Source organism: Bidens hawaiensis, unplaced genomic scaffold (assembly GCF_021521415.1).
Source record: "Bidens hawaiensis isolate Kalapana, Puna unplaced genomic scaffold, B.hawaiensis_p1.1 tig00001143_1, whole genome shotgun sequence".
Lineage (NCBI taxonomy): Eukaryota > Viridiplantae > Streptophyta > Magnoliopsida > Asterales > Asteraceae > Bidens > Bidens hawaiensis.
This window is the reverse complement of record NW_027491065.1, coordinates 3,666,809-3,738,897: the sequence shown is the minus strand read 5'-3', so window position 1 is coordinate 3,738,897 and position 72,089 is coordinate 3,666,809. Positions and strand designations below refer to the sequence as shown.

The window sequence follows — 72,089 nt, the reverse complement described above, 5'->3', positions numbered from 1 at the left end:
CAGATCGAACCTAAAACGTACAAGGAAGCCCTCATCGAGGAAAGCTTCAATGCTATGCAAGAGGAACTATTTCAATTTGAGAAGCTCGGGGTCTGGAAATTGGTTGATTTGCCTAAGGATAAAAAGCACATTAACACCAAATGGGTGTTTAAGTGTAAACGAGATGAGAATGGAATCATTGTTAGAAACAAAGCAAGACTTGTTGTATTGGGCTTTAACCAGAGGGAAGGTATCGACTACAACGAAGTGTATGCACCAGTTGCAAGGCTAGAGGCAATTCGGATCTTTCTAGATTTTGCTTCTTGGAAAGGTTTTAAAGTTTACCAGTTGGATGTCAAGTCTACATTTCTTAACGGAAAATCAGTGAAGAAGTCTATGTGGAACAACCACCAGGGTTTGTCGATCCGATCCACAAAGACAAAGTGTAGTTACTTGATAAAGCCCTTTACGGTCTCCATTAGACCCCGAGAGCCTGGTATTGAGACATTGTCCCAACAACTTTTGGACAACGGGTTTATCAGAGGAACCATCGACTGTACACTCTTCACCAAATTTGTTGATGGACATCTACTGATCGTGCAGATATATGTCGATGATATCATCTTTGGGTCGACAAACGATGTTCTGTGCAAGCAGTTTGAAGAAGTAATGAAGAAGAAGTTCGAAATGAGTGCAATGGGGGAGATGAAATTTTTTCTTGGACTTCAAGTAGAACAGTTGTCAGATGGTATATTCATCCATCAGACCAAGTATGTCAATGATGTATTGGCGAAGTTACATGACTGATGCATCGGCTATCAATACTCCTCTACCATTGAATCATGGTATCGGTCCTGATCCCAACGGGGAGAAGGTTGACCAAACTTTATACCGATCCATGATAGGCTCATTAATGTATCTTACTGCTTCTCGGCCAGACATCATGTATGCTACGTGTGTGTGCGCCTGATATCAATCGAATCCAAGGGTCTCACATCTCATGATCGTCAAAAGAATTCTACGTTATCTCAAGGGATGTCCGGGGATCGGTCTCTGGTATCCTAAAGACGATGAGTTTGTGTTGAAAGCATATTCCAATTCAGACTATGGAAGCTGTAAGTTGAATGCCAAATCTACAACGGCAGGGTGTCAGTTCTTCGGCAAGCGTCTTGTCACCTGGCAATGCAAGAAACAAACCACGGTTTCGTTGTCTCCTTGTGAAGCTGAATATGTAGCTGCTTCCAGTTGCTGCTTTCAGGTTCTTTGGATACAACAACAGATGCGGGACTACGGTTTGAATTTTCTTACTACCCTTATCGTCGTAGATAATAATGCACCTATTTCCATTACTAAGAATCCGGGAAATCACTCTAAAACTAAGCATATTGAGATACGGTATCACTTCATTCGTGATTGCTACGAAAAAAAGTTGATTACTGTAGACAAAATTCACAGCAGATCTTTTCACCAAAGCTTTTGATAAGTCAAGATTTCAATACTTATTAAAACTTAATGGTTTAAGATTTTTGGGCGGTGTTGAAAAGGGGGTTACTGAGATTACAGGTGTGCTGGATACCTTGTGATCCTGAACATTAGAGTCAATTTTTTTTTGTACAATTTTTGTTTTTAGGGGGAGAAATTTTCAGAAAAATCAAAAACATTGAAAAATTATAAAAAGCCAAAAACAGTAAAAATTCAAAAATGACAAAAACATTAAAAATGTTGTTTCTCAGAAAATGAGTTTTTGAAGCAAAAAGGGAAGATGATAGTACATTGATCATCTGGTCCCAAATCCAGTAAAAAGTAGGCATAAAAGGCTATGTGCTTAATTGTATTGGTGCATTGGTAGGCCTTTAAAACAAACAAGTAAGGAAAAGTAATTGATATAAACTTAAACTTTGCCAAATTGATGAGGTATTAGTTTCTAGCAAAAGTCTTAATAATGATGTCAGAAATGTAATAGCTAGCCATACTCAATCCTTTTAATCAGAATGATAGTTTAAAATTTTGTTAAAACATAGCTATCAGTAAGTGGTTAACGCTTCAACAATGTATGGTCTTATGGCCTAAAATCCTGTATTGATGGGATGCTTAAAGGTTCCTGGATCCATAGGGTCTTTATGCGGTTTATCATCTGGGTATTCATTTCGATGAATATTTAAACAAAGCTTTAAAAAGCAAACCCGCAGATTACGCTGCTTTATAAGTCATTAACTTGATCGCACAAGTACTCATGTACTAAACTCATTACTGACTTGATCAAAATCCGTTGTTAGACACACGTTATCCCCTTGCTCGTGTCTTATTACCATTAAGAAACGGCCCACAAGGGACACAACGTTTGCAAGCCGATAGATGAAATCGTGCATACTCATCCATGGGAAAGGACCTTAGGGTATTGCTTGATAACGGGGGTATGTCTTATAGTGGGGATTATTTGCTGATATGCTTAAAATAAAAGTATTTTTATCTTCTGATTCTAAGGTTTAAGTCAAGTTAGGATGACTATGTGAAAACCAAATTAAGCGTGAATCAAGATTAGAGCTAATATTTTTTTGATATCTTGTGCTCAATTGAACCAAATTAATGTGTCACAGAAATTCCTGAATCATTTGTTTTGAAAGGTTTAGGTGGACGACAATACCATTGACCAACTTAACACTAGTCATAATAAACGCTGAAAATAAAACTGTGATAGAAGGACAATTTGGTCAACATGATTCCCTGCTCAAACTCACAAAAATATGTGATCTTTGTATTGATTTCAAGTTTGTAAATATTTATTGAATTACATTTGCTTTTTTTTTTTTGAAAAACCAAAAAGATTTTCTTTTCTGATTTAGTTTTCAACTCTTGATGGGCGGATGAACTATATCTCTGGGTGTTTTCATGAATCGGCAAATCTTGTTAAGTTTCTTCAATTCAAAATCAATTAGATCAAAATGTGTATCTGTTTTAGACAAGGTCATTGATTTAGACTTCTGTTTTAAATTGTACTTGTGACATTGCATCGGTGTGAATTCTAAATTTGATCTTGCATACTTATGCAACGTATAAGTATGATCTTGCTCAAATGTGTATAAGTTATGCGCCGTATAAGTCTTACACTTATACGCCGCATATTTCTGGGCATATATAAGAGAGTTACACGGCGTATAAGTCACATATACGCTTGAGTTTGCCTGAGTTCCCTCTAATAGTTATTTCACTTTGCAATCAAAATCTGGTTGATACATTGATATGATATATCTGTACTGGTGATTTACACACCATTTCAGATCTTGAAGGTGAGACTTTGTTTTTCAGATCTGTTGATGAACAGTATTGTGGTGGCGTATAAGTCAATTGGATCTTATTAGCTCATGATTCGTTACTGATTTATGTTCAATTCTTCTTGAATTGACATCACGAATGTGGTATTAACATTTAATTGGATTAATATGGACTGGAATTATTAAGATCTGTATTGTGAAACTTATCCATTCATCGTCAAATGACATTTAATCATTTAAACATGATAACATCTTAAAATTGTGCTCGAAAATGTTGTAAATAAACCTAGACGATGCTTATGTGTTGGTTGCTATGTCCAAAATTGTTGCAGATTGGAAGTTTGGAGTTTGGTCAATATACAAACTTATACGCCATATAAGATGAGACTTATACAGAGTATATGTTCTGGGTTGACCAAAGTCAAATTCTTGTGACATATGCGTTGTGATTATCATATACGTGAAACTATACTTATACGTAATATAGGACATTTATGTGGGCTATAACATATGCGCTATGACCAACGTATAAGTACTTGGACATATACGCTAAATATTCATATATGATGTATGAATCCAATATTAACATGTGTATTTGTTGTGTGTTTGCAGATGGGTAAAAAAGCTAAAATTACTGATCCTAAACATAACATATGTGCTTACTTGAACGAAGAGGATCCCAAAGCTGCAAAGTTCAAAGTGATCATGCCATTTCTAAAAAGATCAAGAATTTACAAGGCTATTACACACTTGGCTGATCGGTACGAGAGCATTGTAACTGAGTTCTGGAGTATGGCTAAAGTGTTTGGTACAGATATTCAGGCTACTATTCAAGGAAAGAAGATTGTGGTTAATGAAGATTTGATCAGAAAAGTATTGAAGTTCGAGGACGAATCGTCTGATCCTGTTGATCTAGATGAGAAAATGGTGAAAGGTTGTTTGCTCAGGATGTGGTATAGAGATTCGCTGAACAAGTTAGCATTCAAGAGGACCACATTGTCTCGACCATACAAGTACTTAGTTCATGTGGTTGTTCATTGCTTGGGACATCGGAAGGGTGGTTATGATGATATCCTTGATTACCAAATGAGTACCATGGCAGCTCTGTGTCTGAATCTGAAGTACAACTTTTCTCGGATGATCCTAGACAACATGAAAATGAATTTCGATGATGATCAATGGTTACAATATCCAAGATTTGTGCAGATGTTTGAAGATGTATTTCTTGATGTAAAAAATGAAGGGCCTAAGATTTTTCTTGATCACGTCACTGGTAACAATCTGGCCAAGCTAGCTTTTTTATAAGAATGTCAAAGAATCTGATATTCCGAAGTTTAGAGGTTTATTTGGACATTTGAAAAATCCTGATTATGTAGCTCCTACTGATAACAAATGGAGACATGATAATAGTGATTCTGATCAAGCTGAAGAAGAAAGATTAATGTTAGAATTTAAACCAGTTGGTAAGAGATTCATAAAGATTGAGTCTGATTCAGAGGGTGAATCTGTTGCACCAAAGAAAAAGAAACAAAAGGTTGTGAAGAAAGAAGTTGTCACTCCAGTCACACAAGAAGAAGTGTATTCAGCGACATCTGAGAAGGATCATGAGGAAACAGAGTAAGATTCTGAAGGCAGGAGAATGAGATTAGCCAATCCACGTGAAAAGTTTGAGAAAAAGGCTGAGAGTTCTAGGAAACAAAAGTCTATAGATGATAAAGACGAGACTTACATGCCTAAATGTCACACCCCGACCAATGAAGGCGGAAACGTCGAGGCGCGACATGATTGCTCATTGCACAACGACACTATAAAGTTACAATATTTAAACAACTCATTTAAGTCCATATCATCATAAATAACACAACAATTGTTCATACAAAATGCCAAATAGATAGATAAACAAATAACTTGTTCTTTAATTTTCTAATATCCTAAAGCCAAGATGATAAGTTTCTTCAAGTAATCCAATCAAGCTAACATCAAACCTGTAACATTGCATAAAATAGAGTTTGTCAACACAAAGGTTGGTGAGCAATTTTCATAGTTTTGGACAATAAGTATATAGTATGAAATCCACAACTAGTATATGAAAACAATAAATAATAGCAACAATTTAGGTAATAAAACCGTCAATAAGAATACATTGACGAACCATCAATAAGAATACATTGACGACAATAATGAAATCGTCAATAAGAATACATTGACGACACCTTTCTATATGGGGATACCATATATACTCGGAATTAACGTATGATCATACTTTGATGAGACTACTCGCCTTAGCATTCAAGAGGCTACCCGTCTTAGCATTCAAGAATTTGCACATAATCTTGTAAAGCTATAACACCAAATCGAGCATTTATTTAAGTAAACATATACAATAAGTGTTGGTTTAAGACTCAAGTATAAATCATTTAAATTTGAATAAGTATGCAATGCCACCCCCAAAACGAAAGATGGAAAACGGGGGATGAAAAAGTACTCACATTAACAAGTAACATGAAAGATAGTGTCCTGAATAATCGGAGAGATCGGTTTAACGAGCAAGACCTATATTAAACGGGTCTTGTGTTAGTAGGTAATCTTGGAAGGGTTTAAAATAATATACATGACAAATAAAATAAATAAATAAACATTAGGATTTCAAATGTAAATATTTGAGAAATTAAAGAAACGAGTTTTGTAAAATAAGTTTACTCGAAATCGGGTCTCGGTATTCTATTTATTAGTTTTTTTTGCTTTTTTTACTCAACCTATGTTAAGTAATAATGTGAGTTAAAATGAAATATTGCAAAACCCTTGGTTATAAGAATACCAAAACGAGGTTTAAACGAGTGTTCGGGTTTGTCGGTTCGAGACTTGATAATTGACCAAGCTCAAAGTTAACTTCCCAAAATAATAAATGTTATGAGATAACTCAATAAAATCAAAATAGACTTAACCAAATATGTAGTTCTATTGTGAAGAACCTTAACATTCGTTAAGCGAGTATACGACTTTATCGGTCCGAACTTGTTATAAGATCAAGTTGGTTACCGACATGCGAAGTATGTTTAGGAATTAACTAAAATTGATTTAAAATATAATCTTGAAGAAAAATATGAGTTTTGGTGGCTAAAAACACACTTGTGTGTCTTAAGCGAGTGAACTCGGTTTAGTTTGGTTTTTGGTTCAGTCCTTGACTCGGAATAAGACCGAGGATGGTTACCACATACCCAATTACTATGGAACTTGTAAAATAACTTATAAATAATAATACTCAAGTTTTACATTCAAAAAGTTAACAATAAAGCTTTTAAACGAAAGTTCGGTTTTTAGTTCGGTTCTCAACCCGGGATGAAACCGAGGCTAGTCACCACATTCCCAATACCATGGAACTTGACAAATATGAACGATAAACTAAAATATGCAGAAGTTAAGCAAGTATAACAAGTTATATGGTTAGATTTGTTAAATATATAAACAAGGACTACAAAGTCCTCCATGTAACCTTGCCTTACTAGCCCGACATTTCAACCGGCTAAGACCGGAGAAATGAAAGACCGAAGGTAAACAAGGAGTATATATTATATATATTTTGTAACATCAAGCTTTAAGTATCGAGAAATTAGTTAAAATGAAAGATTAGCTTAGTTTGATCTTGAGAGTCAAACTATGAAGAACAACCTTAGAATTCAAGAATTTGAGAGAGAAGTGAGGAAATGAGCAAGCACAAATGAAGAAGATGTGTATGTATATATAGGGTAAGTTGAATGGGTCTTTCATAAAGGGTGTTTCATGAAAATGGGTTGGTTATAGACCCAAGAAAGAACAAACTACAAATGGGTCTTTCAAGTCTTCATTTTGGTAGTTTTAGTCCCTGGAGTTCGTTTTGAGCGTTTTCGGGGCATTTTAAGAACCGAAAAGGGTGTTTTTTTTAGATCCGATAACTAGAAAACAAATATATAACATAAAATTCATCATTTTGATAATATCTAAAGGTTTGGGATGCAAAACGGGTCGGGTTTACATTAAGAATACAAGTATAAAATAACCCGAAATTGACAAATGTCACAGTATCCCCTACTTTAGAAAATTTCGTCCCGAAATTAAGATGATGTAAACAAATGTGGATATTTCTCCTTCATCGAGTATTCTCATTCCCACGTAAACTTCGCGCCACGCCGTGATTCCCATCGAATTTTAACTAACTTGATGCGACTTTGCTTGGTTTTCTTTTTGTTGCGGTCCATGATTTCAACGGGTCGTTCAACCATAATCATTTAATCATTGACATGTACTTCGTCGAGACGTATATGGAGATTACCTTCGGCTAAGCACTTCTTGAGATTTGAACATGAAAGGTCGGATGAACACCGGTGAGTTCTTCCGGTAGTTCGAGTCGGTAGGCTACTTTTCCGACTCGTTCAAGATTCTTGAATGGGCCTACGAAATGGGGAGCTAGTTTTCCTTTCTTTCCAAAACGAACAAATCCTTTCCAAGGGGATACCTTGAGAAGGACGAGATCGTCGACATTGAATTCAATCTGTTTTCGCCGTTTGTCGGCGTAGCTCTTTTGTCGACTTCTAGCGGCAAGTAGGTTCTTGCGGATTTGGTCGATACGGTCGGTGGCTTCTTGGACCATTTCGGGTCCGGTAATTTGAGCTTCACTGATTTCATTCCAACTAATCAGGGAACGAAATTTGCGGCCGTAGAGAGCTTCGAAACTGTTATTGTGAGAGAATTTGATGTAACGAATGTGAGAATCCCAATTCCCACTGAAATCGAGTAAACACGCTCGAAGCATGTCCTTAAGTGTTTGAATCGTACGATCGGATTGTCCATCCGTTTGAGGATGATAAGCGGTGCTAAGATCAAGACGTGTTCCCAAGGTTTTTTGAAGTGATCGCCAAAAATGAGACGTGAATCGAACATCGCGATCAGAGATGATATCAAAGGTAAACCGTGGTGACACACGATTTCGCGAACGTAGATTTGGGCAAGTTGCTCAACGGAGTATTTTTCTCGAATTGGAATAAAGTGAGCGGACTTGGTTAATCGATCAATAATCACCCAAATGTTATCGTTGCCTTTTTGAGTAGTGGGTAGTTTCATTATAAAGTCCATAGCAATGTCTTCCCATTTCCATATGGGAATCGGTGGTTGCTCGAGTAACCCTTAGGGTTTTTGATGTTCGGATTTGACTTTAGAGCAAGTAAGACATTTCGAAACGTACGTTGCTACGTCTTTCTTCATACCCGGCCACCAAAGGGTAGAACGAAGATTGAAATACATTTTATCCACACCGGGATGAACAGAATATCGTGACTTGTGAGCTTCGTCGAGTATGCAAGTATGAAGGTCATCACGATCGGGAACCCATAAACGATTGAGATAATACAATAAGCCATCGGGTTTTGTTTCGAGTTGAAGCTCAGCTCCACATGACATTTCGTCGTACATGTTGCCTTCGTCAACGGAGATACGTTGGGCTTGATAGATTTTAGCTTGGAGATCAATTTGAACGGTGACGCTAAGAAACAAGATGGATTTGACATTAACTTTTAGACTAAGGGCATCGGCCACGACATTCGCCTTACCGGGATGGTAGCGAATCTCGCAATCGTAGTCACTAAGTAACTCAGCCCATCTTCGTTGTCTCATGTTGGGATCTTTTTGGTCAAAAATGTGTTGAAGGCTTCTGTGATCGGTAAAAACCACACATTTCGTTCCGTAAAGGTAACGTCTCCAAATTTTGAGTGCGAAAATGACGGCACCAAGTTCAAGATCGTGAGTCGTGTAGTTCTTCTCGTTGACCTTGAGTTGCCTTGAAGCATAGGCGATAACTTGACCTCGTTGCATGAGAACGCAACCGAGACCTTGGTGAGAAGCATCGCAATATACTACAAAGTCATCGTTTCCATCGGGAAGGGTTAGAACAGGAGCATTGCAAAGCATGTGTTTAAGAATATTAAATGCTTCTTCTTGTTCGGATCCCCATTCATAAGGCTTTCCTTTGTAAGTTAGGGAAGTGAGGGGTAAAGAGATCTTGGAAAAATTTTGGATGAGACTCCGATAATATCCGGCCAAACCGAGGAAAGATCGAATTTTCGTGGGTGTAGTCGGAGTCTTCCAATCTTTGACGGCTTCGATTTTTGCGGGATCAACATGAATACCCTTGTCATTGACGATGTGTCCCAAAAATTGAACTTCCTCTAGCCAAAATTCACATTTTGGCGTAAATTCGTTCGTTTCTTAAGACTTCGAGAATCGAATGCAAGTGATACTCATGTTCGGCCTTGGTTTTGGAAAAGATGAGGATATCATCAATAAAGACAATGACGAATTTATCTAGAAACGATTTGCAAACGCGGTTCATGAGATCCATAAATACTGCGGGTGCGTTGGTTAAACCGAAAGGCATGACTAGAAATTCGAAATGTCCATATTGAGTACGGAATGCGGTTTTTGGGATGTCTTCTTCGCGAATACGCAATTGGTGATATCCCATCGAAGATCGATTTTTGAGAAACACGTTGCGCCTTGAAGTTGATCGAAATCGAGTACACACGCTCGAAGCATGTCCTCAAGTGTTTGAATCGTACATTCGGATTGTCCATCCGTTTAAGGATGATAAGCGGTGCTAAGATCAAGACGAGTTCCCAAGGTTTCTTGAAGTGATCACCAAAAATGAGACGTGAATCGAGCATCGCGATCGGAGATGATAGTCAAAGGTAAACTGTGGCGACACACGATTTCGCGATCGTAGATTTGGGCAAGTTGCTCAACGGAGTATTTTTCTCGAATTGGAATAAAGTGAGCGGACTTGGTTAATCGGTCATTAATCACCCAAATGCTATCGTTGCCTTTTTGAGTAATGGGTAGTTTCATTATAAAGTCCGTAGCAATGTCTTCCCATTTCCATATGGGAATCGGTGGTTGCTCGAGTAACCCAAAGGGTTTTTGATGTTCGGCTTAGACTTTAGAGCAAGTAAGACATTTCGAAACGTACGTTGCTACATCTTTCTTCATACCCTGCCACCAAAAGGTAGAACGAAGATTGAAATACATTTTATCCGCACCGGGATGAACAGAATATCGTGACTTGTGAGCTTCATCAAGTATGCAAGTACGAAGGTCATCGCGATCGGGAACCCATAAACGATTGAGATAATACAATAAGCCATCGGGTTTTGTTTCGAGTTGAAGCTCGGCTCCACATGACATTTCGTCGTACATGTTGCCTTCGTCAACGGAGGTACGTTGGGCTTGATCCATATTTGCTGCGTTTTGTTGATGCATATTTTGTCCGTCTCGATCTTTATCAGGACTTTAATGTAATAGGTTAAAAGTATAGGGGTTATAATGTAAATATGGTAAACATGCCATTCGCTCAATTGTAAGTTACATTCGTTACCCCATAACCAATGTAACACATTCGTCTAAATGTAAGCTCATTCGTTAACATTGTTTAACGAATGAGATAACGAATGAGGGCCATTCGCTATCATTTAATGTATTAACGAATAAGCATGTTTATTCGTTAAGTTGTTATAACGAATGACTTATTCGTTAAGATTATCTTAACGAATAAGAGTCATCGTCTATATAAACCCTCTGTAATGTATTTCATTATAACAGTTCTGATTATTTCCATCTATCCTCTCGTTACTCTGTCCGATTGTCATCTCAATACACATACTACACCTATTAACGTATAACTAGCCTAATCGTATAACGGATCAAAATGAACATCGATGTAATCACAAGATATAGATCCTTATATGCAGTCTCAAGTGGTATCAGAGCCTGAGATCTGATCTTCGGTGTTAATTCGTTTATTAATCGTTTATTTCATCAAGTATTAGATTCATATTATGAAGAGTTGATCGGAATTGAGGTTTAATTGATTCAAATTGAAACAGAGACTTATACATCTCTGATAATTGAACTGTTCTAAGAGTATCAATTCGTTATTAAGGTATTAATTGATTGAGTAATGGAGGTTTGCGGTTGAATTGAAGTTGAAATGAGGATTAATTGAGATATGGTTCGTCTGGACTAAGTTTGAATTGGTTTTGTGATTTCTGAGTGTAATTGATAGGGTTGGTAATAGTTTGAGATTACAGACGATTTCGGAATCGTTATGCGAGTTGATTGGTAGATAATTAGGGAATTTCAAACTAGTTTCGACTGAAATCTGAGGTTTGAAAAGTTTGAATATATGAGTTCTTATTCGCTACTGATGAAGACTGATTCGTTAACTCTTAACTATTCATTCGTTAAGACTTAACCGCTCATTCGCTCAAACTCAAAGACTCATTCGTTAATCCCTCACTTTCGTCAAAACCACATTCGTTACACAAATTTCTTTCGCTTAAACCTTATTCGCTAAAAGCTCATTCGTTTACCCATTTGCTATTCATTCTCTATTCGTGATACTCATTCGTTAGATTGCTCATTTTGGTTCATACATCTTAACGAATATCATTCATTCGTTAAGCAATTCTCATTCATTACTGCTTTCCCATTCGTGTGAATAGTAACCTGAAGTATTGACAAGTTTAGTCCTTGAAGTTTCAACAAGTGTTATCATGGCTTCACAGAACGCTTCGCTTTATGCTTTAGCTTCTCAAAATGCCCTAATGCAACAAATGCTTACCATGGACAATGAAATTGGGAGCCACAACAAGTGTCCAAAATTGCTGAAATTATCCGACTTTGCTCGATTGGAACCGAGATTTCGTGCTCACTTGGGATCCGTTCATCCGAGTAGTGTTGGTTATCTTGATGTTGTGTATGCTGCACCGTTGGTTGGAAGTGACAATCTCGGCTGAACTCCTAAGGAATTCAAGAATTATGAAACTCAAGAATTAAAAGACTTTGAAAGTGAGACTAAGGCTTATTCAACTCTCACTATGGCATCACCTAAACAAATCTTTCATCAATACAGCACCATAAAGATTTGTGCATCATTATTCGATACTTTGAAAAGAAGAAGCCTGGGGAATACATTAGAGAGCAAGAAAACGCTTGTGAAGTTTCAATTCAGAAACTTTATTTTGATGAAGAATGAAACGGTTGAAGAGATGATAAATCATTTTAGTCATCTAGTGGTTGAAATGGCCAGTGTTAATCTGGAGCCGACTAAGACTGACAAGATAGATACATTGAAGAATGCATTGCCTTCGTCATATTCGACTTTTCTCTTTGTGTTGAAAGAAAACGGTTTCTTTCGTAATACTGAACTTACTACAGTCCAGTTTATCAACAAAATTGAGAAAAGAGAATTTGAATTAAAGTGTCAAACATCATTGAAGGACAATAAGAATCAGAATCCTTCAGTATATGGTGGAGCAATGCCGGCAAACTCTTCAAGTCAAAGTTCAGTCCCAATTACTGCTTTCTTCACTCAAACTGAAGAAGCAAAATTCTAATGTAAACAATTCAGCTAATGTATGCTTTATGGCATCAGGGTCGAAATCCGAGTCTACCACCAATGCTTCAAGTACATTACCTAAAGTAAACCTTCAAGAAGCTGAACATCAGTTTGCTTTTCTATGTGCTTTCATGACATCATACGAACAATTGGTGGGCAGCAAAATTGCCACTAGTGATCTAACCGATGAAGATTATGATCAAATTGATCCTGATGATCTTGAATTGATGGATCTAAAATGGAATATACCTATGATTGTGAGAAAGGTCAAGAAGTTCATGCAAAGAACAGGGAAAGTTCTTCTAACATTGAATAAACGAGTTGGTTTTGATAAGTTGAAAGTTAAATGCTACAACTGCAGGGAATTTGGTCATTTTGCCAAAGAATGTGACAAGCCAATAAAAGAATATTCCGGTCCACGCAATGCTGAGAGATCACAAGGAAAGAATTCATCGGGTAATGATCAAGGCAAAAGGAGTTCCTCTGAAGGAGATAAGAACAAGTTAAACAACAATCAAGCTCTTGTCGCTAATGAAAGGGGTTGATTGGTCGCAGAGGTTATTGGGGAATCAGGCAAATCTTGCGATATTTGAATCAGTTGAACAATTTGAAGATGCAAGTAGTGATCAAGTATCTGAAGAGAGTGACACATCAGACTCTAAAACTGATTCTTATCAGAGTTCATCTGATAACTCAACTGTGCAAGCCAAATCTGACAATTCAAATTCTGATCACATTGAATCTTATGCTTGCATGGCTAAGTTTGACGAGGTATGTCCTGCACCTCAACTTAATGTAACTGAACCTTCAAATGTTGTGTTAGAATGTTCTGAATGTGCTGAAATCAAATCTAAACTAGAAATAGTAGTAACTCAGAACAGTTCTCTCACAAAAGAGCTGTTTATGATCAATGAATGCTACAAACAGAAGTCGAAATTACTAGAACAATCAACTCTTAAAATTCAAAAACTATCTGAAAGCAATCATGATCTAAAAGCTGAGGTTCAATGTAAGATTATAGTGGTTGAACAACATTTTCAGGAGATTCTCAGAGTCCGAACCTGCATTACTAAACTGGAAAATGAAATTTTGGAATTGAAAAGTAAACTTGGAAAATTTCGAGATTCCTCGTTTTTACTAAATGAAATAATTGAAGTAAACAGTTCCCACAAGAAAAATGGGAAAGCAGGTTTAGGGTTTGTTGAGATTCCTCCTCCCTTTAAAGAAGATAACTGTACATTCCAGACATTAAACAATGTCCTGACGTGATTACAGTTGAACCTGAAAGTGTTGATCAAACCAAATCAACTCAAGAACTGATTCACATTAAAAGTAACTCCGTTTTTAACAAAAGTGAATTAGATGGTTCTGTTGAGGAATTAGTCGAACAAAATGAGATTGTCAAAAATAAGAATATTCCTGCTGACAATCACATTTTATGTGAACCCGAAGAATTTGAACAGGCAGTCTATGGTTCAAAATCCTTGGGTGAAACTTCGAAAACTCCTAAGATATTAACTAATTTATCTCATTCAGACAAACCTTCGGTGTCTGATGAGGAGTTGATGAGATTCATAAATCCTCAACCAAAATCTTCAAGCGGAAAGATTTTTAAATTAAAAGGTCTTTCAAAAGTATTTTCGGATAAGGAAGTTCCTTTGAATTTTATTAATCCAGAATTAATTGAAAGTGTCTTTCAAGATGACACTTCAGAAGTCACTAAACTTGAACAACAATGTTCCAAATCCAAAACTAAAAATGTTCAAGAAAAGTCAACGAAAATCACATTTAAACCCATAAAATTTGTCAAATCGTCTGGAATGGAGAATTCATCAAATTCTACCAATCTTGAATTTTTCCAAAGTTAAAAGGGATTTAAATCTGTTGGTACAAAGAAAGTGACTTTTGAAGCATCAAAAACTGAGATTCAACCTGTGAAGGAAAATCAACCTAGTTGTTCACTACATAAGTCTTTAGATCCACGCTTATGTTTTAAATGTGGTGAACCTGGACATGTTTCTAAAAATTGTAAAACAAAGGTTGATGAGACAAAGTGTCATCCAAGTGTAAGTCTGACTTGAAAGAAAAACCAAAAGAAAACCAAGTTGATGAAAGTTTAATAATGTATTCTGATGTCAATCCAAGAAAAGTTGTTACGATTGAGTCATTTAATGTAACAAACAAATGTGTTGACCGTGCTCAACCGATTTGTTTAAACACTGATTCGGGAATTATTCATGACGGGTACCTAAAGAAGAAAAACAAGAAACCAGTCACATATTCTCAATTCCCGAATAATAGTGTTAAGTTAACTTATTCTCCGAAAATATCAAAGGGAGAGCCCAAGACTGAGGCTTGGGCAGCCTTTTTGAACTAATCATTTACTTGTTTGTGCAGAGTTCATGTCTACTCATAAATGGATTTTGGACAGTGGATGTTCTAGGCATATTACTGGCAACCTCGATCTTCTGAATAATGTAAAGGATATTCAAGGAGGTTATGTTGCGTTTGCTGGTAACAATGGGGGAATGATTACGAAAGAAGGAGAAGTTTCAAACGGGAAAGTAACGTTTGAAAAATTAAATTATTGTTGAAAGGTGGATCACAATTTACTGAGTGTGTCTCAGATATGTGATAAAAATTTTACCACTGTCTTCACAGACAAGGAATGTGTTATCCTTCAACCGGGATACACTATTCCTGAAGATATGGTTGTCATGCGATCACCACGATTGAATGATATTTATGTACTGGATATGAGTTACGTTGTCAATGTTTCACCCTCAACTACATGCTTCATGTCTAAAGCTACCGAAAAGGAATCTATCCTTTGGCATCGACGCATGGGACACATTCACATACGCAAGATGAATTTTCTTATTTCAAATAAGTTGGTGGATGGTGTATCCCTTAAAAATTTCAAGATCAATGATCATTGCGTTGCGTGCAAGAAGCGGAAACAAAAGAAGAAATCACATTCAAGCAAGTCACTCAACGCTATTGTTACACCACTGAAACAACTTCATATGGATTTCGGTCCAGTAAATTGTGCTAGTATTGCGGGAGATTGGTACTGCTTGGTGGTGACTGATGATTTCTCACATTACTAATGGGTGTTATTTATGGGATTGAAAGATCAAACACCTATCTTAATTCAAAATCTAATTACTAAGATCGAATCACTTTACAAACTAAAAGTGAGACGAATTCGTAGTGACAATGGAACGGAATTTAAGAATAATGTATTGGATTTCTTCTGCATACAGAAAGGAATTCATCGTGAATACAGTGCGCCTTATGTTCCTCAACAGAATGGTGTATCTGAAAGAAAGAATCATACGTTGATTGGAGCTGCAAGAACGATGCTCGCTGATTCAAAGCTTCCTGTTCAATTCTAGAACGAAGCAGTGAACACAGCATGTTATACTCTAAATCCCGTACTAACAGTAAAGAAGTTCAAAAAGCCAAGTTATGAACTTCTAAACAATCGTAAACCAAACTTAAAGTATTTGGAACCATTCGGGTGTCCGTGTACTGTGTTAAAGAGAGATGCTAGAAAGTTTGATGAAAAAGCGTTTGAAGGTTATTTTTTGGGATACAATTCTCCTAAGAAACGAATCTTCAATATCTCTTCGGGGTGTGTGGAAGAATGGTATCACGTTGATTTCCAAAGTTATACTAATCCACCAACTGGTACATGTCCCGACTGGATGTTCGATTACGAAGGTTTATTTAATTCGTTTACGTCAGTGGTTGAAGAAGTACATAAAGATCTTATTAGATCTTATCTGGAAGAACAATGTCTTCTGATGTCACGGTCTTCTTTGGTTGATGTGAATGACTCTCCTAATGTATCAGAAACGTCGAACGAAGTTTCTGAATCTTCTGATGATGCTGATTTCGTGGATTCATCGTCAGTACCCTTGGATGAAGCTCCAGAAACAAACGAGCCAATTCAAATTGTTGATGAATCACCGACTGTATCTTTAGACACAGCAGAGGATAATATCACCAATTTAGGTGATAACGTATCCGTTCCTGCCAATCCTTCCTTAAGGATTCATTTGAATCATCCACAGGAACTGATAATTGGTGATGTGAACGATGGGGTTCGAACAAGACACCAATTAGCTAATGTATGTGATGATCAAGTTGAATGTAACGTATCTCCTACCGAGGATTCAATAGTTTGTGGTTATGCGGATTTGCACTCTTCTGCTATCCTCAGTATTGCACAATACACCTGCTTCCTATAACAGATAGAACCAACAAGTGTCACAATGGCACTCAAGGAACCATCTTGGGTTGAAGCTATGCAGGAGGACCTGCAACAGTTTATACGACTGGGTGTATGGGACTTAATTGATAAACCCGATCGCGTGAAAAAGGCGATTCCAACTAAATGGGTCTTTAAGTGCAAAAAGGACGACCGCGGAGTAATCGTGAGAAACAAGGCACGATTGGTCGTACTTGGTTATAATCAACAAGAAGGCATAGATTACACCGAAGCGTATGCTCCGGTTGCACGACTGGAGGCTATACGTATTTTACTTGCCTATGCCTATAAAAATTTTAAAGTTTATCAAATGGACGTGAAATCGGCGTTCTTGAACAGAGCTATTCATGAGGAAGTGTATGTGACGCAGCCTCCCGGTTTCGGGGATCCAGACTTTCCAGAGCGTGTTTACCGATTAAACAAAGCTCTTTATGGTTTACACCAGGCCCCGAGAGCCTGGTACAGCACGTTGGCTAACCATCTGCTAGAGAGTGGATTCACGAGAGGGACTGTGGATTGTACATTATTTTATAAGAACGTGGGCGATGATTTGCTCATAGTCCAAATCTATGTGGACGACATAATTTTTGGTTCGACGAACGACAGCTTGTGTAAAGATTTTGAAAAGACGATGCAAACCAAATTCGAGATGAGCTCGATGGGAGAGATGAACTTTTTCTTAGGATTTCAAGTTCACCAGTCTGATTTCGGGATCTTTATCCATCAGACAAAATATGTGAATCATGTCTTGAGCCGATTCAAGATATCTGACCGCAAAATTCCTTCGACACCTCTTCCCGTGGGTCACAATTTATCACCGGATGAATTGAAGGATACCGTTGATCCAACCCTGTATCGTGCTATGATCGGATCTCTCATGTATCTGATTTCATCGCGACCTGATATTATGTTTGCTGTTTGTTTGTGTGCTAGGTACCAATCGACTCCCCGAGTGACTCACCTGGTGGCAGTAAAGCACATCTTACATTATCTGAGGGGAAATCCAGACATCAGATTATGGTACCGCAAAGACGATAAGTTCGATCTCACCGCTTTCACTGATTCGGACTACAGAGGATGCAAAATTAACTTCAAGTCTACTACAGCGGGATGTCAATTTTTAGGAAAACGGCTTACTTCCTAGTAGCGTAAGAAGCAGACGACGGTCTCAACTTCTACAGCCGAAGCGGAGTATGTGGCGGCCTCGAGTTCCTGCTCACAGGGTCTCTGGATCCAGCAACACTTGCGAGATTACGGTTTGAAGTTTCTTACTACTCCTATTTTTATTTATAATTCTGCTGCAATTTCAAAAACCAAACACATTGAAATCCGTTATCATTTCATACGTGATTGTTTTGAAAAGAAACTAATATCAATTGATAAAATTCCCACGAATTTTCAAAAGGCTGACCTTTATACCAAAGCGTTTGACAAAACACGTTTTCAATATCTGCTGGGTATAAATGGTTTAAAAACTTAAAACAATATTCAAAAGCTTGGTTAAATCATTTTATTTCTTGTTTTGTTTCGATTTTTGTTGTTTTTAGGGGAGAAAAATATAAAAACCAAAAATATTGTGTTTTTTCAGTTTGTACAGAAAAATTAAAAACTCCAAAAATATTCAAATATTGAAAAATTCCAAAAACAAAAAAAAAATGCTCCTCATAATGAGTTTTGAAGCAAAAAGGGAAAATGATAGTATATTGACGGGATTGATCTAGTACATGGATAAACTAGATTAAAAAAATTACCGTAAGGCCAGCTATATGATATGTGAAGATAGGCTTGACAGACTATATGGGAACGGATAAGACATAAAGATAATGAATGCCGAACCTAGTGGAATTACATCTTGAAAGATTGATACTACATCTTATTTAAGAGAAGTCAAAAGTCAAAATGATTACTGTGTGTGCATGCTCTCATTTTTGAAGAAAATTCTGCTTTGTTTTTATTTTATTTTGCAAAGAAATTCAACTTTATTTTTTTTTATTTTTATTCAAATACTGGATTCTCTCCTGCGCGATAAGATTATCCGACCTGAGGGTTAAAATTTGAGTATTCTGCTTTATTTTCTTGGTGTTTCGTATAAAATCTTAGACTTTCTCCGTGCGATAATACAGGATTATCCGAATTGAGATTCAAGATTTTATGCAACTTCTACTTATTTTTATCTTTTTATTTTGTTGAAATGGAACCTTATCTGTGTGTAGTAATACCGATCTTAAGGGAAAATTTTGACATTCTGCTTTATTTTCCTTTTATTATTTTTGCATGAGTCACAGTTAATCAAAATTTGGAAAATCAAAGAAAAACGTACATGTGAAATTCACTGTATAAGAGATAGAAATGTTATATCTGATTGATGGGGTCCACATATGGTTTTGTGCCTAATTGAACCAAATTAAAGCATATCGTAAAGTTTCCGACAAGTCTGTGAAAAGTTTAAGAGGACAATTATATCTGCAATCATCGTTGGGTTACGTGTAATAATCATCAAAATTGAAGTGTTACTTAGTGACATTTTCGTCAATATGATTCCCTGCTCAACTCACAAAGATATGTACTGCTTTAAGTAGTCTAGTTGTTTACTGTTTTTTTGTTATTTGTTAATTGAAAATTTTAGAAAAACCAAAAATATTTCTTTTTTCTGCTTTAGTTTCGATTTACCAAGCTAGCGACTAATTCAAAAGAAAAAGAATAAGATTGATCCCCAAAATTTTTAAGTTAATCGTGCTTAAGGTATATATCGTGAAATGGGAACACGATATTTATTACTTCAAGCGCCCACACGATATCTTATCTATGCCTAGATGGATGTGAGAACACTAGCAAACAGACCGTTCGTGAATCGTGGGAACGATCAGTGGGCTGGGTGGTTCTATAAGCGGTTATTACATGAAACCCGTTTCGGTTTCAAGTTCTTCAAGCCACAGGTCCTACTCATAAGTATATTGATGAGGTTGATACACGCACAGGCTGGAGAAAGATGATATTACAAGTAAAGCCGCCAAAGACGATGAAGAGGGTTCCAATGAAGATCTTTCCTCAGAGTCTGTTCACCTCGTTTAATTATTGTTACTACGACAATCATACAGATGAAGCGGTTATTGTATTCGGTCATGATTCAAACACGAAGACAATACGTGTTATTGATCCGATGTGGCTGGTTAACTTCTCTGAGTCTAACAATGATGCGTTATTTACAAGTCAGATCAGGTTTGCCAACGTATGCGACTGCGAGCTTGCTATGCAGTTTCAGAAGGTTGTTAGAGTCTGTTACGCATACAAGATTCACAGTTGTGTTGACTGGAAGACCAAGATGTTCCAGAGATGAAAAATAAAAAGCTCGAGACGAGGGGGAGTTTGTTGATGCATATTTTGTCCGTCTCGATCTTTATCAGGACTTTAATGTAAAAGGTTAAAAGTATAGGGGTTATAATGTAAATATGGTAAACATGCCATTCGCTCAATTGTAAGTTACATTCGTTACCCCGTAACAAATGTAACACATTCGTCTAGATGTAAGCTCATTCGTTATCCTTGTTTAACGAATGCGATAACGAATGAAGGCCATTCGCTATCACTTAATGTATTAACGAAGCATGTTTATTCGTTAAGTTGTTATAACGAATGACTTATTCGTTAAGCTTATCTTAACGAATAAGAGTCATCGTCTATATAAACCCCTGTAATGTATTTCATTATAACAGTTCTGATTATTTCCATCTATCCTCTCGTTACTCTGTCCAATTGTCATCTCAATACACATACTACACCTACTAACGTATATCTAGCCTAATCGTATAACGAATCAACATGAAAATCGATGTAATCACAAGATCTAAATCCTTATATGCTCTCTCACGTTTCGTCTTGAACTACATGCAAATAATTTCGTCGGATTCATCTCCAGTATCCCGGTAATTATTATTCTTAACCATACCCACCCCAACCCCCCCCCCCCCCCCCGACAAAACAATCCCCACCTTTCAAGATTTCAATCTACACTAAGACTTTACCGGCCATCGATCCTATCGTCTTCCTCCAATCATGTGAAATGGGGTTTTTTTATAACTGCGCGCCAAGTGTTCGATGAAATGTCATTTTAAGTTTTAGTATCGTTTTGTCATATTTTATGACAACTCATTCTTCTACTTTGAACAGCTCATGGCCGTGCCCGTTCCGTGCGTTTCATTGTTGTTCGAATGGTGGAGCGGGAAATAAGGGGATTTCTCGTTTGATCTCTCATCTCAAGAGTGTGCACCTTATTAAATAAGAACATAAAAGTGTGTTGCGGGAGGCGATCTCTACAGACCATTGCTTGTTTTTTAAAGTGGATGAAACATTGAAGGTGTTGGATCAATGGTTGTGTGGGGATTGCATGAACCTTCAGAGCTTGAAACGTGCATGTCATCACCCTGATGGCATTGTGAAGTTTAATGATCGTGCAATTGACTCGGATACACACATTATTGGGATTTCGAAACCTTCTATCAAGGGCCCCGAGACAACTGTTCATGAGTCCTTCGTGTTGGATGTCTCCCTCCTTGATCGTGTACTTAAGGCACCTATCGTTACCGTCAAGAGTATCCCTCATAGTTGTCGGATGGCCTTTTCGCAAGCATTGAAAACAACACTCTATAAAGTGGTTGCTCAACCAAATTTTGTTGATGCGTGGGTTAGGCTGTTACTTCTTCCTCGTTACACTTTACAGGTGTTCAGACCCCAAAAATAGGCACGAAAGCAGGTCCGGGAATAGGAAAGCCAGGCAACATCATTCAATAATGAGTTCTTTAGCCACATGGGGAAAGTTGACGGTATTACCATGTTAATTAAAAATCTGTTAAATGGTTCTGGTTCGAGGTCCTTATGCCAAGGTCACATGGATATTCAAAAGGAGGGGGATCTTGTCAACAATAACGTTAAACAGTGTCTTCGAAAAGTTGCGGATGATCACTTTACTGCTGAGTAAAGGTGTTATGCTCATTTGGTGTTGCACCATACAATTCTGATACCACATAGGCTTTAGAGGCTAAACACCCGTACAAGAAACCGCCGGCTATGCCGAACATGACTTATTCCGAGCCTCCTCTTGTGGCGGAGGTTGATATGGTGTCCTTGGTTGCATTAAATTGTTTCCCAAAGGAACTTCGTGTGGGAGGGACGGCTTGAGAGCGCAACATATTTTAGATGCTCTTTGTGGAGAAGAGTCGGCTATTAACACTGACCTCATATGTGCTATCACTACAGTGGTTAATTTATGGTTAGGAGGGAGATGTCCGTCTACTTTGGCAGAGTTTGTTGCGTCTGCTCCTCTTACACCGCTTTTAAAACCCGACAACGGGATTCGACTTATAGCAGTGGGAACTATATGGAAGCGTTTGGTTTCTAAGGTGCCTATGAAAGGGGTTGGCAAAGAAATGACCAAATACCTTAATGATTTCCAGTTTGGTATTGGTGTGTCGGGTGGTGCGGAGGCCATATTACATAGCGCCAACAGGGTATTGAGTGATGCCACACTGATGGGTCTCTTGCAATGCTTACAGTTAATTTTTCTAATGCATTTAATATGGTGGATAGATCAGCTTTACTTCATGAGGTAAGGATCAGATGCCCTTCTATTTCCTTGTGGGTGGAATTTGTATATGGGTAGCCATCAAGACTATACCTTGGGGATGATAATATTCGGTCCACCACGAGGGGTTCAACAAGGAGACCCATTGGGACCACTTCTTTTTTCACTTGTTTTACATCGCCTTGTGCATCAGATTCGAGACAATTGCAAGCTTCTTCTTCATACCTGGTATCTTGATGATGGGACAGTCATTGGAGATTCAATGGAGGTGGCTAAAGTGCTGGATATCATCAAGGTGACGGGTCCAACTTTGGGTCTTGAACTGAATATTAAGAAAACTGAGCTATTTTGGCCTTTTTGTGATGGTACGAAGTCTCGTGACGGTTTATTCCCTGCTGACATCGGGAGACCATTATTAGGGGTGAAGCTTCTTGGGGAAGCTGTTAGTAAAGACACCGGGTTTATTAAGGGTTTGGCAAAGAAGAGAGCTACTAATGCTGTTGATTTGAAGCGTCTTCTCCCAAAACTTAGAGACCCGCAGAGTGAGTTACTTTTGTTTCGATCATGTATGGGTATTGCTAAACTTTTCTTCGGTTTGAGAACATGCCAACCAGTACACATGATAGAGGCAACGGTGTTTTTCGACAAGGGATTGCGTGAGGCGATCGAGGACATTGTAGTTTGTGGAGTTCCTTTCTTTGGAGACCTCCAATGGTGAATTGCTTCCTTACCCATTAAGAATGGGGGTTTGGGGTTGTATTCGGCAGTAGAGGCTTCCTCTTATGCGCCTGTGGCCTCGAGAGCCCAATTGTGGGTGCTTCAGGATCACATTTTGTGAGACAGTGGTATATGTGGGATGGATTCTGATTATTCTTGTGCTCTGGCTTGTCTTCGTGATATAATTCCAAGTGTCAATTTTAGCAGTTTCTCTAACAAAGAGACCGCCCCCTCTAAAGCCCAGCATGCATTGGCGAGCACTCTTTTTAGTAAAATTGTTCACGACATGGAGTCACACTTTAACATGACAAGCAGACAAAAAGCCATTTTTGAGTGTCTACAAGCACCACATGCTTAAGATTTTCTTCTTGTTATCCCTATAGATGGGTTAGGCCAGCATATGTCTCCAGTGGAGTATCGTAGTATCCTTAAGTATCGCCTCATGATTCCTCTATTTTCGGTTGATGAGATATGTCCTGTTTGTCGTAAGGCGTGTTTAGACTCATATGGGGAGCACGCGGTGCACTGTAAAAAGCTCCCGGGGTTCAAGTACCGACACAATCTGGTTAGGGATGTGCTCTTTGATATATTCAGGCGAGATGGAATTTCTGTTAATAAAGAAGCACCTGTGAATTTCCTGACTGACCAGTCGGAGGGAAGATCATCTCTTCGACCGGCTGACATTTTGGTGTTTGGATGGATATGAGGCAAACACGTGTGTGTGGATTTAACAGGGGTTTCTCCTTTTGGGGGCTTAGGAAGTAGTGGTTTCGCAGTCGGTCAAGCCGCATTAAAAGCTGCTTCAGGTAAGGTGGCAAAACATGAAAAGGCGTGTCTTGACAACCAACATGTATTTATTCCTTTTGCTTTTGACACTTTTGGATTCCTCGCGCCTGAAGCTATGGAGCTACTTACCCGTGTTCAGCGGGTCATGCATAGTAATGTTATGACTCCAAGATCAGCAAATATAGTTTTTAAAAGATTGGGTTTTGCGATTCAAAAAGGGGGTAGCGGCGCAGCTTGTTGCCCGCTTGCATTCTGTTTCGATGTAATCTAAACTTTTCTTTAATAAGATATTTTACTATCTCTTGCTTGGAGATTGGTTTGAACGGTGACGCTAAGAAGCAAGACGGATTTGACATTAACCTTTCGACTAAGGGCATCAGCCATGACATTCGCTTTACCAGGATGGTAGCGAATCTCGCAATCATAGTCACTAAGTAACTTAGCCCATCGTCGTTGTCTCATGTTGAGATTTTTTTGGTCAAAAATGTGTTGAAGGATTTTGTGATCGGTAAAAACCACACATTTCGTTCCGTAAAGTAATGTATCCAAATTTTGAGTGCGAAAACGACGGCACCAAGTTCAAGATCGTGAGTCGTGTAGTTCTTCTCGTTGACCTTGAGTTGCCTTGAAGCATACGCGATAACTTGGCCTCGTTGCATGAGAACGCAACCGAGACCTTGATGAGAAGCATCGCCAAATACTACAAAATCGTCGTTTCCATCGGGAAGGGTTAGAACGGGAGCATTGCAAAGCATGTGTTTAAGAGTATTAAAGGCTTCTTCTTGTTTGGATCCCCATTCATAAGGCTTTCCTTTGTGAGTTAGGGAAGTGAGGGGTAAAGAGATATTGGAAAAATTTTGGATGAAACGCCGATAATATCCGGCCAAACCGAGGAAAGATCGAATTTTCGTGGGTGTAGTCGGAGTCTTCCAATATTTGACGGCTTTGATTTTTGCGGGATCAACATGAATACCCTTGTCGTTGACGATGTGTCCCAAAAATTGAACTTCCTCTAGCCAAAATTCACGTTTTGAGAATTTGGTGTAAAGTCGTTCGTTTCTTAAGACTTCGAGAATGGAACGCAAGTGATACTCATGTTCGGCCTTGGTTTTGGAAAACATGAGGATATCATCAATAAAGACAATGACGAATTTATCTAAAAACGGTTTGCAAACGCGGTTCATGAGATCCATAAATACCGCGGGTGCGTTGGTTAAACCGAAAGGCATGACTAGAAATTCGAAACGTCCATATAGAGTACGGAATGCGGTTTTTGGGATGTCTTCTTCGCGAATACGCAATTGGTGATATCCTGATCGAAGATCGATGTTTGAGAAACACGTTGCGCCTTGAAGTTGATCGAAGAGGTCGTCGATTCGTGGCAAAGGATAACGATTTTAATAGTAAGTTTGTTAAGCTCACGATAATCAATGCACATACGAAACGAACCATCTTTCTTTTTCACGAAGAGGACGGGAGCGCCCCAAGGAGAAGAGCTTGGACGAATAAAGCCTTTGTCGGAAAGTTCTTCGAGTTGGTTTGATAACTCTTGCATTTCCGACGGGGCTAAACGGTAAGGAGCTTTGGCTACGGGCATTGCTCCGGGCACAAGATCGATTCGGAATTCTATCGAGCGAATTGGTGGAAGACCGGTGACGTCTTCGGGAAAGACATCGAGGAAGTCACAGACGATGGAGATTTCCTTAAGGTCTTTAACCACCACTTGAGCTAGGAACGGAACATACGTTTGGCGCAAATATTTTTGGGATTGAGAGTATGACATAAGGTTGAGCCTTTTAGGAGTAGTCTTCCCGTGGACCTTGAGTGTTTTACCGTTTACACGCGGGATTCGAATGATTTTATCTTAACAAACGACTTCGGCACGGTGCAAAGATAACCAATCCATGCCTAGTATGACATCGAAACTTCCATTTGCATCGGGATAAGATCGATCGAAAATTTTCGCTTACAAATAGTGAGAATACAATCACGAATGACCGAGTTAATTGTGATGGAATTTCCGTTGGCGACTTCGACGGAAAAAGGTCTAGAGAGTTTAGTGCGAGGTACGGCAAGTATAGACTCAAATTTTAATGAAATAAAACTCCTATCGGCACCAGTGTCAAATAAAATTGAAGCCAAATGTTCGTTCTCTAGAAACATACCGTTCACAACATCGTTTGCGACTTGAGCTTGATTGGCGTTTATCATGAAAGCACGTCCTTGGTTACCGGGATTTCCTTGTGGTGCTTGGGGTGGAAGAGGAGGTGCTTGGATGGCTTGAATTGGTTGGATGAGAGGTGCATTTAGTTGTGGGATTTGAGGTTGGTAGGTTTGGACTTGGTAAGCTTGGGTTTGGTAATAAGGCACGGTTACGGCTTGGGCTTGGTTTGCGTAAATGAGTCGGGGACAATTGTTGCGGAAATGCTTAGGGTCTCCATAATTATAGCAAGTGTTGGGTTGTTGTGGGTTTTGCGGGATTTGCGAGTTGTTTCTTGGTGGAGCGGGATGTCCACGAGGTGTGTTTCGACATGTGGTATTGAAGTGACCATAACGGTTGCAAATGGTGCAATGGCGACAAGTCATGTTTGAGGGATGGTGAAATTGACATTTTTTGCATAATGGATGAGGACCAGTGTAGGGTTTTCGGTTTGGAGGAGCTTGAGATTGTTGTTGGGTTTGTTGTGGGTGGGTGACGGCATAGTTTCGGTGATTAGGCTTGAATTTCTTCTTGGCTTGGTGGGATGAGTTGGAGTAATTTATGGCTTGAGGAGGTGGATCAACTTTGATTTGAGGGGTTGGTTCGGGTTTACTCTTGTCACACTTTTTCTTGATCGAAAGTGTACCTGCCTTGACATGGTTTTCGGAGAGGGCTCCGGCTGGCGTAATAGCGTCTTCAAGGTTTGCCGGTTTACTACTCATTACCGAGTCACGGATTAGCATGGGCAAACCCCCGATGTATTTATCAATTTTGCGTTCGAGCGGGGTGATCAAGTGAGCAACAAGAGTGCTCAACTCGTGAAAAAGGAGTGAGTAGGCGGCGTTATCACCACTTTCTTGCTTAAGATCCCAAAACTCGGCTTTGAGCTTTTGGAGCTCGTGTTTTGGGCAGAACTTCTTTATCATAAGTTCTTTAAGCTCGGTCCATGAGAGAGCCATGGCGATTTCCGCCCCTTGGAGATGCATAACACTACCCCACCATGTAAGAGCGGTTTCCTCAAATATGCTCGAAGTGAAATTAGTTTTCTTCGCTTCGGGGAACTCACTGTGTCGGAACACACTTTCCATCTTTTCAAACCATTGCAACAAGGTAGTCGCACAGTTCGTACCAAGGAATTTGGTTGGGTTAGCACCGCTAAATTGTTTGTACAAGTAGGGAGCGGGTTTGGGTTCAACAGGTGCTACAACGGGTGGAGGTTGGTTTGCTTGCAAGTGAGTTAGGAGTTCGGGAATCACAGCGGCGACTTGTTCGGCTACTAAAGCGGCTATCTTGCGTTTGGAGTCCTTTCGGTAATGGCGTCGTAGCGGAGGCATTCTAAAAATTATAAAGAATTGTAGTGAGTTTGAGGGCATTGAGTTTAAAATAGAAGATGTATGTAACCATTTTTTTACCTGAATCCTAGTGTTATGAGGATGAGAATGTTAGTAAATAAAGTTTATACATAAACCAAATGATAAAAACGTATATATAAGTATATATTTCAAAGTTTCGAGAATTTAAAATTTGGACGTTTTGAAGTGTTGAAATTTGTATACAGTGGGAAAAATCGTAAATGAATCACCATGATTTGATATTCTGAAAAAAAAATAACAAAATTTCTTGTAAACATATATATAGTCGAGAAAATCGTACATGAACCACCATGATTTGATATCCCGGCAATAAAAACTTATGTAAAAGTAATATATATGGAGTCGAACATGTGCACGTATCACCGCGTCTTTCATGTTGTTGACTCAAATCATGATAATAACATACAATAAAACGGAGATACAACGAGATGTTTAAAAACACTTGTCCACGTATCACCGTGGCTTTTATGTTTTCAACACCAAAATTAAGGAGGCTACCGGAACGCTCGCATTCGACAACTTAAAGTGTCGGCTCATATAACTCGAGTTTCTTGACCTAGAAGCCAACACTAAACCCAATCATCCCAGGTAAGTAAATCACCTTCGATTCTTGGAATCTTTTTGTCAAATGATCGAATCAAGTGTTTCGTTCCCTACGGTCATCACAAAACAAATTATAGAACCTAGCTTTAAGGAGATTGTGAACAACGAGATCCAAGTTAAGCTTGTGATCCATAGAAGACAATATAAAAACTAATGTTTTGTTTTAAGGTAAAAATACCTTAGAATACTATTGAAAGTGTGTGTATGTGTACATTTATGATGAGATAGATTTTTAAACAAGTTTATAAATAATTAAATAAATGCAATAAACAATCAAGTTATGAGCACACGTATAGGGACCCTAGAGCATAAACTATACTAGGCTGTTACGTCTAACCACCTATACTATAGTCGATGGCTCTGATACCAATCTGTCACACCCCGACCAATGAAGGTGGAAACGTCGAGGCGCAACATGATTGCTCATTGCACAACGACACTATAAAGTTACAATATTTAAACAACTCATTTAAATTCATATCATCATAAGTAACACAACAATTATTCATACAAAATGCCAAATAGATAGATAAACAAATAACTTGTTCTTTCATTTTCTAAAATCCTAAAGCCAAGATGATAAGTTTCTTCAAGTAATCCAATCAAGCTAACATCAAACCTGTAACATTGCATAAAATAGAGTTTGTCAACACAAAGGTTAGTGAGCAATTTTCATAGTTTTGGACAATAAGTATATAGTATGAAATCCACAACTAGTATATGAAAACAATAAATAAGAGCAACAATTTAGATAATAAAACCGTCAATAAGAATACATTGACGACAATAATGAAATCGTCAATAAGAATACATTGACGACACCTTTCTATATGGGGATACCATATATACTCGGAATTAACGTATGATCATACTTTGATGAGGCTACTCGCCTTAGCATTCAAGAGGCTACCCGCCTTAGCATTCAAGAATTTGTACATAATCATGTAAAGCATATAACACCAAATCGAGCATTTATTTAAGTAAACATATACAATAAGTGTTGTGGTTTAAGACTCAAGTATAAATCATTTGAATTTGAATAAGTATGCAATGCCACCCCCAAAACGAAAGATGAAAAACGGGGGATGAAAAAGTACTCACATTAACAAGTAACTTGAAAGATAGTGTCGTGAATAATCGGAGAGATCGGTTTAATGAGCAAGACCTATATTAAACGGGTCTTGTGTTAGTAGGTAATCTTGGAAGGGTTTAAAATAAAATACATGACAAATAAAGTAAATAAATAAAGTAGGATTTCAAATGTAAATATTTGAGAAATTAAAGAAACGAGTTTTGTAAAATAAGTTTACTCGAAACCGGGTCTCGGTATTCTATTTATTAGTTTTTTTTTCTTTTTTTACTCAACCTATGTTAAGTAATAATGTGAGTTAAAATGAAATATTGCAAAACCCTTGGTTATAAGAATACCAAAACGAGGTTTAAACGAGTGTTCGGGTTTGTCGGTTCGAGACTTGATAATTGACCAAGCTCAAAGTTAACTTCCCAAAATAATAAATGTTATGAGATAACTCAATAAAATCAAAATAGACTTAACCAAGTATGTAGTTCTATTGTGAAGAACCTTAACGTTCGTTAAGCGAGTATACGACTTTATCGGTCCGAACTTGTTATAAGATCAAGTTGGTTACCGACATGCGAAGTATGTTTAGAAATTAACTAAAATTGATTTAAAATATAATCTTGAAGAAAAATATGAGTTTTGGTGGCTAAAAACACACTTGTGTGTCTTAAGCGAGTGAACTCGGTTTAGTTCGGTTTTTGGTTCGGTCCTTGACTCGGAATAAGACCGAGGATGGTTACCACATACACAATTACCATGGAACTTGTAAAATAACTTATAAATAATAATACTCAAGTTTTACATTCAAAAAGTTAACAATAAAGCTTTTAAACGAAAGTTCGGTTTTTAGTTTGGTTCTCAACTCGGGATGAAACCGAGGCTAGTCACCACATACCCACTACCATGGAACTTGATAAATATGAACGATAAACTAAAATATGCAGAAGTTAAGCAAGTATAACAAGTTATATGGTTAGATTTGTTAAATATATAAACAAGGACTACAAAGTCCTCCATATAACCTTGCCTTACTAGCACGATATTTCAACCGGCCAAGACCGGAGAAATGAAAGACCGAAGGTAAACAAGGAGTGTATATTATATATATGTTGTAACATCAAGCTTTAAGTATCGAGAAGTTAGTTAAAATGAAAGATTAGCTTAGTTTGATCTTGAGAGTCAAACTATGAAGAACAACCTTAGAATTCAAGAATTTGAGAGAGAAATGAGGAAATGAGCAAGCACAAATGAAGAAGATATGTGTGTGTGTGTATAGGGTAAGTTGAATGGGTCTTTCATAAAGGGTGTTTCATGAAAATGGGTTGGTTATAGACCCAAGAAAGCACAAACTACAAATGGGTCTTTCAAGTCTTCATTTTGGTAGTTTTAGTCCCTGGAGTTCATTTTGAGCGTTTTCGGGGCATTTTAAGAACCGAAAAGGGTGTTTTTTTAGATCCGACAACTATAAAACAAATATATAACATAAAATTCATCATTTTGATAATATCGAAAGGTTCGGGATACAAAACGGGTCGGGTTTACATTAAGAATACAAGTATAAAATAACCCGAAATTGACAAATGTCACACTAAAGAAGTTGTGGAGAAACCGGTTAAGCCAAAGAAAGTTCGTATAAAGAAGAAGTTAAATAGGGCTACATCTCCCAAGTTAAAACTGATAGATGAGCCAGATTTTGAAGAACCAGAGTTTATAGTAACTCCTATCAATCCAGCCTTTGTGGTTGAGGAACCTGTTGTCGACTTGCGCAGAGATGACAATGTATTGAAGACACCAGTGGTGGAACCATCTCCACAAGCTCAAGAACCACATGACTCACCAAAATTAGCTGAAAAAGTTTCTGATTTTAACTTACCGTCTCTGGATGCAAGTTGTTTTGGGGATTTTCCTACTTTTCGTGATCATGATTCATTGAAGGCTACTGTTACTGAGCAAGGAATAAGGATTGACAGTTTGGTAATGGAGAATGAAAGGTTGAGGAATGAAAATGCTGAACAGAAGAAAATTATTGAAGATGGTGAGTTGAGGAGAAAACAACAGGCAGATTTATTGAATCTACATATGATATATTTCACGATATTGGAAGAAAAGTTGGGGATTAATCTGGTTGAAAAAATTGGAAAGTCAGAAGATAAAGTGTTCACCAGAGTATATGGTGGTGAAGCTTTGTCTGAAGAAAGTAATTTCAAAGTACAATATGATCAAGACCCGATTGAAGCTAAGAGTAAAGGGAAAGTTGATGAACCAACAGTTCATTTTGAAATTCCAGAGGTTGGTGGATCATCATCAGGGTTTGTACATGAACCAGAGCTAGTGATTGAACAAATTATTGCTGAACTAGTGATAGAACAGGTTGTGATTGAACCAGTAGTTACAGAACCTGTTAGACCTAATGAGCCAGAAGAGGAAGAGGAAAAAGAAGATGAAGAGTTATTGGATTATGGTGATTCTCCATCTCTTGATGATCATGATGACGATGATCAGGATGATCCGAGTTCTGGTGGTGGTTTAGGTGTGTTAATTGGTGCTGGAACAAGTGCAAGTACTGAGGATGTGATTGAGCCTGTAACTGAAAACGAACCTGCTCAAGAAACTACTCATTCTGTTCGTAATGTTGATGAGCTGGAGATACTCGATGTCGATCTAATTGCTTATAAGCCTCCTGTGAGATTTTCATCTACTGGAGAAGAATTAGAAGAAGGTGAGATCGAAGTTACACGTGCATATTTGGCTCGTATGCTAAATATTACTGAAGAAGAGTTCGAGTTTGATTTTGAGAAGGATATGGGATTAGTTGAAGAGAATGTGTTGGTAAATGAACACATTGTTGAGGAAAAATTGGACAAGGAGCCAGTAACATATGTGAATGTTACTAATCAAGTGTTTCCAGAGTTCGATGAAGAATTTGATGAAGAAATTAAAATTATTAGTCAAGAATTTGATGATCAGGGTAATCCTATACCTGCTAAAGACAACCCAACCGAAAACGCTGAGGTAAATAGTCAAGAGCAGAAGGAATGGTTTGAAAGGAAGAAAATTGAACCGAAGCGTATATACTTAAATCCAATCGAGTATTATAAGAAGAAAGACAAAGAGGTGAAATTGGGTAAAGTTGTGAGTATAGCCTATCTTAAAAAGATTCGAAAGATTGCTATTCGTAGGACATATGGCGTACAATATTTTGAGAGCCTATGTGAATTAAAATCGTTACCGTGGATGGACGTGGTAGACATAGTTGAGAAAGAACTATTATACTGTCCTAAACGTGGAACTATTATACTGCTACGTGCGTTAGATTTGATAATCTGATGGTCTAGATGGAAAGTGTGTTTTATAGACAGTGTGTTTTATTTTAATAGTTGTTTTATAACACTCTAGGGGCATAATCTTCCAGGGTGTTATATTATATATGGAAACCTTATCAATCTATAATAATCATTTCTTATTTCAAATTTAAAAACACATCACCAAGAACATACAAGATATATAACAGTGTGTTTTAAATCAAAATAAGCAAAATTGAAAAAAAAACATTGGATTTTAATCCAAATTTAAAACACAACACCAAGAACACCAAGAACGAAAAACACTTTCATTAACCAAAACACACCAGCATTAAACACGCAATACATGTTAGAGCATAATGTCTATTGCTAGGGTCTTAGATGTACTAGATATGATTGTATAGGGCTAAAATGTCAAAAGTATAGTTTGAGTTTGATAGTCAACGCATAAGTCTTCAAGTCAACGCATATCATATGGGCGTATATGATATACGCCGTATATCAAATACGGACTTGATGAGCTTGTTCATGTTTCCTATAAATAGGGGACTTATGCGTTATTATGCAGACTTTTGGTGAATGTTAGAGTGAGAGAGTAGAGAGAGAAAGTTGCTATAAAGTCATATCTTGTAATCTTTGAAGTTATCAATGAAGAATATGCTTAATGTTTACTTGCGTTGTTCACTCTCAATGGATTCCGCACTTTGAGATACAAGCTGTAACATCTAGAGATCCTAATTGTTGTATATATCAGCATGGCATCCTATTACAATAACATACATTCAGATTACAAAAAGAGATTAAAACACAACGATCCGAGCAACCGATGATGTCTTCAATGAAGATGAACAATAACACACTTTATATGAAGATGAACATTGAACAAAACGTACATTCTCAAAGAACAAACCTACTCTACATAAAGATAAATAATAACAAACTATGTATAAATATGAACAATAACACATTGTGTATGAAGATGCACATTATAAGACATTTATTGAACTAAAACACTATTTCATTATTTTGAACAAAAACATTATAACAACTATCGAACCCTCTATTTTACATCCAGACTACAATCGCACAGTTGTCACCTGCTACTATTTGTGCCCTCTCTTTAAAAAAAACAAAATGTAGCATGGTTATATATATATATGGTTTGGATCAAATACAAATGAAATTAACATGCTAAAAGTGAGAATCAAGTAGAGTAATTATAAATACAAGTAGAGTAATTATGTAATTACATCATAGAGTAATTATGTATTTACTTTATAAAGTAATTACATAGTTACTCTAGTTGTATTTATAATTACTCTACTTGATTCTCACGTTTAGCACGTTAATTTCATTTGTATGTTAACTTTCCCCTATATATACATACATACATACATACATACATACATATATATAGACAAAGTATAGAATGAAAACCCATTTGAGTTATGAAAACCCTATATAACATCGTTTTTTTTTTTGTTACATGTAATATATGTTGTTGCATTTAATACAAAACATCGAAAACATAAAAAAACATATTTGCTATTTTTTTGCATTTTTTTACTAATTTTTATATATGTTTTCAGGAGAGAGAAAAAATAAATTAACTTTTATATTTTTTTTATTAACTTTAATTATGGACCACAAGATTTAATCTTTAATTAAAAACATGTGGTTGAGAATGAGTTTCTAGAGTTTTCACAACTCAAGTGGGTTTTTATTCTAACATAACCCTATATATATATATATATATATATATATATTATTTAAAAGGAATGAAACAGCAAATAATACTAAATTTCAAACCAAATTCGGTACTAAAATTATTTAAAAGTTAAGCTACTTCTTAAAAACCTTAATAAAACAAAAAATATTTAATATTAATATTTTATTTTAGATTTAGATTAGATATTCTTTTTTATTTATCCCACCGTAAAAATTAAATGTTACTATTTTATTTTAGTTATAGAATTAGAATTGGGCTTTTAAAAGCCCATTTGACCATACTCCTATCAACCGTCTCCTCATTCTCTCTTTACTTGCAGGTAGCAGCGCCGCTGCTCTTCGCTATTTTTCCGGAATCTTTTTCCGAACAGGTTTCCACCCTCATTTTGTTCAATTTAACTAATATAACAACGTCGTTAAAAGGGGTCAGCTATAAACGTGACTACAATACACTTCACTATAAATGGATTATTTGGTCGGCCGGAGGGTCCGGACCACCACCACTCCCCCGGTAGTTCCGTCCTTTGTTGTTACACAAAAACATCAGTAAACATACTATATAAACCTACCTACATAAGAACAACCATGAAATGTCTAATTGTACATAAGGTGATACCCTAGCTGCCGCGTCGCTATGCTCGCCCCCAAACCCTACCCGCCGCTGCACAATGGGAGTGTCCTGATTGTTCTTATCTCGTATTGTCTCATGTGCCTCCGGTCGCCATCACATCGGGATTTGAACAATAACACAACATATCGTCGAAATACCGTCTTGTCGCCTGGATTTGGTGAACACCGCCAACGCCCCACCAAACACCTTGAAACACAAATCCCATATCGTTGTTGTCTTCAGCCTCACACACTAGAACGGTTGCGACCACCAACCGTTGCGACCACCAACCGTGCGCCGCCGCCCATCACAAAACAACTATAAATGGATTACATGGGGTGAACGGACTATTGAGAGAGAGAGAGGATGATTATGTTTAAGTTTTAAATGATAATAACTTCTAAATTCATTTCAAAAATAATAAAACACTTATGGACAATCTTACCCCTATGCGTTATAATCCATTTAATGGCCAAGATTATTTGCTACACTTCTTAGGAAAAGTTAACTTCTTATTTTAACCTTGCTATATATATATATATATATATATATGAGGATATTTTGAGAACCATGTTAAGTTGTAAGAATTTAAGAACTTCATTCTAGGCCACACATTTAATTAAATGGATTAGAATATGTGGTTGCGATTAAATCTGGCAAAAAAGTCAAAGTATGAGAGAGAATAAAGATGTAAGTGGTTACACTAACTTTTACGTCCGTTACACATGTGTATAAAGTCGACTCGGTGCGTAAAAGATTATGTAATTTTTTTACGTTTATGTAACTTACATATATTACGCATGTGTAAAAAAAATTTGAAAAAAAAAATCATTACAGTGAGTTCTTTCGAGTTCTTAAAACTCAAAGGGGTTCTAATTTGAAATCTTCCCTATATATATATATATATATATATATATATATATATATATATATATATATATATGGCATAATTTATTTTATTTATTTATGTATTATTATCAATTTACATATAATAACATTATTTATATACAAATATTTTATTGATTATTCAAAAAAAATTGAATAAAGAATAGTTCTTTTAGGTTCACGAGCCAACTTGAATCCGTTTATGCTTGGCTTGATTTCAAGTTTTTTTGACGAGACAGTATTAAGTAGATCATAAACAGTATGGCTGATTTACATTTACATCTCTAGTAATGCCATTTAAGAACTTCAAAAGGGTTCTTAAAAGATAAAAAGATAAAGGGTTTTAAAAATCGACACAAGTTGAAAATAAACGGATATTTTTTGAAAGAAAAGAAACACATGCAGGCTCTCGTGTTCACATTTAAGCAAGTTAAGAACTTCAATACCGATTAAACTACTAGAGCATTTAAAATTCTTGTTTACATGTTAGAAGATGCTTCGTTACATGTTACAACCAAAAATAAAAATACCCACATTTTATTCTACTTGACCTTTTAGCCAGAATAGAGTTGGCATCTTGATTCTCATAAAATCACGTGGCAAATACCTCATATTTTTTTATTCTTCAACCAACTGCTTTTGTTTTTTTCCCCATTGAAAGAACAAGGGCAAATGGTCCTAATATTTATAAAAGAAGAAAAGAAAACAAAAACAAATGGGGTGCTCACAAAATGTTAAGGATGCCAATATACCATAATGAACTAATAGATTATATTACAAAAAATATAAGATTATTGTTGTTAATACCTGACTATCATGCTTACGATTACGGAAGATTTTGGGTTAAAGCTAACGAAGACACAATTTCTATCGAAACTTGTGAAGGGGGCCATCGCGATCAAAGATGGTTGCTATCGAAGATGATGAAGAATGGTGCAGCTCAGAAAGAAAATTACTACTGATAATATAAAGCAAATGTAGCAATTACTCTCGAAGGTAATTCTAAAAAAGTCAAGATAAAGATAGTATTATGGGTTCACAATTTGGTTATGGGCTGGCACCCACGTATAAAAGCAAACATCTACTTCCTTAATTATCATCCACTTTACCAACTCATTCAAAACACATATAGAAAGTTATAAAATTTACATCAATCAAAAATAATGAAATAAGTTGTGAAACTGAAACTTATAAAACTGTTTAGACCTGTCATACGGGTGTTACCTTTTGTAGCGGTCGATTGTGACGGTTTATACATTAATATTAACCATACGGGAAAAAATCACATTGAAACATTGATAAAAAATAAGTACACCGTAACAAAAAAAAAAGTTAAAAAAACAAAAAAAAATTAAAACCTTGAAGTAACTTTAACGACTTGTACGGTCGCACTTCGATGGCTTATAAATTATCACACACAACTTGATTTAAAATAAAATTTACAGAAACATAGATAACAATTAGCACGTGGTAATAATATATTTAAAAATTAAGAAAAAAGTTAAAAGTGAAAAATTGTTATGAATGGGCTACTCGTTAAAATATGGTTGTGCAGGAAATAAAAAAAATAAATAAAACATATTGAAAAGTATATGGTTTATAAATAGCAAGTATATTAGATCATTCACATCATTTCCTCTATTTTCAAATCGTAAAATTATCCTGAAAAACCAATATTTTTTCTTTCTTCTGTTCAAATAAACAATATTTTCTTTATCTTTATCATTATTTTTTCTCTCTTCTTTAATCATAATCATTTTTAAAAAATGTTAAAATATTTATAAGGTGTTACGGAAATTTTTTAGATATACAGAAAAATCACTGTGTTTTTTCTCTTCTATATTCACAACACCCTAGGCCACTCACTAAATTATAAAAACCACACTCAAATAATTTGACGGGTAGAATGTGAATGCTCTTATGAATGGGCTCATGATGAACATGTTCTAATTTGAAAATTAACATATGTGTACTTAGAGGTGGGCAAATAAATTGGTTAATTGGACCGACTTGAAAATCGAATCGAAACCGAACTGGCTTGAAACCGATTATGTAGAAACCGGTTTGGAATCGATTGAAGCCGTCGGTTTGAAACCGGTTTGAAATTTTCTCCACCAAAACCGGTTTCAAACTGGTTAACAGGACCGAAACCGGCTGAAACTAGCCAAAACCGGGCAAAAACCGGTTAAAACCCAAACCGAAACTGATTGTAACCTGATCAAGAAACCAGTTTTAAACCCAACCGAAACCAATCTTAACCAGTTTTGACTTTTGTTGATCAAACTGAACCGGTTTTGAGTTTTAAACTAGTTTGTGCTGTTTAACTAAAATCATGTATGCTTTTATTTTGTCATTATGCTTCTTTTGAATTTACTATATTTTGATGTAACTAAGCGGCCTTCCAAAAACAACTTGATTTTGTTCATTAAAGAGAAGGCAATGTGTTCCCCGACCAGAATGGTCTTGTGGTGACTAGTTCCCATTTGTTTATAGTGTCACGTCAGCGTTACATGGATACTTGGGCTTCAAAGCCCTTCTCCAGTCCCGCTATAGTTTAAAGCCTCTTGGGCGCCTTATTATATATATAAATATATATGTATGTGTGTATGAGAGGGAGAGAGAGAGAAAAAAAAAGGCATGGCCCACCACCTTTTCCCCTCTTCCGTGACGGTCGTTCCAAGGGCGGCCCCCTCCTTCGCCGCCCGATAACCACGCCCCCAGCGGTGTTTAGTGCCCTCCGCGCCCCACTTCCATGCCCATACAGTGGCGGACCCAAGATTTTTTTGCTAATGGGGTCCCAGTTTTTCGGTTTACAAAATTTTCGGGTCGGTCGTTATTTGGGTCGGGTCAATGCGAGGAACATAATAAAACACGGAAATATGGTGTCATTGGAAACAAGTAAGTAGAAAGAATCTATATTAGAAACTAGATAGAACATAAACTTTTAATTCATTTTTATTCATACCTGGAAAATATAAACGTAAGCTATACACACACACACACACACACACACATAATCTTACATAAATGACCAAAACATAAAAAACTAACTCTAACACAAATAAATGATTAATTATAGTATACATAAACAAGATAAATAATAAAAGAATATGCAAAATCCATATTTATATATGTTGCATGGTGATAATGGCTACACCGGAGAAACTAATGAAAGACACAAATACCCTAACTAAATAACTAATATTGACTAGGACATAAAAAAAATTTAAAAAGCACCAAGAATAAAGGATAATGAGGCTTGAACTTGCAACCTCTCAAAGTCAAAATAAGGGATTTTCCATTAGACCAACTCAACCTCTATTGTATTGGTTCCAAGTATTAATTTTTATGGGTTCCTTACAAAATTTAATATACCGTCTCTAAATAATTTTTAAAAAAATATTGGTGTTCCGGGACTCCAATAGAATCTATGTGGGTCCGCCCCTGCACCCGTAGCGTGGAGTCAAAGTAATAGAATTGTTTTACACATGTTAAAAGTGTTTTTACTACATTTTACCTGGCAAATACATTCGAAAGAAAATAATATTTTTGTTGTTCACTAGGTTGAAGTGTTAACACCGTTAAAATCCTCCATAGCTCAATGTAGATAATATATGTTGCTTTTTTTTTCCATTTCGATTTTTAATGTGGTACACTTATATGCAATGGAACATTGGTGATAAGAGTAAGACTGATGAGTATAAAAAGAATTTAAAAAAGTAATAATATTCTAAACAAGTATGTAAAAGGGCATGGCCCTTGTAATCATTGTGGGTTTTTTTTTTTTTTTGGGGGGGGGGGGGGGGGTTAAGAAGCCTCACGGTTGTCGGCCCGATCATCTCGATAGACCTGAAAATTTTCAAAAAAATTATACATATATATGTGTGTGTGTTTTAAAAAATTATGTACTCTTAACGTTAAAACTTAATTACCAAATTCATTTAAGCCAATTTTATATAAAAAAATTTGCACAATCCAAATCATAATTTAATGAGCTCATTTTAAACTTTAACTGTTTAAACTAAAAGAAAAACATTTTAATTATTAACGCTTAAATTTTTTTCTCATCTCCGTATCAAAAATTTTAGCAATTTTTGAAGACGACCCTGAGTAATAAAAGTGTGGTGAAATGTTATGAATTCAAAACTAATGATGATTTGTTATTTTTATGTTTATTATGTCCTCAAATTTATTAAATAAAATCTATATTAATAATCAAGATTCTAGAATAAAAATACGCATATATTACAATTATAATCGGATTTGAAAAAAAAAGTCCCAAAAGTTTTATTTACGAGGAAAAATAAAGTTAGAAAAGAATTAAGATGCTTAATAACTAATTAGTAAGTCAGGGGCCGTGGAGACAAATCGCTCAAATTTAACAAGGATTAATTAGAGGTAATGGGTGTGAACTACCTTTCTCTATTAGATTCCCGCTACTGTTTTGACTTGAAACTAACAAAGGTTGCACGATGTCGAGTCCATCGGTTGGTGATGTATGATCGAGAGATATGTGGAACTTGGAGTTGGAAAAGACAACCGTAACTTAGGGAACTTTTGTTGGTAAGAGTAATGCCGGGCCATGACCGTTGGTGCTGGTTATTGGATAAGTCGAATGCTTTCTCGTTAAAAAGTGTGAACAAAAAGTGGCAGTGGTGATCGGGTCAACTTCAAATGGAATAATTTGGTTCAGACTAAAGTTGGGGTTTTAGCAAGACGATACGGCAGTTATGTGTCATATCTGTGCTGAGATGGAAGAGTCGGTGGAACATGTATTTGTTTTGTGTAGTTTTGCTCAAGCAACTTGGCAACAAATATCCCAATGGTACAAGGTTCCTTCCTTTTTTGCTTTTACCTTTCGAGACTTGCTGGAGATGCATAAATTTTCTAGGTTCCCAAAGAAAAAAGGAAAGCTTTTTAATGCGGTTTGTCTTACGACAATATGGGATTTTTGGAAAGCTAGAAATGATGTGGTGTTCAATAGTAAGCCGGCACATTTAAACAGCATAGTGGGAGGAATAAAAGCGTTGGCTTTTTTGTAGGAGCGCAGTAGATCGCATTCGGGGTCGATTACGTGGGAAAAGTGGAGAACTTTTAATATGTAATTTTTAGTTGTTGACTTTGGTTGTGTTGGCGGTGATGTTTGTACTAGCGGGCCCGGATAGAAACTTGCTATTCCGTTTGGCTTTTTTTGTGATGTTTGTACTAGCGGGCCCGGATAGAAACTTGCTATTCCGTTTGGCTTTTTTTATAAAGTTTTGTTTAGTTGTTAAAAAAAAGTAACTTGATAGTGTTAGATCAGTTTGTCCCACATCGACCAGAAGTGGGGATGAGCTCGGTATCATACCGGTAATGACTGGTACTGAAAATCCCGATCTTGAAAATTACAAATTCTTGGTACCGGTACCGGTATTGAAGGTAAAAATTTGGGAAATACTGGTACCATACCGTTCTGGTACAGGTACCGTACCGATCCCAAAATTCAAAACTTTGGTACCGATTCGGTATCGATGTTACCAAATTGGTACCAATTTCGGTACAGGTACCGGTTCGGTACTGGTACCAATCGTTACCAATACCAAATTTGTGCATCTCTAACCAGAAGAGAAACCTCCACCTGGTTTATATGGCTTTGGTCGGAACCAAACGTTGTCCCTTCGTGGACATCTGATAAAACTGGAACGATACAGAGAAATTAGCATGGCCCTTACGCAAGGATGACACACATAAATCGAGAAATAGTCCAAATTTTTTCTTCGTTTTTTGAAGAATACTATCCTCACACGTTTTTGGTCGAATACTATTCTATTATGGTGAATGAACTACTTGGAACGATATAGAGAAGATTAGCATGGCCCCTGCACAAGAATGACACACACAAATTGAAAAATGGTTCAAATTTTTTTCTTCGCTTTTTGACAAATACTATCCTTACACGTTTTTGTTCAAATACTATTGTCAATGGTGAAAGGATTAGGGCCCAAAATAGTGAAAAGCTAATGGAGCATCCATGGCCGTATTTTGAGGTGATATGCATCAAAACTTTAATCTTAACTTTAATCTTTGAACACTTGAATCGGTTTCCTGGTTTACTTTTTCTTCACATTTTTAACTCAAATTGAAGGCATTCAAAGATGATTTTACATTGATTTATGTTAAGATAGTGTTTTACCTGGCATGTTGCATCGGGGCAGGTCAGTAAAACCCAAACGTTGAGGCGGTAAGTCGACGTGAATTTGGTTGGTTTCGGTTACGTGCTTTATTGCACTGGAACTAAAACCAAACATAAAACAAAAAAATATATAAATCTCATCATCATCATCATCATCATCATCGTACTCAGTATATCCCACCAATAGCAATGCTATGGTAGGGTCTGAGAAGGGTAAGATGTAGACAGCCTTACCTCTATCCCATAGGGATAGAGAGGCCGCTTCCGGTGAGACCCCCGGCTCGATAGTAGTTTTGCATCAAGCCTTGGACATAAGGCACATAGCACTCAATCATCGGGACACCGGCTGATCGGTGCATGTGCCCTTGTCTTTCGGCTATCAACGCCACCACATGATGCCTGATTAACCTTCCGCCACTTTTAACGTTATTTTCACGAGATTAGTAAAATAACGTCAAAATTAGTGCAATTTTACTTTTGCCCACCCGAGGGTTCACACATATATACATTATATGCGCGCACCGCAATCTAGATGTACCAATATGGTGGCGCCAGTCGATAAAATTTGAGTGTTGCTAAAACCCAACCGCTGTCAATCTCGGGTGTTGACGCGGCGAATCTATGCAAATTCAGCCCGTTTCCATCACATTCGTTGCAATACTGGAACTAAAACAAAACAAGGTAAGTCTACACGTAGTTAGTCGGTTTCTGTCACGTTCGTTACGGTACCGGAACTAAAACAAAACAAAATAAAGTTGGCATTAAGTCGATTTACGTTAGGTTCGTTATGGACAGGAACTAAAACAAAAAAAAATGCCTCTTGCCGCCACATTCGTTACGATTTTACCACGCGTTGCACCAGGGCAGCTGGTAAAACCCCAACGTTGAAATTTGGGTGTTGGTTAAAACTGAGCGTTACAATGGTGAGCCGACGCGAATTTGTACATTATCAGTTACGCTCGTTACGGTATAGACACCGTTGGTTAAACCTGAGCGTTAAAACCAAAAATATAAATTCGTCAAATTAGCATATGAAAATAATAAAATCTTCGACTAATAAACATGGTTCAGGCCATTGAGGTGGTAACTCGACACTAATTCGGTCAGTTTTCGTTACTTTCATTACGGTACCAAAGCTAAAAACGGAAAAATATAAAAATGGAGGTGGACCAATGAGGCGGTGCCGGTCGATAAACTCAGGTGTTGATAAAACCCAAGTGTTGTTGGTCCCCGGCACTGAGGTTGTTAGTCAATCCACTATGGGTGTCTTGAGGGGCTGTTTGAGGGCAACATTGGAAAGGAACACCATTGTGGGACGATTTTCTTTTTTGGGGGAAGGGGGGGGGGGTATTGTGAAGAAGGGACGATGTGGGGGAGAGTGGTGGGGCTGCATCTCTCTCTCTCTCTCTCGCACACACACACACACATATATAATGGGGCAACAAAGGGGCGGCAAACCATAGTGTGGCGTTATCGAGAGGGGTTTCGAAGCCCCATTCCTACGTGGCAATGATGTGGAGGGGTTATGTTGCCCCTCCATAGATGACAGCCTTAGTGTGCGCGAATTCAGTCGGTTCTAGTCACGTTTGTTACCATACCGAAATTAAAACAAACAAAGAAACACAAAATTGACGTTCGGTCGGCTTCGGTTATATTCGTTACGATACCAGAACTAAAACAAAAAATAAATAAAAACAATAAAAATGCAAGGGCCAATATCATCATCATCATCATCATCGTACTCAGTATATCCCACCAATAGCAATGCTATGGTAGGGTCTGAGGATGGTAAGATGTAGACAGCCTTACCTCTATCCCATAGGGATAGAGAGGCTGCTTCCGGTGAGACCCCCGGCTTGATAGTAGTTTTGAATCAAGCCTTGGACATAAGACACATAACACTCAATCATCGGGACACCGGCTGATTGGTGCATGTGCCCTTGTCTTTCGGCTATCAACGCCACCACATGATGCCTGATTAACCTTCCGCCACTTTTAACGTTATTTTCACGTGATTAGTAAAATAACGTCAAAATTAGTGCAATTTTACTTTTGCCCACCCAAGGGTTCACACATATATACATTATATGTGCGCACCGCAAGCAGGGCGTGCAAGGGCCAATATGGTGCCGCCAAATGGCCCAATCAGAACTTAGTGACACCAAACTTCTTAATTATAATAATAATAATAATAATTTACAAACTTTAGTACACTTGTGAACTTAGTAGTTTCAATAAGTTAATCTCATATAATCTGCTTATTATGCATTTTGCTATGAGTAGTAATTTTTGTTTAATTGCTTATGTTGATACATAATATGCTAACATTACATATATTTGCTGTAAATAGTATCATTTGCAAGTATTGTTAACATATTTTATTAACTACACTGCAGGCTCAGTTCGGTAGTTCATTTTTTTCATTCTGCACATTTCAACCTAAGCTGCGTGCAGAATTTGAATGTTTTTGTCGAGTAAAAGTTAAGTCTGATCATGCCTACTAGTTTTGTGAAACTTAAGGAATTAAGATGTTCTAACAGTTTTGGTGATCAAAAATTAAGAGTATAGGCGATTGTAATCATATATAAGGTATTAGTTGTGTTTAAAAACCTTGAAAATGTTTGTACTGAGTATCTACTCAATATCTTGCTAATTCAAGTTGTTTACATCTATTGATTTTTGAATAGTTGCTCTTTGCAGACTTCAAACAAGAGGTGAAATGGTCCAGAAATCAGGTGATGGGCGCGGGCCCGAATGAGGGCCGAGAGCAGTAGCGCTAAAGGAGATCTGAAACTTGGCCTAAAGGAAGAAGAGATGATTGTGCTTTGTGTTCTCATATCCCTTTAGATTATCAGAATACCAAAATGTATATGCAGGACTTGTAAACAGTGCCGGCTTTGAGAGAGGGGGCTGGGCGGAGACGACGGTTCCTGCCCCGATCACTCCGGTAGGCCCGACTTTTTCATTAAAAAATATTTATACATTTTTTTTTCATAAAATATAAAATATTTATTCTTAATATTTAAACTTACTTATCCAATTCATTTAAGCCTATTTTTATGAACAAACATTTTACATTTACACAACCTAACCCATAACCTAATAAACTCAATTAAAAATTTAATTGTTAACCCTATAAAAAAAACTCGTTTACTTGAGCCAAACTTTTTTTTCACCTTCGGCTCAAAATTTTACATTTTCTACCGATTCTTGAAACGGCACCACTTAATTTGTAAATAGGTCAAACCTGTCGAGTTGCAATCTAGTTTCCTTTTTAACTTTTCTAAATTCTAGGCTAGATATAAAATTATTTTCCAAATCAGATCAAACACAACTATCCTTCCAGTTCCCTACTACTTTCACGTAATAGGGGTTATAACTTTATATTCATCATAAAAACTTACAAATAATCAAATATTCGAAATATTAAAAGTCATAGTTACTATTCTACATAGAAATTCAAGGAAACCTATAGGCATTTATTTATTTATTTATTTCATACGTACAAATATACAAGGTTTGATCACGAAATCATAACAAAAAGCAGTTCGGTCTCACCAACAACATACCAAGTTCAAATACACCACTACATACAGCAAAAGATGATTTCATGTGCAGAACTGCCACACAAGTAATCATTTGAAGTAAAGATATGTAGATTCAAGATTCCATGATGTTTCAAATTAGGACTGTTCAGATTGAGGATGATACGTACGGCGTCTCAGCTGTGAATCTGAAGTCGGCTGCTGCAGAAAGATCCTTGTCGGGTCATTCGGATCCACATATCTGCTCAAACAAAAGAATCTAATTCAGACACAAGTGACATTAAGTAGCATAAATTCGAGTCTAGCATGAAATAATAATCAGGTTTCAGTATTGTAACTATTGTTCCAATAAAGTTAAGCATGCCTTTTTCTAACTATAAAAGCCATCCAGAGTTTCATTATTGGTCCATTGTTTTGGTATAAATGTTGAACACTTCCTAAAATCAAGTGACTTAGATATAATATACATGAAAGTTTTTGGGTACTTTTTAGCGATTTTGTTTTTTTCAAGCAAATGTTAACACTCCTTAATAATGAAGTGACTTAGATGTGATATACGTGAAACTTGGATACTAATTAGTGATTTTTTTTGAAGTCGATTGCTGCTATTTAGGGAATTTTCATTCTTCACTATTACCTCCTGCTTCAGGTTAAATTTGAAAAAAAAACCATCACTAAACATTAACAAAGACTACTCGTATATTTTTCGTTTGTCATTTAATTTTAAGCTTTTTTAACCTTTATAACAAAATTCACAATGATGAAACTTTGTGGTTTTTGCTGCTAGAAAAAAGATGTGTGGCTTTAGAACTCTGAAGAAGCTTAGTTACGATTCTATTATACGAAATATTCCCATCAACTATCGTTGCAAAAATTGTATGAACAAAAACTACTTGAACAAAGCACTTTAGGAAATAGGAAGCTTCACTCGACTAGTTTCCTTTTAGCTGGTCATTTTTTAATTATTCAGTTGGCTGGCTTTAGAGATAAACCATAACTCGAATTGAGCCATTCATAAAACTAAAACCACTAATTATTCAGTCATTAAAAAGTGGTACTTACGCGCATCGCATCATTTCATCAACTGGAGTTTCAGCTGCTCTTAAAGGATCAGGATGAGCAGAAGCAGCAGCACTAAATTGTTGATTGTATTGTCTCACAGATTTCAACAAATTGAAAAACAGTGGCACAAATGTTCCACAACCACCTTCCTTAAACAAAATCTTAAACGAGTGCGTAGAGTATAACGCCCCATGCTGCCCCTCCGGGACCACCTACAGTCACATAAAAAACAATCACATAACATAACAAATTAGCCACAATCATTAAAACTCAAAAAACATCACATTCATCAACTCACAGGCTCCACAAGTCCAGATATGTTGTTGCAGTGAAAAATCGGTTGGTTAAACTTTTCTCCATGAACATAAAGCTGCAAAAATCAGATACTTAACTTTACATTCACGAGTTGATATTCAACCGAATACGGAACAAAAATTGTGTTATGAATACAAAAGTTCTCACCAGTGGCATGTCAAAAGCAGCAAAATTCCCGGTAGGCTTATCAGCAACAAACACCATCCGGATATTTGACAAATATATTTTCCCCTTTGCTTTCACAGTCCCTCCAGCAACCCTAAACAGAGTACAGTTTGTTCAAAACCTACATACGTGCTTTGCAGTTAATGGGGAAAAATATCGGATACCAATATTTGAGATATCGGTAACATTTATATCATGCAGAATTTATATTATAGCAATTTAACACTAACAATTCAGCATACTCTCGTACCATTAACAAATTAACCTTTTGCAAGCTGCAAAGCACTAACAATTGTAGCAAGTAGGAACTGATTAAGGCTTAAAACACTAAAAAGTAAACAATTAAGACATGAAAATATGGTATGCCGATATTCTGACCCCAATAACTGATATCCTACCGATATTGACTGCATAGCATATGTAATCCTATATGTATGTATTTGTGTACAAAGACAGATATATACGCACATATGGATATGAATCAAGTCTACAAAGTAAGTAAGTGAGAATTAAGATTTTCTGTAAAACTTTACATTCAACTTCAAGAAGAATAAAAAACTAAACCTAACTAAGACCATAAACCCTAAATTGAAAGTCTGACACGGCAATTAGAGTAGACGGTGATCAATCGGAGGGAATAATGAAATGAAATGAAATGATGATTACCCGGCGATCTTGTCGACTTGGAATTCGACGCCGTCTCTGATCAAGACGAACATCTCGTTGACGAATGCTACGGGCATCCCGCTTGGGTACAGAATAGGGTTAAGAGCCATAACCAATGGAGGAATTTGATCAGAATATAATATAAATAGGGTTTTTGATTGTTATAGATATATGTATATAGAGAGAGAGAGACAGAGAGAGTCTTATTATCTTGAATGTCTACGACGTTCCAGATGTTACGAGTCGATGCAAACGGTGCGGATTCACAAAACTAGATTCTTATTCGTATTCACACTAATGATCCAGCGTGAAGCACCGACATTTTACCGAAACTTTGTCCTCAATGCTGGTAGTTACCCTCTTTTTGCAAATTTCGGTATCGGTATTTTCCGGCTCATCTCTAGAATCCACTAACAAAAAAAAAATTAAGGATGTTTAATATTTTAAGGTGGCTTCTAAAATAATGAACATGATCAAATTACATAAATTACGTGAACGAAAATGATAATTTACTCTTTATGTTAATAAGTTTATAAACGTTTCTTCATTGTTGTGTTTACAAATTTAATAAATGGAAGTGAAGAAATGAAATGTTTAGAAGCCAAAAGTAGCACGTCATTAACACTTATCTTGAGTTTCTCCACTTTCCAAGTCTGAGATGAACTCTTACAAAACCAACACCATTAGTCTCATCACGAGGAATCCAGGGGTTTTCATCGTGACCAATCATCAGCGTGAGAATACGAATCCTTGTATATTGAGGGTAGCAATTGAGAAGAATGTGTTAGGTTGTCGGATATTGAATGTTTTCTTACAGTGTTCTACTAGGAGTCTTATACTAAATAAGGACGCCCTAAGAGACATCCATCATGGCACGTTGGGACCCATGACTACATCTCTTGACTCATTTTCTTGGTAGATCCCTTTAACAATGCATCCTCTAATGATTATCAGGTTTGCCCTTCAGCTGGAGACCTTTGCCCATATCTTCGCATTATTGGCGATATATTGTCATAAAATGCAAGGATGGTTTACCCTTGCATGGTGGCACTGATGGAGACTTTGGCGTCTGTTTTTATAGTCATGTCCACATGTTCCGGCAAGGTTGGTCAAAACATTGAAAAGATTGTTTGATTTTAGTTTTTAACCTTCCGAGAAGCCCATTAGGTGTTCGAGCCTATAAGATCGTCCTAGAGTTTGGGCCAGAAGTGACAGCCTTAAAATCTCGAGACGAAAATAAAAGTCTTCTGGACCGAAAGTTGGTTCCGACCAGAAGTGATATAAATCAATTGGTCAATGTTGTTGACCAATATGCCCTTAAACGGGTCGTAGTCAAATTGACCTGTCAATTCCTCTCAATCTCATAAATTGATTGAGGGTTATTGACTATTGAGTAATGAAGAATAATTTTATAGAAGACAACTTACACGGATACTGCTTAGATTGATGAGAAAGCGGAGTCAAAGGTTGAGAATGCGTGAAAGTCAAACCGGTAGCTTGTTCTTGAAGAAGAAAATTGATTAAAACACCAATGGAGGAGGAGGAATCGATGGAGGTAGAAAGTATGCAGAGAATTATGAGGTGTTACGTCAAATAACTTAATATATTTAGAACAAAAACTTTTCCTTAGTCAAACAACTCGTTTTATGTAACCAAATAAGCTTTAATGATGAATTAAGAGCAAGTAAATCAACCAAAACAATTTATATTGGTGGAGTAAAGATTGTAAACTTATTTCATCGGTAATAGAGGTGTCTTGGAGCATAATTCACGAGATTTGGCTCAAGAATGGCAACATTTACATATTTAAGCGAATAAACGATAAAAAAGGAACGAATCTGTCCTAGGGTTCTGGCCACACCACGCAACTAGCCCTGCCTCCTTGGCCACGCGGCGCGATGTGGTCAAGGGGGTGGGAAGTTTCCAGCTTGGCAAAGTTGGTCCTTGTACTTGTTAAGTGTTAATTTTTGGTATTTTTAAGAGTTTTGAGCACTAAATGACAAGTTTAAACAACACAAAGGGTATGAAATGAAAATACATCAAGGAATGCTTATAAATATATGACTTTATTAATACTAAAGATCTGAATTCCATTCTCGAATTGGTTTAAACATACAAATACGAAAAGTCCGGAATGTTACAAACTGCGTGCATACTAGAAGTCAGCTACGCTGAGTGAGCTCTAGTTAATCAGGCAACATACATTACATTCACATACTTACATATACGCATCCGAAAATACATATACATGCTTAACATGCTTACCTTTCATTCATACATACTTACATACATTCTTACTTTCATACATTCATACTTTCATTCTTTCATACTTTCTTATTAACATTCATATTACATACATAACTATCTCTAAGTTTTAAGAGCCTTTCGTCCCATAACCTCACAGATATTCTTAGGGTTTGGTCCCTACATTCGCAGATATTATTAGGGTCTATCCCCTACTTCGCAGATATTATTAGGGTCTGTTCCCTACGCTCGCAGATATTATTAGGGTCGGTTTCCTACGTTCGCAGATATTATTAAGCTATGTTCCTTTCATATCATACAACCATACATACCTTTCCTTTACACACACACACACACATATATATATATATATATATATGTATACATATCATTACCGGCTCTAGGGTAATCCAAGTGAAGCAATGGCTTTAGGCCTCCAATTTTAAGATGCTTTGTAACATATGTTTTAAGCTGGATGTATATTTTGTAAAGGTGATATTCATGATTCTCAAGAAAGAAGAAAGAAACTTTTGTAACAAAATAGTAAGAATAATATGTATATTTGCTCTGTTTTATTCATTGTTGAAAAGAGTTGGTGTTGGTTGTAAGGGAAGACGACTATTGAAGATGAAAAGATGATAGGTAATAATAACATTGGTGATTGTAGTTTACCTTTTCAACAAAGCGATTATTAGCTTCATGAAGACTTGTTTTTTTTTTAAATATTATTAAATTCAATATATGATAGAATGACTAATTTATTTGTACCATAGTTTTTTTATTTTAGAAAAGTAATATAAATTAAATTGTATCTATATTACATATATTTTCATTTTGACATACACTTTTATCTTGACAAACACTTTTATTTTATTTTTTCCTATTCTTGCTTGAGATGAAATTCTAAGTGTAAATGCAGATTGAAAAATATATTGCTTGAGTAATGTAATATTCGTTACTTTTCAAACCAAAAAACCCGACCCATTTCGAATTTTCGGTTTTTGTTTATATATATATATACATACATATTCTCAAGTTTCGTTTTGTGTATTTTTGTCACACCCCAACTCAGGGTCTGGGTGCGACGTCCTGGGTTGGTACCTGTTTTGTAAATATATCAGAGTAGCGGATTTATTTTTAGCAGAAGTCTTATGTATTAAAATATTAATTTACATTGCAAAATACCTGGGAATTTAAATACCTAAGTTTCGGTTTACAAAACAGTATTATATTATTATTACAAGGATTTTATAATTCAAAAATAGAGTCATCTCGAGCGATCTTCTAATGACTCCAAATCCTTGCATATTATCCATCATCACTTAATTACCTGCATGGGTTGGAAAAACACGTCAGCTATATGCTGGTGAAACGTTGACTCGATAAAACAGTTTATAACAGTCGTTAAATACAAACATAGTTTTCTGTTTCACAAACTCAGCAGGAACGCCTGTCATTCCCGGGATTTGTACCACTGCCTTACACACACAATTCAAAGGTTCCCTGGGTACATAGCCCCTGTTCAGAGACAAACTTCCCTTAGGCTATGTGACCTTGTTGGAGAACTGGTTATGACTGACTTGGTTTTGTATGCCAATTGTCAGTTATGTTTGGATCCAGACACATGTGTATTCGGTCTGAGTTGCTTTTTATTATCTATTTTGTATTATAACGATTTTAGAGATAATAATCTCATGCAAACATTTATCAAACTCTTTGTAATAAACAACCTGTCTATTACAAGAGTAAAATAAGTTCAGACCATAAAAGGTTAATGTGTTCACCTTGTATTTTCAGTTGGTGATAACAGAATCCTTATCTTCAGTATGCTATTAACCTACATATCATAATAGGTATGCATAAATAACTAGTTGGTAATATTCAGCAGACTTTAAGCCTGTTTCAGTTCAGCAGACCCAAGGTCTGATTAACAGACTCTTAGGTCTGATTCAGTTCAGCAGACTCAAGGTCTGATCAGCAGACTCTTAGGTCTGACCTAGCCTTAGTAGAGTTATAGTCGTTTTATGAAAATACTTTGTATTTACATATGACGTTTAGCATAGCACGCTTTGCCCTAATAAAGGATATCACGTTGACAAACTTCTCTAGGTAAGTAAATGGGTCTCGCGGTGGTACGAATTACTTTCTTTAGGCAAGAAGAGTCTACTAATGATATCCCCCTTCCAGTTACTACGTGCCCGTCAAAATATAGTTTTAATAACATTACTTCATGTAGAAGCAACGCCTTTACTTTATAAAATATTAATTGGAAAACAGTTACAGTTTAACGACTATATCCTTAACTAAGTTCTAATAACTATATAGTAACATAACTTAACCATAATACTGCCTTAATCGGCTAGTCGGTGAGTAAGAACTAAGAAAATCGGTAGTGGTTCAGCTCGTGTTTTGCTTACGGGAACAATAGCTTGTTAACAGCACCTCAGCACCTTGTTTTCTCATGGAATCGGACCCTCGGAACCTTGGAACACCCTAGCACACTTCCCTAGGCTAACTATGTGAGAATGAAAGTGAAAATGGGATGAATGAGCTTGAATCCGCGGCTGCCTATTTATAGCCTCGACGTGAGCATCTTCGCGCCGCGCGAGCTGCTTCGCGTCGCGTGAAGGTGCATGGGGGCGCCGCAATTTTGTATGTCAATCCTGGAAGCGACACGTGTCAACATGTGGTATGATAACGTTGAAATGTGTGCCAGCATCTTCGCGTCGCGCGAAGATGCAAGAAAACTAAAATTTTCATTTTCAGCCCTTTAACTTCCAAAGTTTACATTTTAAGCCCAAATTTAGATGGGGTATTTCCACGGTGTTACAATTTATATAGACACTCGTCATTTTTATTCGTATTCATATTAGTTAAACCGACCATTACGTCGTTTCAATGTATTCGTAGTTATCGTTCATCAATTTTATATTAATTACGATGATTTATTGTCATGATTCGTTAGTTTCCTATTTGCATTGTTCATTAATGAAACTTCGAGTTTTAACGTGTTGATTTAATCAAGTTTTGGGTTAAATATAAAATTCTCTAAGCATTCAAAATTTTATATTCTTCATACATAACATATAAAGTGTAAGGTCCATTTGGTAATATATAATTTAAGACAGTATTAAAGGTTCACGAAACTTGGAGGACTGATTTTGAAATTTTTATTTAAATTATATTATTTAGTAAATTAAACCCAGCCTCCCTGGAATCCCCGGTTTTCCGGCACCCTCGCCGCCTGTGCCGGCGACGGCTCCGGCCACCTCAAAACTAGCGGTAATTCTCACTTTTTGACTCAATTAATGATTCGTATTGACCTTAGGCCAGTGTATTACGCGTAAATCAATATAACAATTGTATTATAACGGCCTAATCGTCAAATAAAACCCGTAACTACCGTCGGGATTCCGGCCAAAACCAATTAACGACATTTAATCGATTGTTGCTTCAATTGACACTATAAATAGGGCATAAACATGTATCTAAACTCGTTCCAATCATTTTCTTCAATTGATAAACTCTCTGTAATTCATAATTAATCCACCAAGTTCAGTTTCCGGTGAGCCTTCGTCTAACATCAATCAAGTCGGTATCCAGGTAATAAATATATGTTTTGTGTTAGTTTTTGACCGTCGATCATTACCCCTTTAATGAATTGAACAAACAATAAACAGATTAATGGAAATTGGATCTAGGGTTTGGGTAACGAAGAAGATGAACTGGAAGTTATATATTAATATAATCTGTTTCATTTCTAAAACAAATTGAAATGGTAGCTCAGTTTGTTAAACTATGTGTATATGAGCTGAGAGGCCTGAGTTTGAACGTGGGTCATTTCATATTTATTTTGATTAAAATTTTGAAACCTTTATTTTATTTGTTTCAATCTAATAAATTTACAATAAAAATCATAATAAATCAATAAAATTATTTTAAACTAAATAAAATTTTTAATAAATTAAATATAAATTATATATCACGTCTTCCCATAAAAACCAACTTTCCAACTCGTAACCCACAAATTTTAATTCGTCCGTTCATGTTAAATCGTTAAACTTTAATTCGTTGAACCATTTAAAATTAGTTTTAAACTTGTAGACGTTAACCCGTACCTTGCAAATATCATGTCCCTCATATTTCTCGTAGTTACGTTAAATTATTAATCAATTAATATTAAAATAATATTAACTCGTTAAAGTTCCGTTAAAACATAAAATATTACTAAAATAATCAAAGGCCTTAAAATTAGTAAAAATTATATATTCCCAACAAATTATACAATAATTAACTTTATTAATCCCGATAGTTTGATCTTTAAATATTCGTATTTATCTTATAGTTTGAGAAGTTCAATCGTTTCGGATTCTTTAAAGTACTTTTGGTTACTTCGGTTTCGTTATTGTGCTTTTGGCTTTTATCACAAGTTTGCCTTCGATTTCGAGGGGAGTTTCTCACACCCCCTTTTTCAACGTTTTCATATTTTGGGGGTAGTATATGTATCCTATCAAACCTCAAGAATTACAATTTTTGCTTACAAACTACAATTCATATCATGGACTTGTATGCTTACTTGCTTATTTGTTTTATACGTGGATTTCAAGTGGTTGCTTCAATAAGTATGATCATACGACCCCACTTTACACTCGGGTCCATTTGTATCGAGTGAAAAAGGGTCCTCATATCCGAGTACGTTGGTAACCCCAACTGGAAAGGACCTTTGTTTTTTCTTTACACTCAGGTCCATTACATCGAGTGTAAAGAACCCTTATGTGCTCATTTCACAAGTTTCATGAAATTGTATGCTTTTACGTATTATATCAAATTGTGGGATTCTCACCAGCTATTTTCATAGCTGACCTTTATTTTATACATATGCTACAGGTGTAGAGATATAAGGATGAAGGTTAGAATACACATAGCATGCTTATAGGATATTCAAAAGAACAACTTATCTCTTTGTTTATTTATTTGTTCACAACTTATATTATTTGTTAAACTTGTGTTACATAAAGATTTAAATGAAATAATGTTATTATGGTCACTTAATAGTGTTACATATGTTTGAGCAATCTGTACGCCACACTCAGGCGTTTTCGCTTTAGCTGGGGTGTTACAAGTAACATATTACTTTGTAATAAAAAAATATCAAAAACATTGATAAACAATGAGCCAGGTGAAATAATATGGTTAAAAGTTATAGCCTACTTAATATTATTGTTGAAAATTAAATAATACTAGCATTTAGGACCCGCGCGTTGCGTACCGAGGTCCTCGTTTAAAAAAAATACGTCGCCTGGGGGCTTTACCGGGGCTAACTAATAAAAGGCCCAGAGCTGGAAGTGATCTTAGAAACCAATCGCGTTCCGGGAAAAAATCTCAATATCGTATTCGCCTAGAAGAAAAACAAAAATTGCGTTTTCATTATGATCTTACAGAACGACAATTACTTAAATACGTTCGTATCGCCGGAAAGGCAAAGGGGTCAACAGGTCAGGTTTTACTACAATTACTTGAAATGCGCCTGGATAACATCCTTTTTCGGTTGGGTATGGCTCCGACTATTCCGGGAGCTCGCCAATTAGTTAACCATAGACATATTTTAGTCAACGGTCGTATAGTAGATATACCAAGTTATCGCTGCAAACCCCGAGATACTATTGCGGCGAGGGTCATTGTATAGTGTAAAAGTTAAGCAATTAGACAAAGTGCGCATATTAGTTTATCAATATAGTCTACCATTTCATGTTATGTTTACAATTACACATGCTAATGTACAAATACATTGTCAAAGTCCACCTTTTGTAGTCAAAAGTTACTAAGATCATTTGCAGCATGGAAAACAAAGTGTTTCTTTTTGCAGGTTAACGGGGAAGAAAGTAAACGCTTGAGTGTTGTTTCTCAAATTTCATTTTGTTGATTAGCAATTCATCATCGCCTTCTGTGTGCCATATACTGGACACGATTCCCTTTGCAGCTCATGTTCATCATCTTGGTCATCAACTTTGTTGATGCCATTTTTAAAACAAATTATAAAAACCATATACTTACTCTGCAGATTTGATGTACATGTGTTTCATGTCACTCTTGAACTCTCGGTGTGTGTTTTCCAAATCAAACAATGGCTGCAGTGACAAATATAAAAAAACGGGCACTAAACGCGGATGATAAAAATAATAAACAAAATGTGACCTGAGCAGTACTTTGTTGAAATTCAGGGGTTTGACATCCTTGTCCTTTTGGATCTTCTTCATAGAGGTATACATCTTGATGATCTGAATTGTAAATAACAAATGATTTAAAATAATGTTGTGGATTGATGAAAACATTTATTGCAGACATTGTTTCCAGTAGTGCTAATCCTATTTAAACAAAGTGGCAAATGCCAGATTAAGCCATAACCTTCGCATCTTTTTCTTAAAATCAAGAATCAGAAATGATTCAATCAAACAAAAAATATGCAATATTTATTTAATAATAAAATTGATCCGTTTCAATATCGCCAGACTGAGAACATCATAATATGAGTCCACGGGTGTCGGCTTCATCTTTGCAAGTTTATCCTCAGTAACAAACGTTAAAAATGATGTCTGAAATTCACTTGCTACTTGCAAATAATCTATATACAAACATAATTTAATAGAATCCCTAATAGAATTGGAATCCAAGTGTCATACCCAGAATCTCATTACTTTTTGTTCGTCTTTCTCAACAAAAAACAAATTGAATTTCTCTACTTTACTCATCAGCAATCGCTATGAATATGTGAACAACATAGAATTATAGCATAAGCAAATAAGCAATCTATATATGTTTATGAATGAGTACACAAAATTAGGGCAGTGGGCACACCTTATGGAGCTAAAAAACGTCAGTAAAGAAGGTGGAAAATGGAAGTTGACAACATTTATAATCGGAGCCTCATTGGCGTCATAGCAAGCGCCATATACAACCGTAAACGGAACCCGAAAACAGTCGAAATAGAAGCTACAGACATGGCACAACATCAGCATCTTATTTTTGCCACAACCACAGACAACCGGAAACAACTTATAGTTGGAAGAAGCCGATAATGAACCCAAAAACGCCACCCAATACAACAACCGTCGTCTAATTTCTCAAGAAATATTAGCAAACATGTAACCATCAATGTTCAAATCAATAACAATAACAGAAAAGAAATGCATTTAAAACATTAAATTACCTTTCATAGCGTGGATTTGGTTCAATGCAATAATCCTCGTGAATGTCCTGTGTAGAACATTGTCAACATATAATATGAGTTCAAATTCAAATAGCAATTGCATAGTTGTACAAAACCCTAATTTTGTTTGTGAATCTGATCATATGTTTAGAGGCGACATTGAAGAAATGATCAGAGCTCATGGCGGTGGTCTCCGTAGCTGAAAACTATTCCTCAATTGACGCGCTTAGGCCTCCTTAGAATACCATCAGCGATCAGAAACCGGAAGTCCAAAGAAGACGAAAAGAGATCTAATAATCGATCGGTAGAAAACAAAGTGGTTGTGGTCAGAAAGGTGAAGACTACGTGTGGGTTGAATAGGACGCCCGACACCACACTCACCAATAATATTTAAATACTAGTATTGATAAGAAAAGGTACCAGCAGCAAAGCATGTGTTACAACTGGTTAAGCATCAACACAAAATGAATAGTGTGTAGACACCGACCATGTCATTTATAATATATAATAATGTCTAATAAAAGCACTAGAAAAAAATATATATTTGTTGATGGATTATTTAGATATAATTTGTTTGGGCGAACATTTAACCTTATTTTTGTTACACTTCAAAATAACTTTAACAAAAATTAAAAAGGCCTCTAAGTTTTCCTTTGTTTTAGGCCCTGAAAAGGGTTGAGACGGCCCTAATATATGTAACATCAGGATTTTTTGTATTTGTTTAAACCGATTGGAGAATATAATTCGGATCTTTCGAACTATTTAAAATTTTATTTATTGATATTAAACTTGGTTTAACTTATTTATAATTTCATAACTTTTAATCATGCCAAATAGTCCTTAACAACCTTTAAAATCGCTTAAAATGGCTAAAAATCGCATTTTCGAAAACTACAGGGACTAATTTTGTCAATTCTTTCCTATTTTCGATTAAATTAATGAAACTTAAACTTCAAGAAATGATATTACAGATCCCAAGATGTTTTCTTGTTGTCCATGTCGAAATCTCTATGTTATTATACGCGATTTTGCCATTAATTTATTATTTTGTTTCCTAATTCGTTTTTTGTACTAAATTGCATATTTTTGGACTATATCGAGTGATTTAGGCCCCAAGAAAACTAATATAGATTAAATACTTGTCCACATACATTACCTCTTCCTCAAGATTGAATTATGGCAGCACTTTCTGTTGATTTGATCATTAAAACTTGATTCGGTTTTTTAAACGAGTAAACTAACTAAATATGGTTCGTTTTTGTATATTCTATATAAACAAGACTTATTTCTTCCACCAAAAACTTCCCTAAACCATAATTATACATCCCTCAGCTGTCACCTACCTTACACCCTCGGTTTCTCTTCTGTTCTTGCCATATTACTCAAGATACAAGTGTTCGTGTTTGACTTTCAAGCATTGGTTGACTTCCGTTTCTCATCGATTTAAGCATTATCCGGGTAAGATGTCCGTTGTAAAGTTATTCATTATCATTCACTTGTTAATAACCCTCAATAAATTTCTGAGATTGAGGGGTATTGACGGGTCAATTTGACTAAAACGTTTAAGGGCACAATAGTCAACATCTTTGACCTATCAATTTCTCATGCTTCTGGTCTGAACCGATGTTCGGTCCAGAAGACTTTTATTCTCATAACAAAATTTTAAGGCCACTGACCAAAACCCGACTTCCAAGTCGCTGTTCGGAATCTGGTCAGGACTGACTCGCTTAAATCTTTAATTTAACATAACCGGAGTTCTAGACGTCCGTTTGGATCGATTCTAGAGGCAAAGAGTTCGCTTTTACTCATATTTTATTATCTCAAAGTTTCAGGTTCAGTTGGTTTGATTTGTTTGAAGCATTAGAAGACGATCTAATTAATACTTGACGCGTTTATCATTATTATTATTCACTTGCCTTCGATTGAAGGTGAGTTTTATCATTCCCCTATTTTACTAATTTTTCACAAGTTTTGGGGATATATGCGCACTTACTCGTATTTCTTATTATCTATATATCTCAAAAAATAGCAAACGTGTAATTGTGTGCGATTGATCAAATGTACGTGTTACCTGCTTACTTGTTTATTCATTCGTATTTCGGAGAGGTCCAACATATTCTCATTGGCAGAATGATCATACTATTGACCCGTGCGCGATTCGCTTGGCAACGGTCTTATTACTTGCTCATGGTTGATTTACCGGCGCCTGATTTGCTTGGCAATGGTTAATTGACACCTTATCTACTCATGGTTTGATTTCATTACTGCAATTTATTACGATTTGCTTATTTCTTTTATTTATTATATTAATATTATATCATTGCAAAAATTGGTGATAATCTCACTCAACATGTGTTATTGACAAACTCTATTTTCTACGTATATGCAGGTTGCCTTTGAATTGAAGTTTGACGTGAAAAGGACATCTAGAAAAGACCATAGGGAATTTATTGAAGATTATATTTATCTTGATTGGATTATTTGTTTTAAATTATTTATTTGTGTTTTGAATATTTGTGCACTGTAATTGGAAACAATTAATCTAATACATATTGACACATTTTATTTATGATAGTATCTTCGAGCTGTGAACAATCAGCTCACGCCCCGACATTTTTGCCTTAGGTTGGGGTGTGACAATACACACACACACACACACTCCCAACCTTTCCTTCATACATTCCACGTTACTATATCATTCATAAAATGTTTATATAACATTCACTCACCACTTAAGGTAAGTGTATTGACTAACCATATAGGAGTATGCACACAGTCCCGAAAACATAACAGAGAAAGGGGCTAGAAACTCATATGAATCCTGTTCCTCTCAGAGTTTATGGTCACACCTCTCTTCAGGTGGGCATGGCTAACTATATGACAAGTTAGAAGCGTCACTTGACTACTCCTAATTAAATCATATTCTAGGTTAGTGAAATCCCTAACGAACAGGGGTCTTGGGGCAACGCCCCCGCCCCTGGCAGCGGGGTCTAGGGGCGGCAGCCCCTAGCAGAGTCCAAGGGGCAGAGCCCTTGGTTGGGGTCGAGCTGCCAGCTTAGCTTGGAAAAATTTTATTTTCATTAATAAGACTTCACTAAAATTTCATTAGAAAAATGACCTTTGTGATCCAAGTCCAGACGAGTCTAATCGAGTCCATTTTAATTGAGTCGAGTTTCATCGAGTCAAGTCCATTCTAATCGAGTCGAGTTTTCTTTCTAATCGAGTCGAGTCGAGTCCATTCTAATCGAGTCGAGTTTTTTTTCTAATCGAATCGAGTTTTCATTCGATTTGATTTGTTTTGTTTTTCAATTCGATTCGTTTTGTCTTCCAAACGAATCAAGTTTCTCAATAACTCGATTAGAATATGCTTTTCCATGCTTTTTAGCTATAAGCATTCTCTTTCAACCCTATATGACTGTTTTATCAATAGAACGGGTTCCAGGGCATAACAACTTCATTTCCTTACTTTAACAAGGTCTGAACGCCACCCGTTCGTCCCATATTGCACCCGTTAAGTTGTTTACTATAAAGTTTATGTTTTTCTAACACTATATGGTCCGATTTGCCTTCGTATCTAATCTTCAGACAAACCGATGTCTAAAACCTAACCTTTATATCAAAAACATACCTTTTGGGTTTCGGATCTGGACCAACACGTGGATCTCGACGTGATTCTTGTTTGATGATGCTAAAACGCGAAATTTATTCTTCTTCAGCTCGGATTTGGATCCGAATTTGATGAAGGAGTGTTTGTGTGTGTATATGGAGGCAAGGTGATGGAAATGAAAGAGTTAGGGTTTTAGGAGAGGTTTAAGGAGTTTAAATACTCTAAGTCCATCTTTTATCTTTCAAGCCCATACTCAACTAATTATTATTCAACATAATTAAATAATAACACACAGTTTATTAAATAACGGTCTTTTATTATCTATTCATAAAAAGTAGGATGTTACAAATTAATTAAGAAAAAGTTGGTTAAAATTTGTTTTAGTAATTATAAAATATAAAAAGCTTAAAAAACTATACAAATTACTAATTACTAAAGAAACGTTAAAAATGGTTCAATAAAACAATAACTTATATATAGAAGCGCAATCGATTAATTACTCAGGATGACCAATCGTTGGGCTTCAAATCAACCCAACTCTAGTGATACATACATACATACACCAACTCTAATTCATTCCTGATACATACACCAAGTATGGGCAGACAGAAGGGAGATGCAGCAAGAAGCAAAGCTCGTCCATCCAGCAGCAGGCAAACCACCCTACCCTCTCTTTCAATTTCATTATTATTATTTATTAATTAACGATTGCTTGCAGCTTAGCCGCTTCGCTGCTGCCTGCCGGTGCGACAGCCGTGGGATTTGGGGGCTATGTCGGCAGTTCTTCTATACCTACTGCTTCTTCCTCAGACGCCTCTCTTATCATCGTATTCTTCTTTTTCTTTTTTATGTTATGTTATGTTTGTTTGGTTTAATCATTTGGAACTATATATATATATATATAGGATATTGACGCTGAATTGGCACAGCAACTGAAGAGGCTTTCCAGAAAAGATCCAACCACGAAGGTAAAATGCCTTTATGTGTTTTTCATGTTGAGGTTACTATCTTATTGTGACTTCACTTTGTGTGCTCTGCAGCTGAAGGCTTTGACGACTTTGTCCACGCTGCTTAAGGATAAATCTGCAAAGGATGTTTTACCAGCTATTCCACAATGGGTATGCTTCTTTCTTTCTTTCTTTCTTTTTATCAACTACCAATATTTGTCTCACAGGCACCTCTGATTTGTGGTTCAGGCATTTGAATACAAGAAGCTGTTGATGGATTATAACCGAGATGTTCGCCGCGCGACTCATGACACCATGGCCACTCTCGTCACCACTGTTGGGTTAGAACATATTATATACTCTGTTGAATAGTTCATAGATATATGTATCATTACATGTAAATTAATTGCATGCTACCTTTATTCAAACTTACCTCATTTTCAATCTTATTTGTGAAGCATTTTTGTTTGTTGTTGCTAAGTTCTTATCGGCTCTTTTTGTTTTTTTTTTCTTGTTCTATTCATACCAGGAGAGATTTGGCTCCGCATGTGAAGTCTTTGATGGGGCCTTGGTGGTTTTCTCAGTTTGATCCAGTTTATGAAGTTTCTCAAGTTGCAAAAAGATCATTGGAGGTTTGAAATTACTTGTTATGATACATAAAAACTTATTCCAAATAATATAATGAAAAACAAAATAAATAAAGTTAAGATGCTGATTTTTGACTTTGAAACAGGCTGCTTTTCCTGCACAAGAGAAGAGGTTGGATGCTCTAATGTTATGTACCGATGAGGTGTTTATGTATTTAGGAGATAACTTGAAGCTCACTCCACAAAGTATGTCTGATAAAGCAGTTGCTTTGGATGAGCTACAAGAGATGCATCAGCAGGTATAATATGCTCATTTTTTTAATAATAATTTAATGCTTTTTGCTTTTGTGAATGTTGGTTATATGGCTGTAGGTTATCTCATCATCATTGCTTGCACTGGCTACATTTCTTGATATTTTGACAAGCGAAAAACAAGGTTCAGAAAACACAAACTCTGAACAAAAAAAAGCGCTTAAAGCAAGAACTGCTGCCATATCTCACGCTGAGAAGCTATTATCTGTTCATAAGTATTTTTTGGTCTTCTTAAACTCTCACAGTTCTGCTATCCGATCCGCTGCATATTCGCTCGTTGGAAGTTGTGTTAAAAACATCTCTCATGCTCTAACTGAAGCAAACATCAAAACTCTTGCACCGGTAATACTCGGCGCGCTTCAAGAAAAGGACCCCACTTGCCACTCTTCTATGTGGGAAGCACTACTACTGTTTTCTAGGAAGTTTCCAGAAAGTTGGACAACTTTGAATGTTCACAAAGTTTTGGTTAACCCGTTTTGGAACTTTCTAAGGAATGGGTGTTTTGGATCTCAACAAGTATCTTACCCGACTTTAGTTCTGTTTTTGAACTGCGTGCCTTCTAAGGCAATAACAGTTGATAAGTTTTTCTTGGAGTTCTTTAGAAACTTTTGGGCTGGAAAAGTTCATTCTCAGTCTTCAAATGCTGACCTGTCAGCATTCTTTAAGTCATACCGAGAGTGTTTCATTTGGACATTACAAAGTGCTCAAAGGTGAGTTATAGTTTGTTTTGCTTTCTTCTATCTTTTATGTTTGGATTCACTCTGTTGTTGCTTTGATATCAGATATTGTGGAGTAGAAGCTATCGATAAATTCAGGTGTACAATTGTTGATGAGGTGTTATTGAAGCTGATGTGGCATGACTATCTTTTGGTTCCATCTTCTGAAGATAAGTTGAAAAAATATGACAAATACCAAGTTGACAATGTACAAGAGTTTGGAAAATGCATTATTGAGATCCTTTCGGGTTTATTTTCATTGGAACCTAATTCGTTATCAGTTTTTTGTCATACATTTGAAGAGAATTGTCTAGAAGCGTTTCAACAAAGTGAGAATGTTGAAAATCATGAGAATTTGGATAAAATCATTAGATTTTTGCAATTAGTGGATCTAAATTCTGTGCGCAAAGGTGACTCATGGCCCTTATCGTATCTTGTTGGCCCAATGATGTCAAAGTTATTCCAGATAGTACAAACTAGTGTAAGTTTCTATGACTTGATTACTATTTTAGTTGTTTTAACTCGTATTTGTTTATGTGGCGTCTGTTACATATATTGGTAAATGAGCTAGTTCTGGCATGTTATGAACAATACAATTTTGGTTAGGGGTCAGTTTTGTGGTGAAACCGAACGAAGTTTCTATTTTAGAAAACCGTTCGGTTTCGGTTTTTTGTTTTTTTTGTATGGATTTGGTTATGGGCCGGTTTTTGGTTTTACGTTTTGGCTTGAAGTAATGAATTTGGGCTTAAAACTTTTGGCCTAAAACGTTCGTTAACCATCTATTTATGATTTTGGGCAAGAAATGTTTGGCCCAAATATTTAATTTGGGAGGCATAACCGAAATCGAACCGTTATTTTTGGTTTTCAAGAAAACATAACTGAATCATTGGTTATTGGTTTGGTTATTTCGGTTAGGTTTTGCGGTTTTTTTGTTTCAGTTTTGGTTAGTCGGTTTTTTTTACTCACCTTTATATTTAGTATTTAGTAAAGCTCATTTCTATATTTGTATTTAGTAAAGCTTTATAGGTGACAATTTAGATCCATCTATTTGTGAATTGGTCACTTTGAGCTGTGTTTTATCCCAAATGAGTCGAATAATTTTTATTCAGATAATACGGGGACCAGTTGAAATTCGTCCAACCACCTAAAATGGTTTTTTTGAAAGATTGAGATTTTAATTATACGTTTTAGGTATACTAGTAACACATTAGATATTTATGGAAGCTTTTTATAAGGTGGACAAAAACACTGTTTTGGGAGTCAACCGGGACTGTACTAATGGCCCGATTCATTCTGTGTTTTCTGATGGCATTAATTTTATGTTTCCTTGTTTGGGATTCATAACCAGCATTGTCTTGAATCATAATAATATTGATGTTCTTTGTGTAATGATTTCAGGACTCATCAGACATTGTGAAATTTATGGTTGTTGCGGTTTCCATGTTTGGCCCACGCAAGATTGTAGAAGAAATTACGTGGGAGCAAAACGTATCCGCTTGTCTACCAGAGAAGAACAGAGACCTGAGCTTAAATCAGTTTTTGCAACTTTTTAAGGATGTTTTTGTTCCTTGGTGCTTTAAAACAGATAGCAGCTCCACCTTGACCCGATTAGATTTCTTGTTTGCACTACTAGATGCTGAATGCTTTTCTGACCAATGCGAGAGTATAATTTTACATGCAACTGGTAACAAAGATTCCAACTTTACTTATGTATTGGCACTTGTCATGGAGAAAATGAGAGAGCAAAGTACAAGGATGAAATTGCAGTTGAACCTCTCTCATCATGAGCTTCTAGATTCAACTGCTGTTTCAGTTTCTCGTTCTCTTCCTCCCCTTGGATCTTCTGATGCTCGGTTTATCTGGTAAGCTACCAATTATGACATTATATGCTGCTTCACATGTTATATAATATATATACTCCTAGTTTCTTAACTACCTTTTTTCTCTTCATATATGAATATTTTAGTGCTGCCCTTGGAGGCGTGACAGAAGAAGATCAAACTTACTTTGTGAGCGAGAACGCATCGATCAGTATCTTTGAAGAAATCTTCCTAAAGTTAAGATCTTTCATCGGGTCGTCTGACTTCACTTGGGTCAAGGGTGCTAATGAGTTGTTAAACAGTGAGGAAGAGATAACCATCACGGGATGTGAGTCTTCAACACGCGCGATTGAAATAGCTAGTTTTGCCATGGAAGTGCTTAATGGCAGCTTCTTTAGATTAAAAACGCTAGCATTGCTTCCACAAGTTTTGGCTGCATTATTTGTGATCGATTGGGAACATAACTCGTTAGAGGTTTTATGTGAAGGACTTGATGATGTGGCACATGCAAAACTCATGGATCGGTTCCATTTCTGTAAATCAGTGCATTCTTTTCGCGGAAAGATTAATAAACTTCTTAAAACTTTCAATCTAGATTGCAGGAGAAAATTGAGCAGTATTCTGGTTCAGACTATCCGCTGTGTTGTATTTAATGAAGATACGTTGGATATTGAAACGGTTTCGTCTTTGGGCTGCATTTATTTCATGGATGTTGTGGATAATCTTTGTGAAGGTCCAGTTGAGGAACAAACTTTACTGGATGAGCTTTTAAACACGGGTGATTCTTGGCCCTTGTGGGTCACACCTGATATTAAAGATGCACAAAGATCAGCTACTTTGAAAAATGAAAGCAGTGCATCAGGTGATCACCGAGTGGCTGCTTTTGTTGACAAGATTATATCCAAAGTGGGCATAGCTAGAGTGATGACATCACACTGTCATCATCGTGCGTGGCTTGCAACTGAGATGCTATGCACATGGAAATGGCCAGGTGGCAGTGTGTTAACCTCATTTTTACCTTCGTTTATTCAATACACAACGGGTCAAGATTCTGTTAGTAGTGACGACTTGTTAGATACCGTTGTCAATGCTCTCATAGACGGTGCTCTTGTTGAAGGATTAAACAGTGAAATGAGGAGTTTAAGTATTAATCTGGTCCCACCCGAGAGTATTGAGCAAGTGTTTTTGAGGGCTCTTGTGTCGCTACTTAGTACACTTTTTGAGGATAATATTTGGGGAAGAAACAAGGCTTTGAAGATTTTTAATCTTCTTGTGGATAGACTTTTTGTAGGTGAAGCTGTGAATTCCAATTGTTTGAAGATACTTCCTGTTGTCATGAGTGTTCTAATTGGACCATTATTTGGAGACGAAGTAAACGATGCTTCAAAGAGAGATGATATACATGATGTTATCGAGCGTTGGCTTCAGAGAACTCTGTCATTTCCGCCTTTGAACACATGGCTATCCGGACAAGGTACAAGTGTTTAATATGCTTTTATCCATTCTTATGTTACATTTATTTCCAGTAGCAGGTTATACAGGTTTAGGTTTGGGCTTTAAACGGGTCGAGCCGATCCAGGTTGGGCTTGGGTTCGGCTCGCTTATCTTATCGAGCTGAACTGCTGAGCTCGAGCCGGGTCTTTTTTTTTTTTCAAAAAATTTAATTTTATACTTTTACACATATTCATTGATATCTGTAAAAAGAAAAAAAGTACAAGTTTTAAGCAAAATAATGAACTGCAAAGTTTGGAACTTATGTTTATTAAAATTTGGGTTATACGTAGGCTTATAATTTATATATGCTTAAACTTGGGTTTTAATTTAAATGAGCTGACGAGCTAGCAAATAGCCAGCTAAACTAGCTTAACGGGCAAGCAAATGAACCGAGCTTACCTTGGCTCGGCTCGTATAAACCGAGTCGGCTCTGCTTGTTATAAACGAGCCAATTTTGAGCGTGATGTTTTTAGCTTTCTTGAGTGAACCATGAGTCGCGAGTTTTTTAGACAGCCCTAGTGTGGGTTGAAACGGACGGGTTAGGTTGACTCATAATCAAGTTTTTGTCCATTTATTCTATATCATTACAAATTAGCAATTGTAAGCAAGCTTTATTAAACCTCATTAGCGGGCTGTTGGTTTTAAATATTTTAGCTGTCTTTTTATTTGACCTTTAGAGATAAATCATTACCTAAATTGACTGCTACAAATATTGAATATTTGTTTCAGATATGGAAGATTGGTATCATCTTGTTGTTTCATGCTATCCCCTAAAACGAATGAAACTGTTTAAACCACAAAGACACATCACCATTGTGGAACGCAGTCTTCTGCTCGAGTTACTCCGTAAACAACGTCTCGCTTCTACTTCTGCCACAGTCAACGAATTATCTGTTGTGCAGACTTTGTTATCCAAGTTAACCGTTGTAACAGTTGGATACTGTTGGAATGATTTCAACCAAGATGATTGGGAATATATTTTGTACAAATCAAGATACTGGATCGAGTCCGCTGTTGTATTAATGGAAGAGGTAGCAGAGGCTGTAAATGACACCATCACACACGGGCCCACTTCAGATATACCCGAGAAGCTCCAGGTTACACTCTTGGGTTTGGATTCCAATTCCTCTGCTTTAAAGCTTGCAAAACACGCGCTTATTACGTTTTCTATGTTCTATGCGCTCATTGCACAAGACACTGTTGAAACCGAAACCAAAACCAAAACCAAAACCGAAAATGAAATAGAAAACGATCAGCATCCGTTAAGAAGTGAAAAGTGGGACCCGGTTAAGGATAAGATTTTACAAGGGGTTCTTCGGTTGTTCTTTTCAACGGGTGCAGCTGAAGCGATTGCGGGCTCATATTCTCTCATGGCAGGTTCGGTTGTAGCATCAAGTCGACTTGGTGAGTCTGAATTTTGGGAGTTGGTTTCTTCAAGTGCAGCTGAATCTTCTTCGCATGCACGAGAGCGGGCTATGAAGTCATTTGATTTGTGGGGGCTTAGTAAAGGAGCGGTTAGCTCTTTATATGCCATTTTATTTTCTTCCAAACCGGTTGCGCTTATGCAGTATGCTGCTTATGTTATTCTTTCAAGTGAACCCGTTGCCGACTCAGCTTTTTTCACTCAAGAAACTGCCTCCTTTTTAAATGAAAGTGAGATTGATGATAAAGATCCGATTTCTTCGTCTTTAGATTCTAAGATTCAGTTGAGGGAGGAGATTTCCGTCTTTCTTGAGAAATCACCGTTTGAGATTATTGAATTGGATTTGGTAGCCCCGGATCGAGTAAGTCCATTCCTTCTAAACTCAACACCTTTCTTTTACGTGTGAATCTAGGCCTGTAAACGAACCGAAGGAACACAAACCAGGCATGTTCATGTTTGCTTGTTTAACTTTAACCGAACAAACGATTGAACATGGGCAACTAAACAAACGGATTTTCTTGTTTGTGTTCGCTTGTTAAGAACATGAACTGTTCGTTTATGTTAGCTCATTAACAGTATAATGAACGTAAACGAACACAACGAAAATAAATGGCACATAACTGAACATACATGAATGGACATAATTGAGCGAACACCAATTAAAAGCAAACGTGAACATTAATCTGCCTGGTTTAAGCAATTAATAAAACTAGACTAATTTGTAATGGACCTAACGAACATAAATGAACATAAACGGACGTTCATGAACTTAAATGAATGAATGAGACATGTGTTCGTGTTCGTTTGATTAACTAAACGAACAAAAGTTCGTGTTTGTTCCATTAGTAAGTAAATGAACCTAAACAAACTTCATGTAGAATAGGTCACAAAACAGTTCACTGAACATTTGCTTTGTTTAGAAGCTTCTATGAATCAGTCAGTTTGATTATCATTTTATGCCTAACGGTTCAAACGGGTAAACTGAAAATAGCTTACAAGGAAACAAGTATAATGGGTCGAATGTCACTTAAAGGACTTGTTTAATGCAAATACCCATAAATCATTTTGTTTTTAAAGTTAAAATTCTAGTGAAACAATACATGTGTTGTAGACGTATGTGAGCTATTAATTATGTACATTAATTTCAACAATACATGTAATTTTAACTTTTTGGAGAAACAAAGCATTTTTATGTCAAATTTGACTGGTTTCCCAACGACCCATTCGTTTACCATCTGTTTCTTTGGAGGCTAATTTGGAGGCTAATATATTATTAAACTCTACAGGTGCATGTTTTTGTTACTTGGTCATTAATCTCACACCTACTCGCATCACCATCATCTACTACAAAGGAAAAGTTGATTCAACACATAAAAGACTCATGCAATCCAATGATATTAGACTGCATCTTCCAACACATACCCCTGGAATTATGTGCTGCAAGTGTGAAAAAGAAGTTATCTCAGTTGCCACCTGGCATTTCAGAGTTTGCACAATCAGCTACTCGGGCCATCACAAACAACTCTGTCCTATTTGCTGTTGAATCTCTCTGGCCCATTGGGCCAGACAGAATGACATCATTTACTGGTGCAATGTATGGACTCATGTTAAAAACACTTCCTGCTTATGTTAGAGAGTGGTTTAATGATGTTCGTGATCACACTTCATCTTCTGCAATCGAGTCATTTACTAGAACATGGTGTAGCCCTCCTCTAATCGCAGATGAATTATCTCAGGTGTGCTTTTATGTCTCCTTTTAAACTTTAAATGTTATCTAGCTTGCAAAATATAGCCTGGTTGTTGCGGTGGGTTGTTTTTGAAAATCGAAACGTAGATTAAGAAACACTTCACGAACGTTAAGAATTATGAAAGTGAACTTTAAAACAGCATAAAAGGTAAAAAAAGGAAATTTAAAAAGTTCCAAAAGAAAATAAAAAGTTTTAAGATAAAAAATATCGTATAGCTTGTGATACCCAAAAATTCTAAATTTAGTAACTCTGTTTTCAACATAATTTATGCCGGAATGCCAAGAGAAAACAAGCAAAACTGTGAGAACCATGAAAGCGAATACCGGTAAAAATGGGTTAAAGGCGTGTATTATTCATAGCATAAGGGTAAAAATGAAACTTGCGATGTTCAATCGGAATTGGTTCAGTTCGTCACTATACCGGTATAGTACCGACACTTTTATTGCTTACGATATAAAAAAAAATCTATTTTGAATACAACTCTATTTTCAACATAATTTATACTGATTTGTCGAGAGAAAAAAAAACATCTGCGTATTCAGCTTGTTAAAAAAGTTAACGAGTGCAAGTTATTATAGAAAAGTCAAAATGAATGATAAATTAGTGGGTTAAAGGCGCATATTACTTTTGGTATAAGAGGTGAAAATGGAACTTAAAGAAAACATTATCACTGCTGACGCTTTACTATTAATATAATTATTTTTATAAATTGGTATATTTGATAAAAATGATTTATGATTGTCCCCATTTAGAAAATCAATGTCTGATAAATAATTGTTATTGCAGATCAAGAAAGCAGATCTATCTGATGAGAATTTTTCAGTTAGTGTGAGCAAGTCGGCTAACGAGGTTGTTGCCACATGTACAAAAGACGAGTCAAATATGGATTTGGTAGTTCGTCTCCCCGCATCATATCCGTTGCGACCCGTGGATGTGGAATGTACTAGAAGCCTTGGAATCTCTGAAGTGAAGCAAAGGAAATGGTTGCTTTCAATGATGTCATTCGTCCGTAATCAAGTAAGTAGATAATGCTTTATGCTTTATATCTGAACACATTAGTTAGGCTAAACAAGTAATCTTTTGCATTTGTTGGATTTCAGAATGGGGCTTTAGCAGAAGCAATTAGAATATGGAAGAATAATTTTGATAAGGAATTTGAGGGCGTCGAAGAGTGTCCAATATGTTACAGTGTGATTCACACATCAAATCATAGTCTTCCACGTCGCGCCTGTCGGACCTGCAAGCACAAGTTTCATTCTGCATGCTTATATAAGTGGTTTTTGACTTCTAATAAGTCTAATTGTCCCTTATGCCAGTCTCCATTTTGACCATCATCCATCTTATACGTTTTTGACTTTGGTAGTTTGTGATAGATTGTTGAGTAAACATTATTATGTCTTGAATGGTTGTAGAAGGGGTAATGCTCTTTTTGTTGCCATAATGAGGGAAACTTGGTATTACTTTTGAAATTATTGTTAGGACTCAGGATTAATCAACAGCAGTTCACACCTCTTCATTCTCTTGATACGAATTACTGGTCAAAGTCAAATGTTGACTTAATGCAAATGATAAGTCAACAGGGGGTATCAAGTTTGTTAGATCAGTTAGTGAACAAGTGTATAAAGTGTTAGTATTGTAACTAATTCAGTTTGTCAAGAAATTAATACTAGCTCTCTTTTCCCTAATTTTCTCTTTCTCTAATCTTTGATTACAGTCTCGGATCAATTCTTTTCTTGATTTCCTTTTGTAATATGTGATTGATTCATCAATCTCTGATCTTCAATCACCAACATTCAATTGCAATTCTGATTAAAGTGCAGATTGCATCATCTCTCTCTTGTCCCTCTCACAATCTTTGTTGACCTCATTTGTTAAGACGAGTTTTTCACCATCTCTCTCCTCATCACGTCCTCCACGTCTCTCTCTCTCTGCTACATGGCCGCATTGGTCCAATGTCCCTTAGTATGTGTCAAAACCGTTATAGTACTACTACACCGAAGTCTCGTACTCGAACTGGCAAGAACGGCCCAGCTTGCTGGCTGACTATTACCTGCTTACTTACTGGCTGACTTGGCAGCTGCCTTGAAAGCCTATTCCGATGGCGAGCAGTTACGATGGCTCCTTCCTAAATAAGTTAAGTTATCTGAAAGTCAGTCTTTCTTTTTGTTTTCAACGATCTAGTGCTTGGTCCTTCACCTTTATGAGTAGGACTGACTCCCTTGCATAGGTCTTATGTTCAGTACTTCGT

General features: G+C 36.5%; 2 protein-coding genes and 2 non-coding genes across 4 annotated transcripts; 3 read left to right on the top strand and 1 right to left on the bottom strand.

The window, feature by feature from the left end:
- The first annotated feature begins 41,462 nt into the window (after positions 1-41,462).
- On the top strand, positions 41,463-41,564 carry LOC143561335 (U6 spliceosomal RNA). Its single transcript, XR_013140287.1, has one exon. It is a non-coding gene; the product is annotated as a U6 spliceosomal RNA (small nuclear RNA).
- A 46-nt stretch (positions 41,565-41,610) lies between these two features.
- Positions 41,611-41,715, top strand: LOC143561342 (U6 spliceosomal RNA). Its single transcript, XR_013140288.1, has one exon. It is a non-coding gene; the product is annotated as a U6 spliceosomal RNA (small nuclear RNA).
- A 3,718-nt stretch (positions 41,716-45,433) lies between these two features.
- On the bottom strand, positions 45,434-47,878 carry LOC143560546 (UPF0664 stress-induced protein C29B12.11c-like). The gene is made up of 5 exons (XM_077048829.1): positions 47,737-47,878; positions 47,053-47,164; positions 46,889-46,960; positions 46,591-46,802; positions 45,434-45,769 (listed from the first exon to the last, which is right to left on the bottom strand). Exons 1-5 carry the CDS (start codon positions 47,844-47,846, stop codon positions 45,667-45,669), a joined length of 609 nt encoding a protein of 202 aa, XP_076904944.1. The 5' UTR covers positions 47,847-47,878; the 3' UTR covers positions 45,434-45,666.
- A 13,513-nt stretch (positions 47,879-61,391) lies between these two features.
- On the top strand, positions 61,392-71,169 carry LOC143560213 (E3 ubiquitin-protein ligase listerin-like). The gene is made up of 15 exons (XM_077048563.1): positions 61,392-61,447; positions 61,513-61,621; positions 61,700-61,762; positions 61,835-61,912; positions 61,991-62,082; positions 62,271-62,373; positions 62,475-62,627; positions 62,701-63,350; positions 63,423-63,837; positions 64,755-65,218; positions 65,323-66,650; positions 67,400-68,454; positions 69,380-69,829; positions 70,628-70,858; positions 70,942-71,169. The coding sequence occupies exons 1-15, from the start codon at positions 61,392-61,394 to the stop codon at positions 71,167-71,169; spliced, it is 5,475 nt and encodes a 1,824-aa protein (XP_076904678.1).
- The last annotated feature ends 920 nt before the right edge of the window (positions 71,170-72,089 follow it).

What these genes read in the sequence shown, in the direction of transcription:
- LOC143560213 (XM_077048563.1), top strand. Translation starts at nt 61,392, where the DNA reads ATGGGCAGACAGAAGGGAGATGCAGCAAGAAGCAAAGCTCGTCCATCC. An exon ending in GCTCGTCCATCCAGCAGCAG is followed by an intron (nt 61,448 to 61,512) that starts GCAAACCACCCT and finishes GATTGCTTGCAG; the next exon opens with CTTAGCCGCTTCGCTGCTGC. An exon ending in ACATTACAAAGTGCTCAAAG is followed by an intron (nt 63,351 to 63,422) that starts GTGAGTTATAGT and finishes CTTTGATATCAG; the next exon opens with ATATTGTGGAGTAGAAGCTA.
- LOC143560546 (XM_077048829.1), bottom strand. Translation starts at nt 47,846, where the DNA reads ATGGCTCTTAACCCTATTCTGTACCCAAGCGGGATGCCCGTAGCATTC. An exon ending in CAAGTCGACAAGATCGCCGG is followed by an intron (nt 47,165 to 47,736) that starts GTAATCATCATT and finishes TACTCTGTTTAG; the next exon opens with GGTTGCTGGAGGGACTGTGA. An exon ending in TATCTGGACTTGTGGAGCCT is followed by an intron (nt 46,803 to 46,888) that starts GTGAGTTGATGA and finishes ATGTGACTGTAG; the next exon opens with GTGGTCCCGGAGGGGCAGCA.